At 35.0% G+C, this 72,089-nt stretch overlaps 2 protein-coding genes and 1 pseudogene across 2 annotated transcripts in view; 2 read left to right on the top strand and 1 right to left on the bottom strand.

Annotated features, from left to right (window-relative positions):
* The window catches only part of LOC138328254 (uncharacterized), a 15,507-nt gene extending 5,130 nt beyond the window's left edge, over positions 1-10,377 (top strand). Inside the window, exons 5-12 of the mRNA XM_069274967.1 lie at positions 953-2,210; positions 3,465-3,735; positions 3,953-4,151; positions 4,882-4,923; positions 5,183-5,230; positions 6,052-6,099; positions 6,921-6,968; positions 7,845-10,377. Coding sequence (XP_069131068.1) covers positions 953-2,210; positions 3,465-3,735; positions 3,953-4,151; positions 4,882-4,923; positions 5,183-5,230; positions 6,052-6,099; positions 6,921-6,968; positions 7,845-8,107 — 2,177 coding nt within the window. The 3' untranslated portion in view covers positions 8,108-10,377. The remainder of the gene's footprint in view (positions 1-952; positions 2,211-3,464; positions 3,736-3,952; positions 4,152-4,881; positions 4,924-5,182; positions 5,231-6,051; positions 6,100-6,920; positions 6,969-7,844) is intronic.
* Positions 10,378-15,176: 4,799 nt separating this feature from the next.
* LOC138328253 (uncharacterized) lies at positions 15,177-29,278 on the bottom strand. Its single transcript, XM_069274966.1, has 10 exons — positions 29,093-29,278; positions 27,346-27,540; positions 25,595-25,701; positions 23,266-23,380; positions 22,773-22,913; positions 22,080-22,256; positions 20,195-20,284; positions 18,830-18,904; positions 17,908-17,983; positions 15,177-16,219 (listed from the first exon to the last, which is right to left on the bottom strand). Exons 1-10 carry the CDS (start codon positions 29,211-29,213, stop codon positions 15,613-15,615), a joined length of 1,704 nt encoding a protein of 567 aa, XP_069131067.1. The 5' UTR covers positions 29,214-29,278; the 3' UTR covers positions 15,177-15,612.
* Positions 29,279-40,637: 11,359 nt separating this feature from the next.
* LOC138328251 (uncharacterized) lies at positions 40,638-50,192 on the top strand (annotated as a pseudogene).
* The last annotated feature ends 21,897 nt before the right edge of the window (positions 50,193-72,089 follow it).

Genomic DNA, 72,089 nt, shown 5'->3' with positions numbered 1-72,089 from the left:
ATCAAAAGGTTACGACTATCAAAACAGTTTCAGAGTATTTTGTTTTAGATTAGACAACGAGGGGAGAGATTTCCGGGTTTTATTTGTTTTTCAGCAATTTGATTTGGGAATTTTTCATTGTAATTGGGAAAAATTAGAGGTTTGGCATTGGGAATGGGGTCGTTTACCGACCCCAGTTGTATAAGGAGAAAAATCACTGCTTTGTCTATCCTCGTGTGCTGATCATAAACTTTTCACACTTGAAACTTCACAATTATATGCCTACCTGAAATGATCCTGAGAAGGTCCTGACCAAGAGTTTGTGTCTTTGTTGGTAAAAAATTCAAGATGGTCAGTCACCATGGCCAACAAACCACTGTACAATTAAGTATTATGTTAGAATAGAATTATATGGACTTCACAGTCGGAAAACCTGTAAGATCCATGGACCTCTTGTTCAAATTGGTCTATGTCTATTGTTCAAAAATAATCTAAAAATATTTCTCCAGCTCTGTTTTGGTTGCTCTGATCACTTGTGTGCATTCAATTTTGGAGAGAATTGGAACAGAAAATGTTGGCTTGTTTTGAATTTGACAATTATAGTCTGAATGTGTAACTTCTTTTGAGGATTTCATGTTGCATTTCACTTTGAAATTAAAAATAAGAGGAAAAAATCAATCCTAGACCCAATAAAGGCCATTCAGTAGGTTTATGATCAGAGTTCAGAATTTTGTATTATTAAATGTTAGGATTCTGAAAGCTCTTGGAGATCATAAATGGCCAAATATACTGAACGTGACCTCACCGGCCCTTCATGGGTCAGAGTATTTGACTAGGAGTTACGAAAATTGAGATAATAGAACAAAGGAGTGATTCAGGTCCATTGGGAGGGTTTTGGGTCTCTTGTCTGAGAGCGAGGAAATTGTAATATATACATAATGTATAATGGATGTTTGATATTTTTGTTATACAGATCATGTTCGTGCTGTTTCAAAAAAGGAAGATGGAGGCAGGAAATATGATAAGCGACAGGCATGTCTATTCTGTGGTGGACTTTTTGCCAAGATCTCGTCCCATCTGCAGAATATCCATCATGATGAAGCCACCGTTTGTAAAATTCTTGCAAAGCCAAAAAATTCTGAAGAAAGGAAAAAAGGCTGGCAGGAACTGAGAAACAAGGGTAATTTCCACCATAATATCGCGGTTCTGACTGGAACAAAAGAAGGAAACATAGTTGTAGACAGACGACCAGGAAAGGAAAAAGGGAAGGATTGTTTTCTCCCATGTCCATCATGCTTGGCTTTTATCTTAAAAGACGACTTATGGCGACATTCCAAGAAATGCCGATTCGCAGATAGCCAGAGCAATGAAAAAACTATCAAAAAGCAGGCTACACTTCTACTTCACGGCTCAACTTCGTCATCAGAAAATGAAGAAGGTAACAAATTTCGCCAGGTAGTATTAGAAGGGATGAAAAAAGACGAAGTTTTGGACATGATCACCCATGACAAGCTGTTGGTTCTCTTGGGCTCTAAATTGCTAATAAAAAATGGCCATGAAAGAGTGAGCAATGTAAGACAAAAAATTCGGGAAATGGGGCGTCTTCTCCAGGTACTGACAAAAACAGCAGAAGAAAGTTCCTGTACTATGAGCGACTTCTTAACCCCAGAAAAGTTTGATGTAGTGGTATGTGGCGTCAAAAAACTCTGTATTTTAGAAGGAGAAACTGTGCGGGGATGTGACAAGTATGAGAGGCCTGCACTGGCCCTCAAAGTTGGACATACTTTAAAGAAGTTGGCTCAGATTAAAATAGGACAGGCATTGCGCAATCATGATGAAAAGGAGAGGACAGATGCAGAGAATTATCTTACTTTGCATAATGATGAATGGTGCGAAAAAGTTAGTAGTCATGCCATCAGCACATTGTCCGAGAGAAAGTTCAACAATCCAGACATATTGCCGCTCACAGAAGACATAGTATGTCTAAGGAAATATCTTCTTGAAGAAATGAAAAAAGTACAAGTAGAATTGAACAAGCAGCCCAGCAGCGATACCAGTACTTGGAGATACCTGGCACAACTTGCCCTGTGCAGAGTTTGTGTCTTCAACAGACGTAGAGGGGGTGAAGTGGGTGAGATGTTGCTTACATCATACCAGGAAAGGAATATGGAGCAAGGATCCAAAGAATTGATATCATGTCTGGAACCAATTGAAAAGAAACTTATGGAAAGGTAAATTTTGTATTAGTAAGCTTAAGCCTGTTTTTCTGGTTTTGAGATACATGTAAGAGACATGACTTTCAAAAGATTTTATATATAATGTGCCTTACATAATTAAGGTTCCTTAATAGAGATAAAGATGCTGTTTTTGCAGCGGGGATAAGGGTACTTGTCAGTTGTCACAAGTTTTGTTATCTGGTTTTAGGTCATCTGACCCCAAGGGTCAGGATGACCTATAGTCATTATGCTCCATCTGCCGTCGTCTGCTGTGCATAAACTTTTCATTCAAAGGACTTCTTCTCAATAACCATAAGGCCCAATGTACTCATATTTGGCCTGTAGTATGCTGGGCTGAAGGACTACCAAAGTTGTGAAAATGAATGATCTTGAACTACTTTTAAGGTCACAGGGGTCAAATATACTTATCCGAACAGGTGCAATTTGGTTGAATCTTGCCTGAAATGATCATTACATACTAGTCCTAACAAAGTGTTGTTATTTTTCGGGTTGATCCGAAATCCAGCTGTTATCCTAGAAACACATTTGGAACTTATCCTCTAGATCTACTAGTGCAATTTGGCTGAAACTTGCCTGAAATGATCCAGACATGGTCCGACAAAGTGATATTATTTTTCAGGTTGATCAAAAATTCAAGATGCCCACCACGGCCACCATGTTGAAAACACATTTTGAACTTTTTCTCAAGTTCTATCGGAGCTACATGTATTCGCAACTTGCCTCAAATGATCCTGACATGGTCCCAAAGATTGTTAATCTGGGGATGATCTCAAATCTAAGATGGCTACCATGACACCATATCTAATTACCGTATTCGACCCAATAAGCGCCTGGGCCCTTACAAAAATGGATAAAAATGAAAAGGTGTTAATATGTCAAATTTATTGCAAATTAATACCGTTTATGTAGTTTTGGTCCTTATTTGTGCCTGGGCAATTGAAATTGAGGCCTCAAAAAGGGACATGGGCGCTTATTGGGTCAAATACGGTAGTTTCCTATACAACTGCATTTTACCAAGGTAGTCAGATGACCGTTAAGGTCCTTGGGCCTATTGTTATTGGCTTGTTTTCATTTGATATCAAATTTAGTCAAGGCGACCAGCTTATAAGAAATCATTATTGAAGTCCGATGTCAAAGGGAAAAATATCTCTTGTTTTCAAATGAATATTTTGTTATTATGAAGCAAAGTTGTATGGTTACAATTATTTATGTGTATTGGTTTATATATTAATGTGGTTATTTTTACAGGCTGCAACTTGTTGATATCATGGGGAAAAGGAAAAGGAAGGTTCCAGTTATTCTTACTGCAGACATGGTGGAAGCCCTTGATTGTTTGAATAGTCACAGATCTGCAGTTGTTTCACCAGCAAACAAGTATTTGTTTGCTGCACTATCAACATCTAATGGTCACTTGAAAGGATGGGATGCCCTAAATATGATCTCTCAGAAAGCTGGTCTGCAAAAACCGCAACTAATGAGAACAACAAACCTGAGAAAATATGTGGCAACTGTTTCCCAGGTAGGAGAACATATATATATAAAGTTCACCTGTTATACTACTTAAGAAAGGTTTGAAATGAAGTCCCGTCATGATATGTGGTCTTTATCAAATTGCTTTTGAAATGAAACAAACATAGACATTTTTAACGGAACTAGATATACTACTTTAATGTTGGTGTCTGTACTGTAAAAATCATTTCTGATTTGATTTGATAGATTAGTTCTGAATCTTGCAGATTGTTGACATGGGATCAAATCAAGAGTTAGAATGGCTAGCATCACACATGGGACACAGTCTGTCGGTACACAGGGAATACTACCGTCTACAGGAGAAGACCCTAGAGTTGGCAAAAGTCAGTAAACTACTTATGGTTGTAGACAAGGGACTTACATACAAGTATGCCGGACGCAGACTTGATCAGATAACTCTTGATGGTGAGAAGGAAATGACACTCTGTGCTCACTCTATGGATAGCATTTTTTTCGGCATTTTGCTAATGGAAGACACTAATTGCTAAAATAAAAATAATTGTTTTAGCATTTATTGCTAAGCTTTTTTTGGCTGAATTAGAAAATAAATTTGTAATTTCATTTCTTTTTTCATTCTAAATACCTGAGCTATCAAATCCATGATTCAAGATGAGTTCCTAAACATTTGTCATTCCAATTGTTACACTGGAAAAATAATGGCCTGGTTATGGCCTTGAGGAATAGGGAGGGATATGTGGAGGAGTATGAAAATATCATGTTATTTTTATTATTTTCTTAGTTTACTTTTAGTAATTAAAAGCATTGCAAATGTTGCCCTATGTGCTATTGTAGATATCATAATTTTTAAAAAGACAATTTTCTTTGTTGGGCACTAAGTATCACTAGTTTTGCTTAAGAACATTTCTTTTTTGCTAAAGAAAAAAGAAAGGTTTTAGCAACTTTTGCTAAGGCGTTTTTTTTATCTAGAGTTACCAGACACTAATTATGAAATATGATTCTTAAATTTTCCATTTTACAGGAGTAAAATAGTTTAGAAAGTTTTTTCTTTTAGGTCTTGTACATCCCAAAAAGTAATTTTCAGAGTTCAGCTATTGGCAATATGGTCCACCCAGAATGTAAAGAAGGGGTAGAGAATTTTGTCAGATAAATTTGTATTAAACTATTTCAATTACAGAAATTGAAGATGTTTCTGAGGAGCCTAATCAGCATGAGACAGGTTAGTAGTTATGGTCACACTTTAACATATAATGCATGCTATCACATCTCTGACATTATTCTCACCTGTTTGTATTAATCTCATCCTTATAATACTGTAAAAAATTAGTTTCCGTACTCCATGTTTGTCAATTTCTATGTGTTTATGCAGTATGTGCATTTTTGGCACTTGAATTGCAACAGCGAAGGCCCTTCAACCATTAGTTTTGTTTTGATAACAGCTGCAGCATTGAAAATTAATTGTTTCCCTATTCTTACAGAAAATGATGGCCCAGCTGATGAAGAGGAACATGCTGAAATGACTTATGGTAATGCAATGGGAGTCTGTTAATAGGGCATTACACTTGATATCTCGGTCCAAGTTTCAATTAAAAACTTGGAAAGTGCAAAAACATTGTTTATGTATTTTCCAATTTTTTTTAATTTAGTCCAACTTCACCAAAAAAGCACTGGAGGGGTATTATCTCTGTCCCTACTAATGTCCTGCCAATCTTTAGACAGATCAGAAAAACAAGATGGCTGACAGACAGCCATATTGGATTTTGGCATTTCAAGTTTCCTTTCATTATTTCTTAATTTTTCAAGCTTCAGGTTTGGATTTTCCTTCGTTTTTAGAAGTGCCCATTGAATATTGTGTATTAAAAATTGTACTTGAAGTAATAAATGGATATTTCACATTCTTCATTATAGTGTTTATTTTACTACCTGCAGCCTTCATTGAGTTTGGCCGTTGAAATTTGTTTTTAATGTTTTCAAAATAAAATATTCATTGAGTCTTCTTTCACATCTTAATCATTGATTAAGAGAAATAGTGGTAAGAAGGGAAAAGATCAGTCTGATAAAGATCCAATAAATGTCATTTAGTGGTTGGAGCCAAGATCTCTCTGGGATCTCTTGTTATCTAAGTTCTTTTAAGGTGGTCATTAAGACATTGTTTCCAATTTTATGAAAATCGTCGTATTGTCATGGTAACACAGTGTATGCTTCTGATTGGTTGAAATTTAGACTCGATTAAAATTCATTCAGTGTGTTAGGGCAAGAAGCGACCAATTCTTCTAATTTTAACATCTTTCAGTTGCAGCGTTAGATAAAAGTTTTGTAGGTATTAATTGTTTTCTTCTTCTGACAGAAAAAGATGACCAAGCTGAAGAAGAGGATCATGCTGAAATGACTTATGGTAATGCAATGGGAGTCTGTTAATAGGGCATTACACTTGATATCTCGGTCCAAGTTACAATTAAAAACTTGGAAAGTGCAAAAACATTGTTTATGTATTTTCCAATTTTTTTTAATTTAGTCCAACTTCACCAAAAAAGCACTGGAGGGGTATTATCTCTGTCCCTACTAATGTCCTGCCAATCTTTAGACAGATCAGAAAAACAAGATGTCTGACAGACAGCCATATTGGATTTTGGCATTTCAAGTTTCCTTTCATTATTTCTTAATTTTTCAAGCTTCAGGTTTGGATTTTCCTTCGTTTTTAGAAGTGCCCATTGAATATTGTGTATTAAAAATTGTACTTGAAGTAATAAATGGATATTTCACATTCTTCATTATAGTGTTTATTTTACTACCTGCAGCCTTCATTGAGTTTGGCCGTTGAAATTTATTTTTAATGTTTTCAAAATAAAATATTCATTGAGTCTTCTTTCACATCTTAATCATTGATTAAGAGAAATAGTGGTAAGAAGGGAAAAGATCAGTCTGATAAAGATCCAATAAATGTCATTTAGTGGTTGGAGCCAAGATCTCTCTGGGATCTCTTGTTATCTAAGTTCTTTTAAGGTGGTCATTAAGACATTGTTTCCAATTTTATGAAAATCGTCGTATTGTCATGGTAACACAGTGTATGCTTCTGATTGGTTGAAATTTAGACTCGATTAAAATTCATTCAGTGTGTTAGGGCAAGAAGCGACCAATTCTTCTAATTTTAACATCTTTCAGTTGCAGCGTTAGATAAAAGTTTTGTAGGTATTAATTGTTTTCTTCTTCTGACAGAAAAAGATGACCAAGCTGAAGAAGAGGATCATGCTGAAATAGATGAAGGTAATGCAATGAAAATGTTCTGATACATTGACAGATGAACTTAATTTTTTTATCATAATTTCTTAGTACTTGTTAGCTCAACTGGTCCAAAGGACCGGATGTGAGCTTATGGGATACCGCTGTGTCCGGTGTCCGTCAACAATCGACTTCTTCTCCATTCTCCGGAATTCAACAAAATTTGACTGGTAGCATCCTTATGGGTTGCTGACTGAAAATTGTACAAATGATGGGGCTGAGGGGTGGGGCCAAAAGGGGTCAATTTGGCTATTTCCATATAAACCAGTTCTTCTCTGCAAATGAGCATGGGAGAACGCTCATAATGCAATGGTAGCATCCCTGTAGGGTGGGGATTCAAAATTGTACGCATGATGGGGCTGACCACCCAGGGGCCTTAGACGCAGGGCCAAAAAGGTTAATTAGGCTACTATTTTCATATAAATTATTTCCTCTCTGAAACTATGTATTGGATAGCATATTCGTATGGTATCTATAACATCATTATATGTTTGGGTTTAAAAAATGGGATCAATTTGTCTTTGTGAATCACTAATTACTAAATTACAGAATAACTAAAAAAAAACACCAGGTGAGCGATACAGGCCCTCTGGGCCTCTTGTTTAACATTCATATCAGTCGTCGCTGACCCCCTGGGGCACCAGATGGGTGGGGCCAAACCGGGTCAAAATGACTTAAAATTAAAGAAAGAAAAAAATAGTTCAAAGGTTTGAAAGAAGCAAATAATCTTCATAGATTAAAAAGTCAAATTTATATAATCACTGACCGACTTCAAGGGATAGTATATTAGTGTTTATATGTCTTTGTTTCATTCTAAACAAACTCAGGTGACTGTCAAGGTCCATTGGCCTCTTGTTTCAGGATGTACTAGAAAAAAGAAGAAGACTGTTGCTAAGAAAATGCCATGGACGCAAGAAGAGAAGGATCTCTTGAAAAAGAAATTTCATCGCAGTATTTCGAGCAGAACACCACCATGTAAAAATGATATACTTGTAGAATGCAGGAAGGATGAACGAATAAAGAAAATATTTGACTGTCGAGGCTGGCTTCAAATGAAGTACATAATTTGGAGCCTTGCACAACAACATCACAAGAGGTGTCAAAAACTTCTTGATAAAAGATGATTCGTGAAATGATTGTCCAAAGACATAATTATGTTTCAAGATTTCACAGTTTGTGCCAGGTTGGGTGGAAAATTGATCTCTTTCTAAATGGATTATTTTACATTATGCAATTGATCCATTGTATTGTTTTAATATGCTGTATTATGGAGAGCTGATTTTAATGTTAGTTATGTTCCAAAAAGTGGTACTGTTTACCAAAACGTTGATGTTTTAGCTCAGGTGGCCTGAACTGCCGTGAGCTTATGTCGCAGTGTCAGCGTCCATCGTCCATCCGCCAACTTTTCACAAAAATCCCTATTAAATATATAGTTATGAATGACTTACGGATTTTGACCAAATTTGGTCTGAAGCTTGCTTGATAGATAGGGAATGTATTGATGATCTTGTGTCTCAAAAACATAATTTGTTGAAGACAACTGATCACAATTGTTTTTGTTTTGTGATAATAACTAAATAAACCAGGTGAGCGATTCAGGCCCTCTGGGCCTTTTGATTTTTTAATCTATATAAGGCATATATAAGGATTCCAAATACGTCAGTACTTATTTGATTAAAATATTATGACATTCATTTTTTGTATTAATCCTTTATTTGATAGGTTTTGCATATGGCTTCACTTTAAATGACTTTTTGTTTGGGGTCTGTCAATTGTGAAAAATTCTTGTTACAGCTATTTCTCAGATAGCACTTGATAGATTTTTATTAACTTCATATCATGGGTCCCATGGGTCAATCACTCGTCCTATCTGTCCGTCCGTTAATGATATCTGATACCGCTATTTCTCAGAAAGTACTGAAGGGATCTTTCTCAAATTTCATATGTAGGTTTCATGTTACATTTTGAGACCGATCAGACAACAAGATGGCTGACTTGCCGACATCTTGGATTTTGGTAGTTGAAGTTTGTTACCATTATTTCTCAGAAAGTACTAAAGGGATCTTTTTCAAATTTTATATGTGCAATAATGTAGTTTCCCCATATGGCCTTTGTATTGACCAATTTTGGGACCAATCGGTCAACAAGATGGCTCACAGGCCACCATCTTGGAATTTGATAGTAAAAGTTTGAAAAGCAGAGAAGTGATCCCTCTTTCATTTTTCTGACATAGATAATTCTTTGGTTTGGTTGGTGCCAAGATCCCTCTGGGATCTCTGGTTTAATGCTTTATGCTTTCGACTAAAAGTTACTGTTGTTGTTTTAAGTGTAATGGAACCTGTGATTTTTATTTGTAACTGCCCAAAAGTATTGGGTATTTTATTTTTTGGTTTTCTGAGCACCATGTGCCATCAATAAATATTTCACATTTTAAACTAATTAAGTTCAATCCATGGAATTAAGCTAGAGCTTAATTGCTTGAAATCATAATAACAGAGATAGTCCTGCTCAATTATTGTTATTTTTTATTTTTCAGGTGAACTAGAAATTTGTGTTCGCCATAATTTTGAAAAACACATTTAATATTAACTTTTTATCTGGTTCAACTAGTACCATAAAACTGAACATTGATGGAAGTATTATGGGAAAATCGCCCATTAAGTACTGTAATTTTTCATCTGCTGAAAAATAATGATATAGCTGCTATGATAGCCAGAGATAGTCCTGACCAAATGTTGTTAAGTTTTATTTGGATCTGAAATCGAAGATGACAACCGTCTTTGAAAAGACATGCCTGTATATATATGACTTCTTCTTAACCTCAACTTGTGCCATTGAATAGGAAATTGGTTTTAAGTTAGGAAAAAATTGACAGGCAGCTATGGCAGTCTTTTTCTATCATGATCGAACACTCATTTTTAACTCTAAAGAGTTAGTCTAAATGTGCTTTAATCAAAATAGTCCAATTTGTTATTCATAATTTCAATAATGGTCCTATAGCGAATTTTTCATTGTTCACTATATTACATGTACTTCATATGAGCGAGTTTGTTAAAAATTGTGATGCAGGTAGGCAGATGAACATTAATGCTCATGGGCCTTTTATTAATTATTTTCTTGTGAGTATAGAAACACTGAATGCCACTTAAGCAGTCCTTTTAGGCTTTAAGATTGTCTTTACTAAGTCTAATAGTTGTGTGTTATTCATAATTTGCCAAAAGTGCATGGTCCTCTTGTTTGTAACTTTTATTTTAAAAGTAAAGGAAATATTTTCCAAACATGATAACAATTTAGGTTTTTCTCGCAATGTGTTCAGTCAGATTTAATGAAAAACCAAAACCCATGCCTTGTGCAAGTACACACTCACCTATTGATTATGATCAATAAAATGTTAATGAAAAAAAAATCAGTTCTTTTATGTATTTGGTCATTTGATCAGAAAATATGAAGTGTTTGTGAGGAAGGTCAAGTCTCTCCGGTAACAGAGTTTGCGGGGAACATATCTCTCGTATACTGATGTTTGTGAGGAAGGACAAGTCTCTCCGTGAACAGAGTTTGCGGGGAACCTATCTCTCGTATACTGATGTTTGTGAGGAAGGTCAAGTCTCTCCATGAACAGAGTTTGTGGGGAACATATCTCTCGTATACTGATGTTTGTGAGGAAGGACAAGTCTCTCCATGAACAGAGTTTGCGGGGAACCTATCTCTCGTATACTGATGTTTGTGAGGAAGGTCAAGTCTCTCCATGAACAGAGTGTGCGGGGAATACATCTCTCGCTTACTGATGTTTGTGAGGAAGGTCAAGTCTCTCCATGAACAGAGTTTGTGGGGAACATATCTCTCGTATACTGATGTTTGTGAGGAAGGACAAGTCTCTCCGTGAACAGAGTTTGCGGGGAACCTATCTCTCGTATACTGATGTTTGTGAGGAAGGTCAAGTCTCTCCATGAACAGAGTTTGTGGGGAACATATCTCTCGTATACTGATGTTTGTGAGGAAGGACAAGTCTCTCCGTGAACAGAGTTTGTGGGGAACATATCTCTCGTATACTGATGTTTGTGAGGAAGGACAATTCTCTCCGGTAACAGAGTGTGCGGGGAATACATCTCTCGCTTACTGGTGTTTGTGAGGAAGGACAAGTCTCTCCATGAACAGAGTGTGCGGGGAATACATCTCTCGTATACTGGTGTTTGTGAGGAAGGACAAGTCTCTCCATGAACAGAGTTTGTGGGGAACATATCTCTCGTATACTGATGTTTGTGAGGAAGGTCAAGTCTCTCCGTGAACAGAGTTTGCGGGGAACCTATCTCTCGTATACTGGTGTTTGTGAGGAAGGACAAGTCTCTCCGTGAACAGAGTTTGCGGGGAACCTATCTCTCGTATACTGATGTTTGTGAGGAAGGTCAAGTCTCTCCATGAACAGAGTTTGTGGGGAACATATCTCTCGTATACTGGTGTTTGTGAGGAAGGACAATTCTCTCCGGTAACAGAGTGTGCGGGGAATACATCTCTCGCTTACTGGTGTTTGTGAGGAAGGACAAGTCTCTCCGTGAACAGAGTTTGCGGGGAACATATCTCTCGTATACTGATGTTTGTGAGGAAGGTCAAGTCTCTCCATGAACAGAGTTTGTGGGGAACATATCTCTCGTATACTGATGTTTGTGAGGAAGGACAAGTCTCTCCGTGAACAGAGTTTGTGGGGAACATATCTCTCGTATACTGATGTTTGTGAGGAAGGTCAAGTCTCTCCATGAACAGAGTTTGTGGGGAACATATCTCTCGTATACTGATGTTTGTGAGGAAGGACAAGTCTCTCCGTGAACAGAGTTTGTGGGGAACATATCTCTCGTATACTGATGTTTGTGAGGAAGGACAAGTCTCTCCGTGAACAGAGTTTGCGGGGAACATATCTCTCGTATACTGATGTTTGTGAGGAAGGTCAAGTCTCTCCATGAACAGAGTTTGTGGGGAACATATCTCTCGTATACTGATGTTTGTGAGGAAGGACAATTCTCTCCGGTAACAGAGTTTGCGGGGAATATATCTCTCGTATACTGGTGTTTGTGAGGATGGACAAGTCTCTACGGTAACAGAGTTTGCGGGGAATACATCTCTCGCTTACTGGTGTTTGTGAGGAAGGACAAGTCTCTCCGTGAACAGAGTTTGTGGGGAACATATCTCTCATATACTGGTGTTTGTGAGGAAGGATAATTCTCTCCGGTAACAGTTTGTGGGGAACATATCTCTCGCTTACTGGTGTTTGTGAGGAAGGAAAAATCTCTCCGGTAACAGTTTGTGGGGAACATACCTCTCGTATACTGATGTTTGTGAGGAAGGATAAGTCTCCACGGTAACAGAGTTTGTGGGGACATATCTCTCGTATACTGGTGTTTGTGAGGAAGGACAAGTCTCCGTGAAGAGAGTTTGCGGGGAACATATCTCTCGTATACTGGTGTTTGTGAGGAAAGTGAGGTCTCTCCGGTAACAGAGTTTGTGGGGAACATATCTCTCGTATACTGGTGTTTGTTAGGAAAGTGAAGTCTCTCCGGTAACAGAGTTTGTGGGGAACATATCTCTCGTATACTGGCGTTTGTGAGGAAGGTAAAGTCTCTCCGGTAACAGAGTTTGTGGGGAACATATCTCTCGCTTACTGGTGTTTGTGAGGAAAGTTAACTCTCTCCGTGAACAGGATTTGTTAGGAATCTATCTCGTATACTGGTGTTTGTGAGGAAGGTCAAGTCTCTCCGGTAACAGAGTTTGCGGGGAACATATCTCTCGCTTACTGGTGTTTGTGAGGAAGGACAAGTCTCTCCGGTAACAGAGTTTGTGGGGAACATATCTCTCGTATACTGGTGTTTGTGAGGAAAGTGAAGTCTCTCCGGTAACAGATATTGTGGGGAACATATCTCTCATATACTGATGTTTGTGAGGAAGGACAAGTCTATCCGTGAACAGAGTTTGCGGGGAATACATCTCTCGTATACTGATGTTTGTGAGGAAGGACAAGTCTCTCCGTGAACAGAGTTTGTGGGGAACATATCTCTCGTATACTGGTGTTTGTGAGGAAAGTGAAGTCTCTCCGGTAACAGAGTTTGTGGGGAACATATCTCTCGTATACTGGTGTTTGTGAGGAAAGTGAAGTCTCTCCGGTAACAGAGTTTGTGGGGAACATATCTCTCGTATACTGGTGTTTGTGAGGAAAGTGAAGTCTCTCCGGTAACAGAGTTTGCGGGGAACATATCTTTCATATACTGGTGTTTGTGAGGAAGGTCAAGTCTCTCCGGTAACAGAGTTTGTGGGGAACATATCTCGCTTACTGGTGTTTATGAGGAAAGTTAAATCTCCGTGAACAGGATTTGTTAGGAATCTATCTCGTATACTGGTGTTTGTGAGGAAGGACAAGTCTCTCCGGTAACAGAGTTTGCGGGGAACATATCTCTCGTATACTGGTGTTTGTGAGGAAGGTCAAGTCTCTCCGGTAACAGAGTTTGCGGGGAACATATCTGTCGCTTACTGGTATTTGTGAGGAAGGTCCTGTGAACAGGATTTATGGTAGCTGATGGAAGCATCTGCCACTCACAGGTGTTCGTGAGTAAGCTCTTTGTGGAAAGGGTTGGTGATTAATGCTTGTGTTTGATGGAAAACTTATAATCATAGAATTTAATAGGTTTATCGGTAATACATTTCTCACCGAGATGAATGTGACGAAAATGTAACGCATTATCACCTGCCATATTAATTAAAAGACCTTTACATAAAAGTGAACATTTGATTATAACGAACAGGGTAGGGAATCCACGATGAAAAATAGTGTATAGACATAATGTAAAACAGGTGACTGTCAAATGTATATCTTTGAAAAGAGTTTATGGGGAATGGTATTTCCATGTGGAAAATATGAATTATTGGTACATTTATCACAGAGGTGTTCCGAATTATCCCCATAAAAAAAGACATTGCCCCATATACTGCATGAAAGTGGGGAGCTGCTTAAGAAAAGAGATAACAAAATACCAAAGAGAGGCGGCAATCAGGAGGGTTTGTACATCGACTTGATGATGCAAATATTTAAGAATACTTGTGGGAAAGGTGATTCCTCACAACGTTGTGTAGTTCCCAATTCCTCATAAGCACCGATTGGCGAGTAAGAGAGAGAGAGCGACGCCTAACTTCAAAGCGACATAATCAACCACAGTGTACCGTTATACTTCTCTTTTGAAGTATATCCGATAGGACTAAATTACCTGTTCTATTCTGTTGTATCCAGTTTTACTATGAGATTACAGGGGTGTTAAGATCGTAAATGATCGGAACCCCTGGAGTATCGACGATGCTAATCATACACAAATGCATATAACCTAATCAGGGCAAAATTAAAATTCTCAGGTAACCTACAAAATACATTTTACATCCGCCATGTACATGACAAGGTAAACACTGACTGGTATGTGTATGCTTTTGTAAAGTCAAATCTGCACAAAGAATTAAAAAGACTACGGATTGTTATGGTAAACCACCGGTCAAGTATATAACTAAACGGTGGATAGTTCAACTCTCCTCCACGGTTTGTGTTTAGTTTCGTATCCATGGCCAATACTGTAAACCAGCTCTCTTTCATGGTTACTATAACTAATTTTCGCGATTTTTATGTCAAAACAAGGATAAACATTCGCGGAATCAAACATTGAATGGGAATTCCTATATCAATATAAAAGTAGTTTATAATAAGCTTTCGCGAATTTACTTGAGATGCGAAAATAATCGCAAGCAAAAGAAAGTGAATTTACAGTATTTAAATCTCCGTTCCACAGTGCAAAGTTTTCACATTTTGATTTCCTTGATGGATATGTGTGTACTGGAATGGAGGTTACATTTTCTGAACATGTTTCTCGTGTTCTAATCAATTATATTATCTCTTAATAACACACGATACGACTGCACCCAAAAAAATAGCATATAATTACTGCATGCCCTAAATGGACGATTCCCGTCTCCTCTCACCGAAAGCGTTTCGTGGCGCGTGCAGATACATATGTACATCGCATGACAAAATGTCTCTCCAGAGTCCCTTGCAATATCAGTTTTCACGGGAGAAAAATGTGGCAGGTAATAACTCTGAAATTAGGGTCCCAACTCTACTCTTTCACTGTCGAGAAGACAATAAGTTATAATGATGAACGAAAGGCAAAAGCATTTTTCATATGTCCATGGAGTTTATTTATGAATTACTTTTCATTTTTCCTCGAAAAGAACATTCGTGATCAAATAAATAAGGGGTTACGGGAGATTAATTGAATTCTACTCTTATCTTAATAATTTATATCTACGTTAAATACCACTTAATCATCCGCCTATCCGTCCAAACCACCCATCCTTCAATACACTTACTCATCCACCCGCCAAGTTATTCAAATTTTTCCATCCATCAATCCATCCATTCATCCGCCCAGTTATTCACTCTTCCATCCATCAATAAATCCATTCACCTTCACCCAACCATCCGCCTTGCGTTTGTTCACGTTTAAGTCCCTTTGATCATTCGCTCGCTCACTCACCACCTGCTCATCACTTTCCTCGTTCGTACGATTGTTTATACCTAGGATAAAGTTGGTCCTATGTAGATGATAAATCAGCAGGAAATGGTAGTAACATGGTCATAAGTGTCCGTCAGGGTAAAATCAATCACTGGTGCTCCCATTTCATCGTATTCATTTTCAACAGCCTTGGCTAAATCATACACTCCCTGACTGCTGTCCCTCCTAGCGTCCTCATGAACACACGGTTTAGGAGGACCATTACCCAGGTTTACATCATCCACTTTTGTCTTTATGTTTTTCACAGCGACGATTTTGGCATGATCATAAAAGTCTGATTCGATAGAGTTATCTGCCCTTGCAGTGATGAATGAATCATAATTGTTTACCTGATCTTTTATTATAGGTGAGTTACTTTTCTGTTCTGTGATATAATTTGTCGGCGAATCGGTGACTTTTGTATTACACTCCATGCTTTTCACAGCTGAACTCGGCCTATCGGGTGGTAACGGACATTTTAAGCCAAGGTTCCGACTACAAATATTACTATTCCCATCTGGTTCAATTTCTGCAAATTCATAAATGTCCTCTTGATCCTGTTCCCTTTGTTGCAAATCTTTGTTAGAGAATTTGTTTGTAGAAGTGTCTGCCACAGTCATTATGTACTGCTGGGATCGGAGATATTGCTTATATTGTTTTGTTCTGAAACGATACACAAACCTCATATAATAATTAGCAAGAAGCTGTTCATTACATCAGTTATTTATGTTCATATTATATCCAGATATATCTATATTATTATCTGAAAATATTCATATTACCATCCAGATATATTCAGATTACCATAAAGATATATTCATATTACCATAGAAATATATTCATATTACCATACAGATATATTTATATCACCATCAAGATATACCCATATTATCATACAGATATATTCATATTACCATCCAGATACACCAATATAAGCATACAGATATATTCATATAACCACACATATATTCATATAACCACACATATATATTCATATAACCACACATATGAATTAATATTACCATCAATATACACCCATATTACCATACAAATATATTTATATTACCATCTAGATACATCCTTATTACCTTTCAGATATAATCATATAACCATCCAGATACAACTATATTACCATACAGACATATCCATATCAACATACATATATATCCATATTACCATACAAATATATTCATATTAACATACATATATATCAATATTACCATACATATATATCTGTATTACCATACAAATATATTCATATTACCGTCAAGGTTTATTCATATTATATCATCCATACATATTCATATCACCATCTAAACATATCCATATTACCATCCTGTGTTAGTTTTATTTTAGTGCGTTCGAGCTGTTTTTGAAGCGCCCATTCATGAACAGCGCTAAAGGATATTTACGTTATTGAACCACCACGCTGAATGATATCCGCGCTAATAAATGATAATTTACATTTTTGTTATTATTATTTTTTTTTTTTTTGCATTTGCATTTGCATTTGCGCTAAAATTTAACTGTGTTAAAATTAAAACGCTTACTGCTCACTAACATCAAGAGAGAACACTTATCATTAGTTTCCATAAAATCGTTTATTAGTTATTTCAGTCTGTAAATTGTAACGGTTGGGGCGTTTGCATTTAAAATATGTATCTTTATATTCATCGCAAATCAATGCATATGCATAAACCAGGAATTAATAGTACACATATCCATACAAATCTCTAGTGCTGATACTTCTACTATGAGGTAAATAATAACCAAATGAAGTAGTTAAAACAGTTGTAGTCAAAATGTAAAACTTTCTTTTGTTAATCAAGGAGTCGAGATTTATCTGGGGATCCAACACGGGGAGTTAAATTAATAACAGTGAGCTCATATTATCATTGCTAGAAATGTACATTATGAAAATTACAGCAAAATGTTATTAACGTTACCTGGAATCATTGCGGTCGTTTAAGAATAAGACTAATAATGCAAATCAGATGGTGATAACCCAGCTCTGTATTGCAAATATTCATATACTTGTTAAAGGGACAATTCACTCAGGCTCTAATTTCCATTAGAACTGGGGGTTTTCCGATATATATACAAATTTTAATGTTCTCGTAGAATGAATTGTCCCTTTAAAAGCTCATCTTTCGCTGTATAATTCGTAATCGTGAAATTAAAATTGTGAATTCAAAATGGTTTATTTTCCATCTTAATTGGGTTTTTTTCACTCATTTTTTATAATTATTGTAATTTTCAACAATATTTTTTATCTTTACTTAATTTAAATGTTTGAATTTAGTTGCTTTTACTAAACCAAAGGCCGTGATTAAACATATACACAGACATACCTTCTTCGTAAAATCATTACGAAAACAAAGATCACAGCAAGTAGAAAGACTAGCACTGCTATCACAGCAAGCAAAACTAGATAAAAAAGATAAAGACAGGCGTTACAAGTACAATAAAATTCGTCAAAAATCGGTTACATGGATAATAATTTATGAACCTACAATGTATTTTTCAGAGCATAATCATCTCAATTACTGGGTCCTGTACATGGCGTTGAACAAATGACACAAAACTAACTACAAAATGCCTTGTCAAGATCCACTTGCAGTATTAATCATCAATTTCAAGCTATCATATCGTTGAAAATTTTTCAAGTTTTCAGCAAAAATAATAAAGTTTTCATACTATAAAAACAGAAAAAAATGCTTATCTAGGTCACTTTGACCTACTTCTTTTTTTTTTTTTAACTAAACTTCACAATCCTAATATTTACATGCAAAAACAGTAAAAAAAATATTATATCTTTTTCTAATATTTGAATTTTCACCCTTTGACCTCTGAAATTACCATGACCCCAGAAAAAAAAACTTAATATTCTGATTAGCATACAATATGCAGCTGACCCTCAGGTATCATCTTATAGTATATTTTGCAAATATTTTGATATAAATATATTTTTTGCAAAAAAAAAGGGGGGGGTGATGGTGTTGTAATCGAAATTTAAGTTCCAAGATGGAACTTGAAAGTGTTATACATACCTAATATATTTTATATGATGGTATACACACTGAATTGTGGGAAAGGGTGCCGCTACTAAGTTTTCATAACGTATGCCCACTTTTCATTTGATTGTTTTAAAACCTTATGATATGCACCTCTCACATGCTTACATACTGTTTGCTCAAAAATACCATTATCTGTATTAATTTCTGGTAATTTATATTGCGACTCAATTTAAAGTAATTAAGATATAATATTCACCATATTGATAAATGTCATTTCCCGCATGTGATCCAGTGTTGCCAGGTGACGGAAGGTAAACAAGACCATCGGCTCCTGGTAACAACATACAAAAAGATTGTCATATTTCATTATTCATTCCCAAATAGAATGTTAGCCCTGACTAGGTATTTTTTATTAGTAAAATGTCCCATTAGCAGCCAGGTTCATGTATGGACGTGCCAAGTTTGTTGGTGGAGAAAAGCCAGAATACCCGGAGAAAAACTACCGTCCAGCGGTCGGTAATGGCAACTGCCCAAAATGGGATTCGAACTTACGACCCAGAGGTGAGGGCATGTGATAATACGTCGAGACAACTTAACCACTCATCCCGACTTGGTGCTTTAATGTAGAATATATATACGATACAGGTGACCTCCTATATCATATGCTGCAAAGAGAGGTACCTCTTCCAGCCTTAAATCGGGATATCAGCATTGCATATATGTGATTCATACCGTATTTTTTTTCTTACTTATAACCATTCCAACTTACATATGTTTTTATGCATTATTTGACTCCTTTCCGTATTTTTTCCTTTGCTTGAAAAACATATATCTTTAGCAATTTAGAAGAGTAACATATTCGTGGATTTCTGCCAATCTCCATATAAAAATAGAAAATGTACACATCTAGGCTAAGATTAGGCTTAATCAAACACAAGCGCACTCATTTCATTACGCTGCGTTTCTAAAGTAGGCCATGCAATATCACGACAAATTTACCAGTCCCCGATTTTTTTTAAATTTTCACAATTTTTACCCTAGATTATGAGCCAACTGTTTACAAAAACAATTGGTAAACTCCAACTGGCAATTAATGGATCACATTTGTAAAAGATACACCGTTACCACCATTGAAAGGTTTGAGCTAATTTTACTTCAAATTAAAAATATCCAAAAAAAAGAATTGCACCCCGTAAACATTCTGTGGCACCTTGTCGTATATTGATGACGTACTGAATGCGCATGCATCAACGGAAATAAAAATGATTTTATATTATGTTTCGTGTTAATAAAAAGAAATAAGTTGATCAAGAGGCCTTTTACATAAACGGCGAAAAATAACAAAACTTTAAGCAAGTTTTAAGGTTTTAAAAAATATCAGCCAGTAATGTGAAAAAGTCGTATTTCCATACATATAATAGTAGTACCGGGTAACATATACCCATATATAATCTATTCACATCATTTATTTCACTGTTTTTTTATGATGTTTCTCTCTCAAAAGTAATGTCAACAAATTTATTTTCACGTACGATTCATTTGCGAGGATTTCGCGAAATTGAATTGTCGTAAAAATGTTCGTTTCATGGGTGTTCACATTTAGGACTGAACTACAAAATACCTGTACAGAAGAAGTGAAGTTGACGAGAACAGTTCACAGATAATTTTTTGTTCCTTGTGTGGTATGTACATTCTCTGTAGGGCAGCTGGTCTGAAAACACATCATACAAACGCGTTAGCAAACGTACAGTGACAAATATAGCTTACAAGGAATTATTGACATTTTGCAAACCTCAAAACAATTGATAAGTTTTTAATTTTTTTTTCGTTTATTAGAAACAGTGTATCGCCATAATGGACGGACTTTGTCACATATACATGTAGGGTAACCGTTGTTCTAACTAGGGAAGTCATTTTAACATATAATCCTGTAACCCTTGGCATTTTTACCTTGTCCATATTAATTATAAATAATAATAAACAGAGCTAGAGGTAGATTTTACCAATAAATGAGTTCACCAATTGTTATTTGCAAATCGAAAATTGAAAATAATATTTCATAAAATAAAGTATTGTTATGTCAATCCACAGGGAAGTCAAGTTTAGATACAATTTTATTAAAGTTCGACCTACCCAGGTCTGCTTATTATACCCATTGTTATCTGTTTTACTTCATTTACTTACTTTCATTCTACATTGTCGACTTCTCTGTGACGAAGGGATAGCTTTTGTTAAGTAAACCGTACATATGCAAAGTCACCACATGGTTACATAGCTTTAAAGCAATGCTAACTATTAAGGGTTTTTTGGAGGGGTGGAGGGTGCAATCCATCTGAGACCTCCATATTGAAAAATAGCCATAGCCATAATGTTTCGATATAATGTGCAATATTAAAATCTATATATGAAGTTTTCGCTCGCTTACAAACATGCGATTGCACAGTAATAGAAATTTTAATCTAATTATTTTGCCTTTCAGACGAGTATTGTATTAATTAAGCAGATGGACAAAGTATCCATAATAAGAAAATCAACATCATTTGTTCATTGTAACACAAACATAAATAAATTATATGATTCTTTTCATTTTATTTATTTACAATTATTAATTTTCACTCAGCTGATTGAGCTCTGAATGTTATTTAGATTATACCTAGAATGAAAAACCGACGCCATATTTGTATGTATTACGCAGTATATGAGATAAACTTTTGACAGTACTCTGGTAGCTTCATGTATAATTATATACATGTACATATCTATTCACCGACCGCTCTTCCTAAAACGTGAATGCTTTAGTCTGTTTATGAATAACTTCTAGCCTTTTCAACTTTTAAGGTTTAGTTGATATAAAACGGCAAAAGTTCCACATTTAACACTTGAAACACAGATTCAAATATTGGAAAATCATTTAATTTATATGTATTTTTTGTAAAAAGATTTTTTTTATATTCACATTTCACCACAGATTCCGATTACTCTAATGATAATCATAATCTGCATTAAGAGTGAATAAATGGCGCCTGAACTTGGTGTAGTAATACCTATAAACACTAAAGGAAGTCTTGATTACCGATACATTATATTGTACCATGTTAGTCCGCGCGGGAAAATTGACACTGTTTTTAAATGAACCAGTTTAGTTATGAAATTTAAAGCAAATTCAGCAAAAAAAAAGATCAATTCTGATTTTGGTTGTTATTTTTTTAAGATTTTGAAGGGACCTGACTCAGACAACTGGATGAAATATGTAACAGATCAAATTATACTAAATTGTTTTGCCGAAAACAAATATATATGTACAAACATACGTAAACATATATAATACAATTTGAACATTTTGAAAAAAACGGGTAAATATACACAGTAGAAAAAAATTCAAAAGCATAAAAATACTGTTACTGTTGTTAATACTAAAAGGTTGTTGAATAGTATATTGCTAGCTATCTTATAAGAAAAATGATTAAATAGAAGAAAATATGTATTGTTGTACAAGTTGCGTTAACCTTTTCCCAGTGGTCGAAACATTCCTATCCAGAACTCGCCCGTGTCGTTTTCGGAAAATTCGCCATTTTCATTTTCACAGTATTTTTCGAATGATTGTACATGTTGTTCCTTCTTCGATAAACAATGTTCTTGTCCCTTTTCCCATGTCAATTTCCTTTTCGAACGTTCGGCAAGGTCTAAAAATCAGATATTAAGATTAATTATTTCTGTTTAAAACACAAAACAATTTAGATGTTATTAACAGTCCATACAATATCTATCCTAACTTAAGAGAGGAATAAAGTGATGCAATCCATAATATAATAAAAGGTAACCTTCTTTAACACTGCGTCAATTTTTCCAAAGGAAGTCGGAGTTCCTGGCAAAAAACATCGCCCATGACAATACCAGACAAGACCTTATACAAGACCCATCGTCGGAGACCAGCGGTTGATCTCAATATGATACGCTTCACTTATGACATCGTCGGAGACTCATGCAGTATACATTGTATATAAGGTGTGGCGTAACGTAGTGCAATCTACCATGGGTTTGCGCCGATGGATTCAAATTTGCGATTATAATGTGAATAGTTGTTTAGATTTAACGGTTCCGACATCGAATGACATAGGGTAACCATTAGGAAAGGAAGCATGACTACGACATAAAACAATGATAAAATATAATTTAACATAGCTTTTGTTCTTACTTACCACATCGAACTCTGAACAGATCCGTATGAGTACAATGCTTAGGATAAAAGTACCCAGTTCTCTCGCATTTGACGGTACCACAGTTAAGGGAGGAATCAAACAGGTCACTTTCCGACGCTGATTTATTGTACAATTCGGAATCTGTGAATTAATTGGTCTATAATCATTAGGGATATCAATATTATAATTTAATTTGTTTGTATTGTAAACATCAACCCCAAAGTATTTTGAAATCAATAAAATTAACGTAATAGTTTTTTCTTTTATTTCAATAATCAATAAATTGATAGATGATAGCATTCAAATATCACTTTGCAAACTTTTCAAAACATTTGTACATCGTTTTCAAGAAGAAAATGTTGACGAAGTGACAATTTTGAGTAACCACAAACTAAATTTGGAAAGAACAATTATGCCTAATCGAAATTTTTCAAGATAAACAATTCTCATTAAAAATACTAGGTAAATAATGACTTATTTGATAAATACTTACTATCGTATTTTCTGTAAATGATGTACCTAGATTTCTTCGTCGGAATAACACAGTCATTCCAGTTTCTATGCATTTTATTGTGCGTTTTTGATAGATATACACACCACCGACTTTTCTATTGAAAGAAAAAAGCTTTATCATTTATTCGACTATTCGAAGGCAACTATACGTGTTAGGTACATGCATGCTTCCCCCAATTTGTCTCATCAATGCAATAAGTATTATACAATAATATCTGATAGGATAAATATCCACATCAGCGTTTTGTATTAAGAAAATATATCCATACCAGGTTTTTTTGTAATTTGGAAAACGATCAATGCCGACTTTTGTTATTAGACAAATAATCCTTACCCACATTTGTAATCATGGAAATCGATTCTAATTAGGAAAATCTAAAATTGGAATGTTAATACTAATTTTTGTTGAACATTCCGATGTAACAATTAATACTATAATATTTTAATTATCTCTAATGTAGTTTATGATGAGAGTATTTGGATTGTTGTGTCATAACTCAGTATTCCATTTAATTCTTATGATTCAATATAAATCAGTCAAATTAAAAATTGTTTGAAGGACTTTTTCGTCGTGTTCCTATAAACATTTACTATTTTTAACAATTTATATGTACATTCACTATCCGATTTTTTATATAAACTAACCAAGCCAAAGTGAAGTCTATGGGGGTATAACTGACACCCGAAACGTGACCATTATGACGTCACTAAAGTTGGCATTGTAACGTCAACTGATCGCTGTCAAAATGGGCAGTTCCATCTTGTGGAGAATATCGCCGTTTGTGAACGGTTATCCTGGTCTAACTTAGACAGTTGTAATGCAGAGACCCCCTCAATGAGTCATGAATAATGTAAATATATAAGCATTCAAGGTAGGTTTCGCCCAACCAAATAAATATTTTTGTGAAATCCTTTAAACGTAAGAGTAGATGAAAAAAAAAATATTAGAAATACCTCAATTTAATTTCTTTATGCTTATGAGACTGAACAAATATGTCTTGAATACAAAATTGATGGAAACCCTTGATTTATTACGAAATATCAGCCAGACAGGATAGTATGTAAATGAAGCTGCAATGGTTTGTGGTGTCGAAGATTAGCGCATTGTTATGCACTAAAAGTAAACAAAATGGCTGTATGAAAGCGTGTGGGAAAAAATGTATCTGAATCGGCAACAAAGAGGAGGAAATTAGAATGGAATCGGTAGCACCCTAGGATATCTCTAGGAAATGAAATTCAGAGACGGCATGTAGCAATAGAAGAAACAGAAGCCACATCTCAAGCGGAACTCGCCCGGAATCTGTTGGAACTCGTGTTGCACGTGGTGAACTAAATCAGATATTTGACTACTAAGCTAGCTAGCGTATGTAAGTAACGTGAAGTGTTTCAGATTATATAATATGTATAAATAGACCATCGCACTTCGATTTGTTGTTAATTTTTTACTAAACATGCCATGGCAAGACTGTCACTGCTACCTGACCTTTTATTGCACGCTTCAGTTGGTTGATACGGCCTCGTTTTGGAGGGAAAAAAAACGTCACGTTCTATGTAAAGCTTGACTTCGCTCTATTTTTAGAGGAGTATTTTCCTGGTCAAGCTAGGCAACTGATCACCCAAATTGTTCGCTGTATGCATTAAAAATGATCTGAAGATTATGTCTATGTACAGAATAAGTTTCAATTTCTTAGTCTTTATGTTTCATTTGGCGAAACCTCCCTTAAAGATGCTCCACCGCCGACAGAGCATAAATGATATTCATCATTTGAACAATAGTTAGTGTTTAATCATGTATACATAAGTCTAATAAACACAAAAAATAATATGAAATAATCAATTTTGCCTTTGGTGCATGCACAATCAGTACTTCATTCCATATAGGATATAGTCCACAGAATTTTTTTCGGGATGCAATTAATTATTTTTTTTTTTTTTTGAACTTAAAGTAAAATTAGAAGCTCAAACTTTTCAATGGTGGTAATGGTGTAAAGTAAGTAACTTTTGTAACTGAAGAAAAATACTAAATCGTCTGCTCCTGTTTTTTATAGTGAAAAATTACCATTTGTCAGCGGTGGAGCATCCCCAAACTATCTTCCTATGGAATCTACAGTTTATGTAGATACAAGAGCTTTACATAAAATCTGCATAACAATAACAAATAAACAAATCTCTATTTCAAAATTTCCGCCTACTTAGCTTATTAAACCTTCTTCTAAGAAACACTATGCAGATTGTATACTAAGTCTTTTCTCTTAACAATATTTAAGCAATAAAACAAATCGTTACAAGCATGACTTAATTGTACTTACATGGATCCCTATAAACTGTTTGTGACACATTTCACTGCACCGCTTTGTAGCATCGGAATCAAATTCTACTATATTCCATCTTTTTGATTTTCTTACTTTGTAACATCCTGAAACGAACAAAAAAACTCATTTGTTAAATGAATTATGTTTAAAACTGCAACACAAATAACCTATATGATCACCATACATGAACTGTCATGATTTATTTCAGGATTTTTATGTTCTGGAGATATGAATGTACTCTTAATAAACCGTTTATCATGTGGTATTCAGATCTTTGTGTGATATCTCCATAACATGAAAAAATATATAAATCGTAAATTAACCCCTTTAATTTAATTTACAACAAGTAATCTAAAAACATGTGTTAATATTTGAAAAGTGTTATAGTCACTTTGCCTGTCACTAAATCTATAAATAGATAATGTGACAACTATTTTGGTCAATATACAATGTGACCAATATTAGCAACTCAGTCACGTGACCGACGCCATTTCACTTGATTTTAAGCGAAACAGAAAATTTGTATTAAATAACATGTTACAAACTATGAACGGTCATATTTACGGTCATATTTCAGAAATGAATATATTTCATTTACCGCATCAGTTATTATGTACCACTTCATACATATGAAGTAATCCATAAAAAAACATCGTCAAATTCCCTTATTTTTTTACGAATTAAGACCTCATTTTAACACCTAAGGACGTGCCAGGTTAGTTTGTGGAGGTACGCCGGAGTACCAGGAGAAAACACTATCGACCAGCGGACAGCACCTCGCAACTGCTCCACATGGGATTCGAACACGAGACCCAGAGGTAGAGGGCTTGAGGTTTGCTTTTTAAAGTTATATTAATTGCTGCTTATTTCACTGTAAAGATATGTAAATTAAACATTTGATATTTAAACATTGACATGTACTTGATGATTTAGCTCCCCAAAAGCATATGTCGGCCTATAAGAGAGCCGAAATCTAGGAATCATATATTCCTGGTTTCGAATAAAGCGCCTTCAATCACCGCCATGTTCAGTGACTTCGGGTTTTGTCGGATTTCGAATCGTATCACGTGGCTGACGTTCGACACGACCTGCACGTGGTGAGCCAGGTAACTAGCGTAAGCGCACATATCTTTGTTTACGTTTTCCTTCTGACTAATATGAGCAAATCATGCTGGTATATGTCCAAAGATTGAGTATTTGAAACATCCAATTTACACGTTGCCGTAAAATATTGTGTGTATCAAATATTGTAATGTGCGAGCATTATTCTCTTTGTAGATAGAGTCTGCTAAGGTCGATCACATGTTTTGTTTATGAAAAATTGTTGACATTTTCTCTTGGTTTTACAACTCTCGTTTTACTTCGAGATTGTCGCGACGATGTTCGGAAGAGTTCGGAATGATTCGGCATCTTTCGAGCCTATTTTTCACTTGTACACGCTAAAAAGATTTTTTACTGTTATAATTAAAAATACTTCCAGAGCTGCAACTTTATAAAAAGTGGAAAAATTAGAAAGTTTGAAACTCAGACAGACGGAGAAAAATATGTATGACACTTAAACAGTTTTCAAAAAGTTTGACAAAAAGAGTGAAAGTTATAGACCATACATGTACAACTTTAATCGAAACTCATGTCATTTTCTCTGAAAGTAGTGACGGTACACTCGCAAACGCATTAGGTAAGAGTCAATACATGACTCTGCAATATACAAAATATATAATTTCTTTATTGTGAAGTAATTGGTTTACCTTGAATTGAGAGCCAGGGCGTCAGTTGGGAAGTATTTATCCAGACATCGTCTCGAATAGTGTGATTGGAATTTTGAATATCACTGTAGGTTGAGATAGTGCCGTTGTGTATTGTCTGGCAATATGACATAGCGTCGTCCCAACTATACCTTACACCCAGACCAGCCGCGTACCCTAAAGTACTCACAGCACCATCTACAATAGAGGAGATGTACATTTAGAGCAGGTAATTTTCGAATTGTAAGGTAAATAAAAATACTATATCACATATAATCTAGGAATCTTATTTTCCTGGTATATAACTTAATGAATAAGATGTAACAAAATAAATAATACATAAGAACAATAGAGTTAGATTATGATTGATGTATCGTTTTATTTATCACACTTTCTCGATTACAAATCAAACTTAAACACAGATTTGATTGGACATCTGGTGCAAAATGACTGTACAATGGCGACAAAATGATATTAAATGCACATCGCGTTTTATTTACTTCATGTTAAACATTCTACTAGTCACATTTTTAAGGCACTCGTTCGTATGCGTATGATAACTTCCCTGTAAAAAAAACGATCACACCATCAATGTGATGCAGTAAAACCACCAAGTGCTCACATCCTGCGTGAGCTGGCTCTAGTGACAATGATGATGCTCTTCCTTGAAATTGGAAACCAACATCGACATGTTCTATGTTTCCTTGTGTAGCGGTGACCGGGTGACTAAGATGTCCCGATGTATTACCACAAACCCTTCACTCTCACATACAGAACCAAAATGAACATTATTTATATATTATATAATAGGGACGTTCTATATGGGTGCTGGGATATTCTGTAAACTACCTCTCGCGAATTTCGCGATCCATGTAAATTCGCGAAAATTTGTCTGCCAGAAATAACATTGACATTATTGATTCTGATAGAAATTTCCGGACAATTTTAAATCCGTTAAGTAGCCGCGAGGGAAATTTGGTTTTCAGTATAACTAGTAATTGGAAACAAAATCGTGCATTTGAAATAGGAAGATATTATCTAGAGGTTATACCTCCCTATGCACTTAATGATCACAGGAAATTTGTCATAGAATTTGTTATAGGGAGTAATAGGGATTGGTTTAAAACCAGATTACCCAAAAGTAAATAACTTATTACTATTAAAATTTGGTTCTTGGTTTTATTAGTTTAACGTCCTATCAACAGTCATAGTCATTTAAGGACATGTCAGGTTTGATGGTGGAGGAAAGCTTAAATTCCGCGGAAAAACCACCGACCTGCGACTAGCACCTGGCAACTACCCAACATGGGATTCGAACTCGCAACAACTCAGGGGTGGAGAGATTGTGGTAGTATACATGTATGTCGGTTCACCACGGTCCCTAAACACTATTAAAGTAGCGCTATATAGTACGGTAAACATATAGTCACAACGTATACCATGTACATAACACGAGTTTCACTTCCACTTACCATGTGGTTTACAGAATGCAACATAATCTGATAATTAAATCGTGGTTCATGACAAGTGAATCCATTGATTGGTGCACAATATGAACATACCTACGAATAGTTAATGTTATACGGTATACGTTTCAGAACTAAGATCAAGTACAATGTACACAACATAAGTATACCAGATTGGCAAGGAGACAAAAACATCTAACGATTTAGAATAACAAATGTGACTATAATTTGGATAAGAAAACGTGAAAGGATGCAGGCAGTATTTAACGTAATGAACCACTTACCTACAAGGAGTATGCAGTATGATATCCACACGAATGTATTTTCCCTAACGGGTTGACTAACTGTATCGATGACATTATACATGCCTCTATTGATACCATAAACCTGTATACATGAACACATACATGAAAAATAGTTACTCAGCCTAAATACAGTTGTCCCCTTCACGAAATCTCGGAAATGACAAACCCTTTCATAAAACAGGAAGTATTTTGTTTTAACGCAAGTATTGTTTTAACGCAAGAAAATGTGTACACGTGCATCATAATAAGGACAGATAAATTTTAACGTTAGTTTCAGGACACGAATGATTAAATAAGTTAAAAAGAAATTACGATCCAGCATGATGTACGTTGGTAATGATGTCCACAAAACATATTGAAATGACTAAAAGCATAATTATAATTAGATATTGGATATGCTTTGATTTTGCACATCAAATCGATAAGTTATTTTAGAAACGCCGAATCAATATCATTATAAAAGATAAAAGACACACAAATAGACAATACAATGCCACGGCTTTATTTACAATGCACGCCAAAAGGCATTAATTGCAATGTCCAAATATATACAACAATTCATTCTCAAACAACTTCCGGAATATCACTTCCGGCATAATGTCACTTCCGGTTTCATCAATTTCCGGTTTCAGAAAAGTTCCTAGATTTTAATTTCAGGATAATCAGATATCATTTCTTATCCTCAATTATCTATGTTTTTTGTGTGCCCGAGGCTCTCCAACAGGCCATTTATCGCAAATAGTTCACTATTGATATGCCAATGGCTCTCCCCAACAGGCCCTTTATCAAAAATACTTCAAATAATGGTATGCCCGAGACTCACCACAACAGGCCCTTTATCACAAATAGTTCAATACTGATATGCCCGAGACTCTCCACAACAGGCCATAATCTGAATACCATGATTCTGGTTTGTCGAAGTTCCGCCAAATGGTTTCATTTTCTTGAACCAAGGAAAGGAAACCACAGCCAACGTCATAACACGAGAGGCGCCTAAACAACGACAAACAAAGCCGTGCCACAAAGGGGATGAGTGGTGGTTGTGGGTGGTGTGTGTGTGGGGGGGGGGGGGGGGGTGATGGAATGTTAATGTTTATTGATCTGTATACCCTACCTAATGCCAAATTCTATTTTGAAGGGGGAGGGGACTTTATTTTCTGAATCCATATATGACCATAGTGCAACTTTTAATGTGCCCAAAAACTTGTCATTTCCAATATCAGACAAGTGCACACCATCATCCTTGTTGAACATGTTGGGATTGTTTAATGTTAACTCTTGGTATCTGATGTAGTCATCATGACAATATTGTAACGTATATGATGCTGCCGATCTGTTCACACGGGAACGGATCCTATCACACCAAGGATGGTCCCAGGGAGAGCAAACTCTCCGATTGAACTTATGGAGAATTTGTGACCAAATCAGTAAAGTTCCTGGATAAGAATTGTTTAAGAACTCCAAATAACTGTTGATGGAATCCCCTAATTCGAAGGTATTAGATCCTTGACCTATGTCATTTCCTCCACAATGCAGCAATAACATATGAGGCCTACCTGCTTCTGTCACCAACTCGGACACTTGAAAAACCAAGTTGTCACTTGTTAAGCCCCCTTAAGCTCTACAATAAACTTTAACCCCAATATCATGATACAAAAGGAACTAAGCATGGCGTGGTTTTGGGCACGTTTCGCAATGGAGGAGCCAACAATGAAAATCTTGATATGATCTTAAACAATCTTAATTACTGTAAGTAACACTATAGTGTGTACAATGATTACCTGGTATTTCTGATTTTACATAGGTAAGCGAATATATCGTTTATAGACATCAGATTTCCACCTTTCCAATGTTTGAATGGTATCGCTACTTAAACCCTTAAGAGCCGCTAGTGTTTCCCCGCCTATTCTAAACGAGGGAGTTTTGTAGGATGAAACGTCATAACCAGCAAACTTTAGAGCCTTATGAAGAACTGTAGCAAACTGAAAACGAGTAATTATATATAACTGCCTTTCCATTGAAGTGACAGAATAACGGACCTTTTGCTGTACTAGGACGGAGAGCTAAATATTGTTTAATTGCCTGTACAGGACATACAGATGCACCCGTTGCAGCTATCGACAGTTTTGTTGAACGACCCAACTGGTTCGTTTTTGAAAAACGGATGTTGATTTCTACTGAATTAGAATTCAAAGAAATGTCCACAATTTGTAAGACTCTTCCACCTGCACATCTCTATTTCGCTGACCCGTTATAAACCAAAAAATGCTAATAAAAATGAAGTCAAAAACAACTTGGATTCAAAATGTGAACTACAGATTTGCTGCACAGCAAATGACATTTTCTTAAGCATATCCAATGTTATGGGGGGCCTAGTATCTTTTGATGACACAGTACGTCTCATACTTTCCAATATTTTCTTTAACAAAAAATTATGGGTGTGATCCTCACCTCCAAAACATTTGCTATAAAACCTGAGACCAGCCATATATGTCCTAACTGTCGAAGGGGCTATCTTTTTGTTTGACAGATACAAGACAAAATTGACCAAATGAGCTAGAGGTGGTGGCCATACATACACTATTAAACTCAAATTGAACACGAAAGTCCTCAAAAATTCGCTTTGCATTTTAATAAACAAATTTTGTATTTTCCGCTTAGGATGCCGAAACTAAAGTATCGAATTAAACTTGAAACTGTTCCAAAACTCCTAATGAACTGTACAAGTCTCTGGGCAGCACCAAGGTGCCAGTTGTAGGAATCAGCACCACTGAAATCGAGGCAAAGCATCAGCAGCAGAATTACAGACTCCCTGTATATGACGAGCCTTAAATTGGACATTTTTTTCTTAAGGCAAACATAACTAGTGGGCGAACAAGTTTCATAACCCTATCAGACTTTGAAGTTTTGTTGTTCAACACATTCACTAAGTTTAAATTGTCACAATGAAAAACCACTTTTTTTGTTCTGTAACACATCAGACCACACATACAAGGCCAGAACTATTAGCACCAATTCCAAAAATGTGATATCACGCATGATATCATAGCCTTTCCATTCCAAAGGCCATCCTAAAACAAGCCATTGTTTACCAAGAATAGCTCCACAACCCAGGTTCGCATTTCCTGCGCTATCAGTGTATAACTGTAAGTCAGAATTGGTCAACTAACTAGATTTTGATGTGTAGCAGACACCATTAAATTGACTAAAGAACTCTAACCATAGTTTAAGATCTTCTTTTATCCCATGAGTAATGCAAATGTAATAAAATAGTTATGTAACTCCAGTTATGGCTCCATACACCCTTCTGCAGAAGGCCCTAGCACCTGGCATTGCCTGGCACAAAAGGCAAGACTACCGACTAAAGACTGCAATACTTTTAATTTGACCTTTGATTTAGGGAGTACAGACCTTATTGCTTGGACAACCTCTTCCACTTTCACTCTCGGTACTCGAATAACCATTTCAATAGTGTCAATTTCTAGGCCAGGGAATATCAAATTATGCGTGAAACCTTCTGTCATGTTTTCAGCAACAGGAACACCAAAATTAGAACATAGTCTATCAAAATCATTCATCAAACATTGACATACAGAACCAGGGGTCTCAGACATATTCTCTGACTCTATCCCCGCAAAATAGAAAATCATCTAGGTAATGTTCCACAGTGTCATGCCAGATTCTTTGATGACTAACCAAGCTCGGATCTATAAAATCATTGACACTAAAATCTTTTGGATATGATAGATTGGTAATCATTCTCCAACCCCCAGATTTTTTGGAACCAAACCGACAGGGGAAACTCTAAAATTTGCAATGATATCCGACCCAAGTCAATTTCAGACTGAAGCTTATCCCTATGTTGTTCAGGGTTAGTGAATGCTGATTTAAGATTTTTACACTCAAAAGCTTCTCTAGGACCTTCATAATGCAAATGAAAACCTTCCTCAAAACCTCTGACTAATTCCTCTGCTACTTCTTGCAAAGGATACAATGGTATTTTTTGCTTCAAAACTTCAACTTTCACTGAAGTAAAACCTAGCATGGAAAGGCTGGAATTGTTACATTGATGGTCGATTTGGCCTAGCTCCCCTAAATTGCTACATCTGAATGAATTCTGATTGGAGGGGCGAAAACACATTTGGTTTTGAGGACGAGGGAAAACAATTTTGATTGGACTTGTAACAGTTTGAACTGGGATGCAAACCCCCGCAACGCATACAAATATGTGCTAAATTACAAAGCCTATGCTGGCAGATCCCTTGCTGGTATGGATATGACACCCTTGGGTTAATCTGAGGTGTATTTTGGAAACCTTTATTTTGAGGAACAGTAGAAAGGCCAGTGCCTACACAAGTAAGCCATAACTCTGCATCAATGCTTCCCCAAGATCGGGATGGGTCCCTCGCTTGACGCAATCTGAACTCAACTGAGTGTCATAAGTTAACCAACCCATACCCCCAAAGGTAGAGTGAGCTGACCTCACAGTGTTCACATACTTCAATAACTCCTGAGTCTTTTCATGTGATCTGACCAATAGAAGGCTAACAAAAATAATAATAGCATCAGTCCATTCGTCAATTGTCTCAATTTGTTTCTTGATTGAGTTTTTAACCAGGATGATACCATTCTTAATGATCAAAGACCGGTTATAAACTTTTCGGGATCTGTTACCAGCAAAGTTCCTAGCTCGATAAATTCGCCATTCCATATTTTATCCTTAACTGACAAAAGGAATATTAGCCTCAAGCTGGTTACAGACACTAAGTAGTGGTGAAGGGTTTATAACCTCCTCACAGGATAAAACATGATGACCCCCAGGTATTGGAGTACCGATATTAGTACATATATTAGCAATCTGCGGATTGCTCTCAAAGCTCTGTGCTGGAGGTGGAGGTAGGCTCTTCTCTGCTGGGCCAGAGAATGTATGTAACAGTTATGTTCCTCTGTTCAGGACCGGAGAGTGTAGGTAGACTCATCTCCTCAGGACCGCAGGGTTGAGGTAGACTCCTCTCTGTAGGGGCATATGGATGAGTTGTTCCACGGGCCGTTTTGTCTTGTAATCGTTTACTGGTTCTGGGCATGTTTTTTTCTAAGTAGTGAGAATTTCTTATTAGATCTTTCTTATTAGAGCCGTGACAAGAAAGGACGTTTAGGCATACCCGCTCAAAAAACTTCCAACTTCCGTGTCATTGTAAATTATGTCACGGCAACACCGATCCGGAATATACCGAGATATAAAATTCAACACCAAAAGTAGTGGTGAGGTTTCCATTGTTGGAGACGTCAAAAGAACAAACCGATACGGGACACAGTCCCAACGTATCTCTGATAAATTTCTACGTAATAACTGTTTCAGTAAGTAATCGATAATTATTTCTTTTTATATATATATTTTTAAAAAGGTATTTGTTCTTTTGACCATTTTATGGTGAAATGCACACTACCAAAATCCTTCTATTTTGTGATTTTATATTCTATTTATGCTTAAAGGCCCACCTCCTTTCGGACACGGCTTTTGCTTTTTTAAATGTTTTTTTTTTTTTTTTTTAAACATATTTTATTGCAAAATGTGCAATGGGATTGGGCACAAGTTATACAACTTATATAAAGCCCGTTCCCAAAAATAATAAAACATTCAAATTACAGACAAGATGGCATTTACAAGAGAATATATACATAATATATAAAGTTGTATTTGAGATAGAGAGAGAGGGAGAGAGTGAGGGAAGAAGAACGAGAAAGAGAGAGGTGGGGGAGGGAGAGAGCTATTGTATAACCAGTATGCTCCTCAAGTTTCAACTCGTAATATACTATTATTTTAAAATCTACCCCTCCGATAAAGACGACAGAAGTTCTAAACCACTTTTCTTAACTTTCGACTTCTCAATGTTCATATCATCCTGTCTTCGGTTTGTCTTTCTCCTGGTCACTCTAGGCTTTCTTTGAATATTCGTTTCTCTTTTGTCGTCAGTATCGGAGGGTTATACAAATATAATTTAAGTGTAAATACAAAACCAGTAAGATGTTGGGAGTAAGGCAGATATGGGAATATTTGATATTAATAGAAGGACGAAGTTAAAATCTATGAGTATCTTTGATATATTGCTGAGTGTGCATGAAGATTAATTCGTTTTCTTGTGTACTTAAGTTCATATTTCCAAAAAGTAATAAATTGACAGAGAGTGGAATAAATGAGTTTAGCTGTCGAAATAGAATGATTCTTTGGTCTTTGTGAATTACAATTAAAAAAGAAATGCTGTGGATCTTCAACTGGGAAACCGCAATGACATTTTTGATCTGTTACAATATTGGCTCTGAATAAATGGCTACGTAATGAACTTGAACGATTTCTTAAGTTTGTATGTATAATGTTTAATTTACGGTCTCCAAAATAAAAAAAAGTTGGGTATTACAGGTACGTCTTTGTTCTGGATAGCATGTTTAAAATTAGAGAATGACTCGCTATGTCTTGTGTTTATAGGTAACTGGTTCCATAAACGAACGGTAGACGGGAAAAAAGATATATTTGAAGATTCAAGTCTATTATTAGGAAGTGTGTAATTTTCTGCATTACGAAGAAGGTGTTGGGTGTTATCAGCAACTATAGAAGGAAGGAGTGTTTGTAGATAGGTTGGGGTTAGCCCATGATGTATTTTATAAAAGAGTTGGAGTTTTCTGCGAGACCGTCTGTTAGATAAGGGCCTCCCACCCAGTTTCACAGTATATAGAGTTTCTGCTTGAGAACGATGGTAATCCCGTAACAATGCGACCTGCCTCTAATTGTAATTTTTCTAAGATTTCAGCTTCAGCGACCGTACAACCGTCCCACAACTCACAACAATATTCCAATATAGGAAGAATAAAAGTTCTATAAATTTTGCTTAACGTTTGTCTAGAGAGAATGAATTTTAATTTCCGTAGAACACCTAATTGTTTCGTGACAGTTTTACTGGTATGGTCTATATGTCTGCTCCACTTACACTCAGAATCAATATACACTCCAAGATGTCGGTGGCTATCAACAAAGTCGATATTTACATTATTAAAAACAATATCAATTACATAATTAAGGTCAATATTCGAAATGAGGGATAGCCTGTGTTTTTACTGGATTAAATTTCACTAACCATTTATCGGCCCAAGATTGGATATTCGAAAGATCGTTATTTATTTTTTGCTCTATAACTTGTGGAGATTTTTCAGTGCATAGAAGAGAAGTATCATCAGCGAACAGCTTAGATAGGCTGTCTAAATTATCAGTAATATCATTAATATAAAGAATAAATAAAAGGGGACCTAAGACAGACCCTTGAGGCACCCCTGCCTTAGTAATTTTAACATTAGATTTAGCATTCCCCAAACATACTTGTTGCGACCTATTCTTAACATAATCAGTTAACCATATCAATAATTTCCCCGATATACCATAGCTAGTTATTTTTTTTTCCAATCCCCTGTGCCACACTCTGTCGAACGCCTTAGAGATATCACAGAACACTAAACAGGTTGGTTGTCTTTTTTCCAAATTATCACATATATTTTGAAAGATTTCTATGAGTTGATGAGTAGTAGAATGTCCAGGTTGAAAACCAGACTGATATTTATAAATAAGCGAATTATCTAACAAATAATTATGTAAGTACTTTGCGATTAGTCTCTCAAATACTTTACCAATTGTACATAATAATGAAATGGGTCTATAGTTTGAGGGATCTTGTTTGTCACCTTTTTTAAATATAGGAATAACTAATGCACGTTTCCATTGTGTAGGAAAGGATCCAGTCTCTAATGAGGTACGAAAGATAATGGAAAGAGGGTAGGCTACTGCACTTGCAGTGTTTTTTTAGCATAATGTGACTAATTGAATCGTGTCCTACTGCTTTCCCACTTTTTAATGATTTGAGGATGTCAATTATGGCATTTACGGTAACTGGTACGTCAGATATTATAGAGTCAGTTCTAGGTTCAGCAATAGGAACTTCCACCCCCCTGTCATCAATATTGGATATTGATATAAAGTAGTCGTTTAAAATATTTGCCTTTGTGTAGTCATCAATTTCAATAATTCCAGTCGCACTCCGCAAAGGAGGTATACAGTTAGATACATCAGAATTTTTAATAAGTCTGCGGACAAGTTTCCAAAAATTTCTGGGATTTGAATTACTAAAGTTATCGAGGAGACCATTAATGTCCGCATAAAACAATTCTTTTTTTCTTTTCTTTTGATTGTTAACTTTATTGCGCTGTTTTCTAAAGTTATTTAAATTTAACGGAGTGCGATTAGATTTATATTTTATGAAGTAGTCTATCTCGTTTCCTAATTTCTCGTCTTATGTCCGAGTCAAACCATGGTTTATCATTTGGCCTAATGGTTACAATTTTGGAAGGAATGCACGTGTCTGCTATGCCTAAATATTTATCTGAAAAAACTTGACACATGTCATCTACATTACCTGTTTGAGAAAAAAGTTCAGTCCAGTCAGTCGTCTCTAATTTATTGTTAAAAAGATCAAAATTTGCATCATTATAACACCAAATTTTACGCTTAAAGTTTTTAGTTTTCGTTGTGCCTACAGTCAATTCGACACAAGTCGCCTGATGATCAGAGGTAAATGGTAATGTAAAACAAGATTAATAATATTTTAGAATCATAAAAGTGATTAGCTTAACATTAATACTACACTTACCATCACCTTCTCAACAATTTAATAATGATAAATTAAATGTTAATATTTATAACGCGGGTCGTATCATGTTCCCCGCCGTCGTCCTAATTACCGCGCGTTTGTTAATCATCACCGCGCCAGACGACAAAACAGCGATATTTAATTTTCACTATTAACATATAATACATGGAATGTTGCACTTGTGTGATATTGTAACATGATCTAAGGCCATGGAATTTTTAGTATTTTCTATTGTTTGTCTATTTTTGTTACAAAAAGGTATTGAGCCTTTAGGCTTTCAATGGAATTTAAGGTAGAAAAAAAACAATTTACAAGAGTCTTTTAAAAGAAAATTTGAACTATGTTTATTCCTTGAAGAACATATTCTTGTTATATGTTTCCTATTTCTCATAAACATGTATGTGTGTGTGAATAAAATAATACATGTATATACTTGAGAGTTGAATAAAATTGGGAGTTATCAGTTGCTGTTCATAGAGTTGAGGACACCTTGAGAATGTTTTGCTTGATGTGTAATTGTAATTTATTGTTTTTATGTTTGTAATTTATTGAATTATTTGAAGATTAAATGTCTTCTGATAGTCTGTGTATTACAAAAACGAATGCACATGTACCGTAACATTATAATTATCTTGTAATTTTCGTATCAAAACAGACGCACATTTGTAATCTTTCATTAACTCTTACACAGAAAAATAAAATATTGCTGTCTTATTTTCATTAATATTTTCATGGTTAAAAAGCTTTATCTTTAACTCACTCCATCAGATGGGGGATAAGACAAAGGCATATTTCAATATTCAATATTCTCAAATAATTAATCCTTCTCTGTACCGAACATTTTTTTTGACATGCAGAATTCTTTCCATAACGAAGTCGTATTTAACGTCGACGTCGTAATTAACGTAGTCACTTATAGGGTGATCCAAATAATACAAAAGAGTGCCTCTAAGAAATTATTTGGAAATATTTGTTATATTTTCATAAGGATGAAATTTAATAAATAACATATATATGGTAGAGAGACAGAACTGTATGTAATTCAAAACAGAAAACATATAGAAGTTAATTTTTGAGATATCCATTGATATCCCCAGACTTGATGAGTTATTTGTTCAATTCCACGAAATTTTCGTTTTATACGATACTTCGCGGAACTTCCAATGAACAACTACATGTATTTATATATTGGTCTTATATATTGTGCCTGTATTGATAGTTACAATTCGCTATTGTATGCTTTTCAAATGATTTAAATAAGGATTGTTTTCATTTGACATTTTATTTTTATTTTTTCTCAAAACCACCTTTCTTATTATAAAACGTTTACATAGTGTTCGATAACCACAGACTAACATTACATTGTTTCATTATTTCACATGACAATGATAATATTGCTTTGTTTCTTTGGTTTTTGTTTTACTTTCTGTCGTTTAAAGACGACACCAAGTCAAGATATTATTTTTAAAATCACTAACAAATATTTTTTATTGTAGCATATGGGAAATAACTCCATTAAGAACCAGGGTGACATGTAATCATACTACAGGTAGATTCTCACAAAATAGGAATTACCACTTGCATGAAAAGAAATTAGTTAATATGTTTCGTTAAATGGATACATCATCTATGCATAAAGTTCTGTAATGATAAGGCGTATACGTATATGATGAAATATTATGATTATTCATATCAGAATTTATACTCATATTTTGGAAGAATATACTTTATGATTAACACATTTAATTCCTTGAATATTCTATCAAAGTTTAGATAACTGCAAAATAATTCTTTTTTTTTAAATAAAACTAAAAAGGTTTTTTTTTCATGTAAAGTTTGTAACTTCATTATATTCCCATGTAATATACATTGTATCAGAAAGGACTATGTATAGTTTTGGCCCATTTTTTATGTTAAATCCAACAATTAAAATAATAAAGAACAGTTTTGAAATTTGACGGATTTGGGACCAACAATCTATATATATAATTAAGGTCTCAAACCTTGCATAAAAATGGCATTAATGATATTAAAAAAATGCGACCATTCCTCAACATTATTTATCGATTGGAAAAATGTTTTAAAACAGAGTAAAATCGTCTCCAAAAAATACACTGCGTGAAAGCGCGAAAATTAAATGCCCAGAAAATAAGTTTTTGGGTAGTAATTACATCATTAGAAACAAAACGGTTATTGAATATTTATAATATTCTAGATAATTATAGAATTATAATGCAGTCTATAAGTCTGACGAGTTTGCTACATACATGTAGCTATATACATGTAGGTATCTATGGGATAGGGTTCAAATTTGCGCGTTATTCAATTTGTCTGCAATCATGGGAGAATTAAAGGACCATAAATCCCACGAGAAGGCATTTTATACATTGTACAACGAAAGCGCTTGCAAGTTTTGTTTTTTTTTGGGTTTTTTTCAATAGATTTTTTCAAAAGATTCAATACTTAGCTTATGATATTTTTGCAAACCAAAAGTTAAGAGTCCATGCGGTTACTTTTCTACAGATATGAACAATGATTTCTAAGAAAAGCGAGTCTCATCTACGTCCTTGGAAAAATACATCATGTTACATGTATATAAAAATATAGCAAGTAAACGCAATAGATAACATTTATTCGAAATCATATAAAAACAGGGACAAATTACAGTCTGTAAAATGCGTATGATAGATACAAACAAAAACATATATTAGATACTTGTATAAATTCCAATATCAACAGTCGACATACAGGTGCTACAAGAAACATACGTACACCTAGATCTACTCGAACGCACCTAATTATAATGTAAAGGGGAAGTCACTCTAACGCGCCAAGTATGAGTCTGTCGCTAAATGTAAGTAACGATACTGCAGGTAGGCCTAACATTAACTGATTAATATAGAATGATATTCGTCAACATTTGCACGATAGTGTTGTTTAAAGTACTTCAGTATAGATCATATAACATATTGGTCTTCAGGTTGAGCATAACAAGAAAGTGGAGCGCGGTGGAGCGCCCACTGTGAATCGGGATCGATCCACATGAAGTGATATGGGATGAAAGTAGATACTGTACTGCATTACGTAATCTAACGTCAACTGTACAGTAATTGTGATGGATCAGAATATGCATACTTAGAAAAGTTGTTATTTTGATTATAGGTCTAGTCCTGAAAATTATTGAATAACTTGAACAACCTTCATAGTTGATGGTTTGATGTATTGTACTGGTATGCATCCTTTGTGTATGTCAGAGTTATCTGCCCTTGCAGATAGGTGTCTACTCATATTGTTGTGAAGTATATTTTTTTAAAAGCCAAACATATTATTTTCTCTAAAACAATTTTTGTATTGGTTTAAAAAAATAATTGAAGTTACAATCACTGATATATCATGCATCACCTGTACGGGTTCACAAAGGGCAGATAACTCTAATAAATGTAAGCCAATGCAGAACATTTAGAACTCTTTATACAGCTTTCTTATTTTGAAATTTGTCTTTTTTTATTCGCAGTGTTGAAAAATGAACCAGCTAGCAATGTGGTGGTGGACAGCATGACCTAGTTTTATCCCTATGGAAACCTTGATGAAGAATATTTACACGTTTGCTGACATTATTCGTCACGCTGGAGGAAGCAATGTCACTCATTGGAATGAGAAGTCTGTTCATAATGCCTTTAATTGGGCAAATTACTGTCAAAGGGTACAAATACTTTCAAATCTCATATTGATAGGAATTTTGTGCAGACTTTAGAATATGCAATTTTAATGACAGTATGTGTACATGTATACAAATGTATGTTATTACAGCCCGAGATACTCTGGCCTTGACACCAGAAGACTTTGACATTTTATATATGACAGATAGATGTCTGGTATAGGGCCAAAGCGCACTGCTATATTAAAACGTGGAATAAGCCGACACCATTTGGTATCGGGCCAGGTCATCTCTGATTCAGACTGCTTACAAAATGTTACCACAGAGAATCCCCACTTACCTGGGTCTTTTCAACAAATGAATAATTTATCTACTCAAAGCCATACATTTTATCATGCATGCACATTCTTTGGTGTCAACACAGTATTTTCTTCTTTGGAATTTGAAATTTCCCATGTCGGCATTTTTTAATAGTATATGAAAATCGCCTTAATCTTGACGGATTGCTATATTAGGGTAAACAATTATTTCAAACAAGGTTAGTGGTGCTTCTCTGTGGTTAGTCTGAATCGGAGATGACCTGGCCCGATACCAAACGGTGTCAGCTTATTCCACGTTTTGATATAGCAGTACACTCTTGCCCTAAACCAAAGGCTTGTGTCAGGGCCAGAGTATCTCAGACTGTTGTTATTATAATTCAATTTTGCTTGAAACGAGCATTTCCATTGGTTGAAAAAATCATTTTATCAGCCCATAAAGGAAAAGATGGTGTCGCCGTTTGTAACGTTGCTTCCGATAAGCAGAGATTACAGGGTAATTATTAAATTGAATTAATATAAGGTTTAATCTTAATAGATTTTTTTATGTTATGGAGATATAACACAAAAATCTGAGTGTATACTCCCATCATAAACTGCTTTGCGGTTTATCTAGAGTACACGCAGATTTTTGTGTTATAGCTCCATAACATAAAAAATCTACTTAAGTTCATCCTTAATTATACAATATATTTACAAATTTACATGACCAATCAATATCACCCTCCTTTCAGCCTGCATACCGAAAACTAAAGGGCGGCGTGATATGAGAACTTGAGGTTTGAAATGATATGTGACATATAATAATGTACTTACAAATAATCATGTCATATAATTTTCATTATGTACACTTACATGTATAGACCTATACTTTGTTTTCCTGTCTTACATGTAAATATTTGTATGTTTTTTGAATAACAAGTAACACCTTTTAGTTCAAATTTCTCTACTTGCTTTGCTTGAAAACAGACAATTGAACCTCAAAGATTTGATAATATCGGTATTGTATGTATTGATACATGTTGTTGTATACTTTAAGGTACACTATGAAACCGCTGCGCGACCATACAGGGGAGAATTAGACCGACACATCAAGTCTTTGTCGCTGTATCTCTCTCCTCCATGTTGTCTAGAATTAAGTCTGGATGCCTTACAGCATGCAGAAAACCTTCTTTTACAGGTAAAAAGTATATAATATATATATATATGTACATATTAATAAATTGTTAAATACATATATTTCAGGTAAATAGATTATCAAATCCATAATGAGATAGTAAAGGTAAATAGGTTATCAAATACATATTGGGGTAATACAGGTAAATAAATAATCAGATCCATATTGGAATTGTACATGCAACTATATGATCAAATCCTTATTGGGATAGTACAGGTAAATACATCAAATCCTTATTTAGATGCAAATGTAATAGGGGTTAATAGATTATAATAGTGGAAGAAAGCTTATAACTGTCTGGTAAATTATAATGAGTATCTGGAGAATAAAATATTGGTCTATAGCAGTTTTAAGACACCTGTTTTATCAGGGATTTCAAATTGTCACTAGATGTTGAGATCAAGATGTCAAATTCAAGACTATGCCCAACTAAAATAACCACGGTGGTGGTATAAGGGTCTCATATGTGTTCGAGGGTGAAGACTTTGAAAAGGGAGGAGTATATAGTGTGATGGGACTGGGTTGATCATTGTAACCAGTTAGCTCAGCGGTAGAGCTAGACTGGCCACCAGACCCGAAGTTGCTGATAAGACTTTCTCAGCAGAGTTCTTTACTAGATTATCTAGAATCAGGCATGTAGTAGAGACAAAAATTATCAAGCCAAATTTTAATGATTCTTTTAAATATTCTAGAGGCTGGTGACCAGTCTAGGTTGAGCATTCAGCTACATTTTCTTCTCCCCTGTTACTAAAATAACAACATAAATTGCAGAAGTGTGGATTTTTGTGTTTCATTTCAGACCCTGGTTGGGAATCCATTACTACCCACAAGACTACTCGAGTGTATAGTTGATACCTGTATGAAGACTGAGACAAGTCGAGACACGTTTGTCAAGGTAGTATATATACATTAGGAAGAACAAGTGTATTGATCACTCACCTGGTATGTGTAATGTTGTCAACAAAACAATGAGTAATAGTAATTTAAAGGCATTGTTGACTGAGGACAGGTTCATATGTAAAAGAATTTAAATTATATGACTAAAGTGAATAATCGGGCAATGAAACCAGTCTAAATGCGTTCGTTGACCTTCCAAAAGTCTTATATATATCAAAAGACCGTCAGATTCTGCTTATATTGTCCAGTTTGACCATTGAAATTAAGCTTTAAAAAATTAATTAAGAAAAAGAGGCTGTGTGGGAATGTCAGCACAAATATAGCCAGCCGAGACAACGTTTTTTTGCTTTGTATGTAGAACGAATAATCATGCCCTGCCTCCATTCCGGTTCCGGACGACGACCATCTGTCAGAAATCTTCCGTCCGTCGTTCAGAGCTACGTCATCGCAGCTACTTTGTATGCAGAGCGATTTTGATAGGAATCTTTTTATTTCTTTTTCAAAACAAATTATATGGGATATAATTTGAAAAAAAAAGAGGAGTGTCAATTTGGGCCTTCTGGTGGCCATGACTGATAAGCATTATTTTTGTTTACAGATAAGAGGGGTTTAGATTACTTTGACCTATATTTTGTCACTAAATTATATTTTCCAAAATGTTTTATTTTCAACATATAAATGCATTATTACTAATTTAAAATCATTCAAAAATATCATTTGGTTCCAACAAAATTGGACAAAACCGAAAATTGACCCTCCTATTTAACCCCCATAACTCACAAGGGACTTCGACCTGATCTTAATCATATGTCATATTATGATAACCTAAACCACGGGTATCTGTCAACAAAAAATAATGTTTATCGTTCATGGCCACCAGAGGGCCCAAATTGACACTCCTCCTTTACCAACTTTAGCCATCCTTTGCTATTCACTATTCACTTCAGATTAGTTTGAGAGGTATCACTTATAAGGTGATGAACAAAGGGAGATAAATCTGATAGATCAGAGTGCTATATTTTAGGTCACCTGAGGTGAAGTCTCTTACATTTTCGACTTCTTTTCCAAAACTGCTGAAGAAATTTCAATGAAATTTTGCACAAACCTTCTAAGGCATAAGGCCAATTAAAATTGTAGCCTACATGTGTGTATCGCTATCTCGTCAACAGTGCCATCCCATTCAAACCCAATCAGGGAGTAAACCGATGACTTTTTCCAGGGAGCTTTGGGAGGGGCCAAAGAGGTAAAATTGGCCAAAAGATGTAGTAGAATCAAATACTCTTCGTAGATAGAAAGGTCATAAAGTCGTTTACAAAAGGTGTGAATTATATGACCCTGGGGTCTCGTTTCCCCCTGGGGAGGGGGACAAGCTTACTATAGTTTAAATAGGGTAAACACATTTTTGAGCATTATTTGCTCAATTTTCATAGGAAATGAGTCAAATATTGTCAGAATTATCAGTATGAGATGACCATTAAATCCTATTAACAAATTTTATATGACTGACCCCCAGGGGCCTTAGGGGCGCGGTCAAAAGGGATCAAATAGGCTAAAACTTCAAAAATATTCTTCTGAAATTCTGGAAATGGTAGAATCAAATACTTTTCATAGATAGAAAGGTCTTAAAGTCCATACAAAAAATGTCTCACGTTTGCCCCTGGGTAGGGGTATCAGCAAGCATACTAGGGTTTATATATGGAATACAAATTTATGAACATTTTTTGCTCAATTTGCATAGGAAATGAGTCAAACTTGGTTAGAATTGTTAGCCTGAGATAGCATTTTAACATCATATCCATATTGGTATTGACTGACCCCCTGGGGCAGAGGGGCGGGGCGAAAAAAAGGTCAAATAAGCTAAAACTTCAAAAATATTCTTCTAAAATTCTGGAAATGTTAGAATCAAATACACTTTATAGATGAAAAGGTCTTAAGGTGTTTTATAAATATTGTGAATTGTATGACCCTGGGGTCTCACATTTCCCCCTGGGGAGGGGGTCAAGTTTACTATAGTTTACATAGGAAAAACACATTTATGAGTAATGTATGCTCAATTTTCATAGGAAATGAGTCAAACTTGATTAGAATTATAAGCTTGAGATATAGCATTTCAACATCAATATTAGTCCTCGATGACCCCCTAGGGGACCAGAAGGGCGGGACCAAACAGTGTCAAAAAGACTAAAATTTTAAAAAATTCTTCTTATAAGTTCACAGTTTTGATGGAAGCAAATACTCTTCATAGTCTAAAAAGTCAAATTTATAAATCTCTGACCATCTTCAAGGCCCAGCATATAGTATTTATATGTCTTTTATTTGTTTCATTATTTGTTTCACTATATATTCAAATGTTAAGGCTAATGGGCCTCTTGTTAAGTTATGTGTTTCTTTCTTGCCATGTAGACGTGCAGTGAGACTTCTAAGAGCAATAGCATTATGGAAACTCTTGAGGAGATCTTTGACCAGCTTGGAGTTTCTACTGAGGATTTTAGAATAGAAAGCCAGGCGGAAACTTTACTAACGAAGCTCAAGTCATAGTACCAGTATTCTACCAACTCAGAAAGGTGAGTGTTATATCTGTACATCTCAGGATCAGGGTTCTAACAACACATACATGTAGGTGAGTGTTATATCTGTACATCTCAGGATCAGGGTTCTAACAACACATACATGTAGGTGAGTGTTATATCTGTACATCTCAGGATCAGGGTTCTAACAACACATACATGTAGGTGAGTGTTATATCTGTACATCTCAGGATCAGGGTTCTAACAACACATACATATAGGTGAGTGTTATATCTGTACATCTCAGGATCAGGGTTCTAACAACACATACATGTAGGTGAGTGTTATATCTGTACATCTCACGATCAGGGTTCTAACAACACATACATGTAGGTGAGTGTTATATCTGTACATCTCAGGATCAGGGTTCTAACAACACATACATGTAGGTGAGTGTTATATCTGTACATCTCAGGATCAGGGTTCTAACAACACATACATATAGGTGAGTGTTATATCTGTACATCTCAGGATCAGGGTTCTAACAACACATACATGTAGGTGAGTGTTATATCTGTACATCTCAGGATCAGGGTTCTAACAACACATACATATAGGTGAGTGTTATATCTGTACATCTCAGGATCAGGGTTCTAACAACACATACATATATGTGAGTGTTATATCTGTACATCTCAGGATCAGGGTTCTAACAACACATACATGTAGGTGAGTGTTATATCTGTACATCTCAGGATCAGGGTTCTAACAACACATACATGTAGGTGAGTGTTATATCTGTACATCTCAGGATCAGGGTTCTAACAACACATACATGTAGGTGAGTGTTATATCTGTACATCTCAGGATCAGGGTTCTAACAACACATACATATAGGTGAGTGGTATACATGTATCCCAGCTGTAGCACTAGGATCAGGGTTCTAACAACACATACATATATGTGAGTGTTATATCTGTACATCTCAGTATCAGGGTTCTAACAACACATACATGTAGGTGAGTGTTATATCTGTACATCTCAGTATCAGGGTTCTAACAACACATACATGTAGGTGAGTGTTATATCTGTACATCTCAGGATCAGGGTTCTAACAACACATACATGTAGGTGAGTGTTATATCTGTACATCTCAGGATCAGGGTTCTAACAACACATACATATAGGTGAGTGTTATATCTGTACATCTCAGGATCAGGGTTCTAACAACACATACATGTAGGTGAGTGTTATATCTGTACATCTCAGGATCAGGGTTCTAACAACACATACATATAGGTGAGTGGTATACATGTATTCCAGCTGTAGCACTATAATGATTGTACCTTATGCTTGCCAACCCTCCCTATTTCGGAGAGAGACTCCCGTTTTTGAACACTTATTTAAGGCCATTTAGCAAGTCCAAATTATTTAATATTCAAAATGTCAAAAATCTGACTATTCTATCAGAAAGAGCAGGTCAAAATATGCAAAAATCAATCTTTACTTTCTTCATAGGGGGTTACTAAGTAGACTTTCTTGAGGTTAAAAGTTTAATAAATACGTGAAAATTACCCACATAGGAATTTCAAAAAGTTGGCAAGTATTGTACCTTCATGTTGAAATGTAAGTTACGAGTTGTAATTTTCACATTATTCTGGTAATTGTATCACATATAGCATCATTTATAGTTGAAAAAGTTATTGGTTATCAAATTACTAAACCTAAGACCAACCCATCCCCACAATCCCCACTCACCATATACTACTGAAATGTATTTATAGAGGTAACTCGTAGTCCACATATAACATATGTAAATTCAATCTGATTAAAATACAGATCCTTATGACCACTCCGTTATATAAAGGATCTGACAATAACCCATAGGAGGTCACGTCCAGATGACCTTTATACCACGTGGTCTTCATATAGGATACATTTTCTACACCTGTCACATCCATTGAAAACGAAAGTTCGTCCCAGTATAGTATTAGTATACATAAACAATTAACTTTATTGTGCTCTTTGGGCGAGATGACTACGTAAACCAAAATAATTCTGACAGTTTTTTCAAACTATTTCGTCCCTGAAATTCACTGTCAAAATTTTGCAAGTAGCAATTTGATTGGCCATTTCCAAAGGTCACCTGGACATGACCCCTAATGGGATTTTCTCAGATCCTCTTATCAAACGTAGTGATAATAAGGATCTGTATTTTAATCAGATTGATGTAAATTATAAGTTTAGGTTTCAAAACAAATGCAGTGCATGACACTTTGATCCATAATAATTTCTTAGATGTAATATGGAACTTGAATATTTGTTACACTGGCTGAAATAATTAGTTGAACAATACAGACCCATTGGACCTCTTGTTAGGATACATTGTAGGTCATGCAATATGCACAGTTATTTAAGATGTCTATGATATTATATTTTAGATACCGGCAGTATGTATTTGGTATTTTGAAGCAGCTATCCAAAGACAAGAAAGGATTGGTAAGTGTGTATTTCTTCCATGATGAGGATTCGCTTAAAAATAAGTTGCTTAAAAAGCTTGTTTTTAATCCACTATTGTTTAGAGTGCTACCTTTAATCTGAATTGATTTCATACATAATGCTCTTTAATTGCTATTTAATTGGATATTTTGAGATATTTAATTAAGGTCAAGAGTTATGACACCTTTCTCAAAAAGAAATAATGATGCATTTCGTGTTTCATTTGATTTTTGCTGTAAAAATTGTAGTCATACCATAAATTATCCTTTATGCTCCGGAGGAGGTTACTACCACTGACATTAAATCTATCCCAATCATCGATACTCCAGGGGTTCGGATCACTTATGATCTCAACACCCCTGGACTATCTCATAGTAAAAATGAAGGCAGCTCAGGGGGAAAAAACTGAACCATGCAATCACAGGCCAGCAAAGAAGCGACGCCCATCTTCAAAGCCACACAGTCAACCACAGAGTACCATTATACAGCTATTTTGATGTACATCAAAGGACTAAATTACATGTTCCTTTCTTGGCCTCCAGTTTTACCATTAGATATTCCAGGGGTGTAGAGATTTTAAGTGATCAGAACCCCTGGAGTATTGAGGATGATCCATCCTTGGACTATCTCATAGTAAAACTGAAGACTGTTCAGGAAAATAAAACTTCCTTTGGAGACTACATGCAGAGAGAGCTACTCCTAACTTCAAAGCCACACAGTCAACCACAGTGTACCATTATTCCATTATTTTGATATAAATCAAATGATCAATTTACCTACATATTTTCTGCTGCATTCAGTTTCACTGTGAGATAGCTATAAAGTTAAGGGGTGGATATGATGACAGTCAGTAACCCCTGGAGTATTAGGGAAGACCATAAAAATGAAATTTAATGATTTAGCTTGAAATCTTTTTGTAATAACAGTATCTGGCTAACGCTTTCATGAGATGGGTTTCTGTTTGATACAGGACATCATGTCACATTTATCGTGTCTGGGGGATGGAAAAGCATCACAAAAGACGAACAGGAGTTTGGAAACAAAGGGGAAATACCACTCTCGTTCTCAAGAGGATGTTACAAACGTACACCCCTGCCTCGAGGATATTCAGGAAATGGTACTGAAGTGGATAGCTGAGGATGATCAATCAAAGAAATCATGATCTACAATTTATATACGTCACTTGGACAATTTCTTAAATAGCTTATATAGTTTAAGGGTAAGCAAAATTTATAATGGACTGTGATACCAAAACGGAGAATAGCATAAACTGTGTTAACACAATTTGTGTTGGTACCTTGTTGATAGAATAAAGTTATTTTTGTTGACATTTACACTTGTTTGAACTCACATCAATAATTTTGTTATTATGTCATAAAACCTACATTAACAAAGATGGATAACCTACACCTAACTCCTATATGTTTAGATATGAAAGTATATGTTTGAATCAGCACATACATAAAATGTAAGAATTAATTGTCTTGTATTGATCGCCTAATAACAACAAAGGTGAGGTCATGATATGTCCAGCGCATGCCTGTCCAGTCATCCGTCCGCAATCAAATTGTATAAATGGTCATGGTCAGGCCTGAGGGACAGAGCCAAAAGGGGGGCAGTCTGGCCATATAACGATCCTTTCTTTTAACCTGAACATTGGATAATTTTATGAGCATTATCCCTATGTAATAATGATATAAAGTTGTACAAATGCCTGTACATAATGAACCACCACTCCTTCTTTGAAATTGAGTATTGAATAGTTATATTGCATTAATATCTTCAAAATGGGATTTGGATTAAAAAATTGTCCACATTATTGGACTTGCCCTCAGAGTGCCAACGCAAAAAAGGGTCAATTTGGCTATTTTTAATAATACAACTTCCCTGAAACCACAGGTCCCTGTGTCTGAAATTAAGCATTGGATACAGGTAGCATTTATGGAACTCGGTAGTCTAATGGTTGAAATATTATCTGTGAACCAAAAACGATCAATTTGGATATAATTGGCTCCTCTGAAACTAACAATGGATAAAACTTATACTACATATATAGAAAGTATGCCTAAGAGGTGAGGACTGATCTATTACCTGATTCATATTAAAACTTTTACTATTGAATGAGGCCGTTCTATGTTTGTTGAATATATATAAAGTGCACTGCAAGATACTATAATGTGTGTATTATAGTACGTACTTGAAATTGTTATACATTTAACGTAAGTAACCAGGACATGGGAACATTAAACAAACTTAAAGGCTATTTTTTATTTAAGATTTTTGCCTTATTTCTAAAACTTAATTCTAAAAATAATTTTTGGCCTTAAACCTTAAAACTGTCTTATCTTAATTATTGAGGAAGCCTTAAATCAGGCTTAAATTTCAAAACTTAAACTTAAAACAAAACCGACTGGCATGATAAGAATTTTACATTTAGTATACTCTTTGCGAGGAGAGGAGAGTAGTTCGTCCAAAAGTATTTAGAGATGGCCTAAATCGTTTAGATATGAGGACATACATATGTATGAGTTGTTACAAAGGTATAGATCCCGAAGGCCTCCCTTGTTATGTATACATGTACATGTAATTGATTTGCATGGGTGACTCCTCAAATCCAACACCTGAACAGAAGATCTGAAACTCTATCTGCACTTATATTTATACAGGACGTTGCATCTGCAAGCCACAATTTCAGTCCCCGACAGAGCAGCGCCCCATGTATTCTGCCATATCCCATATGGTATACAGTACCGTAATAAAACTGAAAAACAAACGTCAATGCTACACTTACACCGATCGTAATCGTGCTACCAAAATAGAATGCAGTTTCTCCATCTTATTTTTTTGTTATTTACAATATCCACACAACTAGTAAAAATAAAAAGGTACAATGGTTTTCTCAAGAAATGCCCTTTTTAGCTCACCTGGCCCAAAGGGCCGGTGAGCTTATGTCATGGCACGGCGTCCGTCGTCTGTCCGTCCGTCCGTCTGTCCGTCAACATTTCCTTTAAATCGCTACTTGTCATAGAGTTCTGTATGGATTCTAACCAAATTTGGCCACAAACATCCTTGGGGGAAGGGGAACAGAACTTGTATAAATTTTGGCTCTGACCCCCAGGGGCAGGAGGGGCGGGCCCAATAGGGGAAATAAAGGTAAATACTATAAAACGCTACTTATTCTAGAGTTCTGCATGGATTGTGACCAAATTAGGCCACAAACATCCTTGGGGGAAGGGGAACAGAACTTGTATAAATTTTGGCTCTGACCCCCCGGGGGCAGGAGGGGCAGGGCCCAATAGGGGAAATAGAGGTAAATCCTATAAATCGCTACTTGTCCTAGCGTTCCGCATGGATTGCCACCAAATTTGGCCACAAACATCCTTGGGGGAAGTGGCTCTGACCCCCCGGGGGCAGGAGGGGCAGGCCCAATAGGGGAATTAAAAGTAAATCCTATAAATCACTACTTGTTTTAGAGTTCTACATGGATTGCCACCAAATTTGGCCACAAACATCCTTGGAGGAAGGGGAACAGAGTTTGTATGAATTTTTGCTCTGACCCCCTGGGGGCAGGAGGGGTGGGTCCAATAGGGGAAGTAGAGGTAAATATTCAAATTCCTTCAGAAAAGAAACAATGAACCTGTATCCAGAACATTACTTGGCATTACAAACCAGGTGAGCGATACAGGCCCTCTGGGCCTCTTGTTTAGTATTTTTAGGAAACATTAACATTTTTAAAAATTAGAAATAATAGTAATACCAATCTTATTGCACATATTAAAGAACGAATAAATGAATAATTAATAATATTTCCCAGTAATAACTTAAGACAGTTTTTTATCTCAAATAATATATATTATAAATTATGTGTTATGCATATGTATAAAGCGATACAGGTTCTCTAGACCTTTTGTATTGCTGTATATTAAAGCTATATATATATTTTTCATATAATGTACTATTTTACTGCTACTTTCCAAAACTGTTCTTAGTATATGCACGTATTGTGTTTCTGTGTGCTAGTCTTGTATGCCTATGTTATAGATTTAGACTACAAGAAACGAAACAGAAAAGTAATGTAAAATAATTGAATTTACTTTTGGTAGATGCTCAATTAATATTCCTATATAGGATATAGTGCATTATTTGTTTTGGGACGCAATTAATAACTTTTTATATTTTTTTTAATTTGAAGTAAATATGAAGCTCAAACTATTCAATGTTGGTAATGATGTACATTGTACATGTAAATTAATTAACTGTTGTAACTGTACTAAATTACGTATTCGTCTGCACGTGTTTTTGATAGAGACAAACTACCATTTTTCAGCGGTGTAGCATCCATCTTTAATGCCTCGTTATCGTTATATTTTGAATTATTTTGTGGTGGAAGGTGAATGCATTGATTTCAGTCAACATTATGTTTGATGCTGTGAAACAGCATTCTTAGATCAAAACTACAGACATTGAATTTGATGTGGATCCGGAAATTCTTGGTCCGTGGTACCGGTGCCGTTTTACATTTAGTACCGACATGAAATATAATGTGCTGTTTGATATTCAACCCAAAGTCCTAAATCATAAATTAGATCAATGAAATAACCCATATGACCATCCTACATCCGCCCTATCACCTTGCTATTTTACTAAGTACACAATATACGATTTATTGCTAAAGAACCAGAGAGAGCTTATTGGCGTAATATGATTTATGGTACATGTATGTCATATGAATACTGTTAGCAATTTGTTTTTATTTTTTTTTTTTTTTTTAAGTCCGAAAATGCACACATCTGTGTCGATTAGAACAGCTATGACACTCTGCCAAAATTATGCACTATTTAAAATTGTGCCCTATGTGTGGTCACAGAGAGATCCGGGAATGTTAGCAAATGAAATATTATGGATTCTGCTCTGTGAGTCCTTTTTATTTATTTTAAGATTAAAGACTCGCAAAAATAGTATTGACATATGCATTGTGTGTGTGTGGGTAGTTTGTGCAAATAAATTTCGATTGTGATTTTAATTAATATATCAGATCATTCCAATTTGAGTTCTTGTTCTTCGGATTATGGAATCCTAAAATTGGAGCGAGCGAGCGACTTTTTTTTAAATTTTGAAAGTATTTTGAATGTTTTCACATTATTTGTGTTAGACTTCTCGCTTCATTTTATAAAATTAAAATAAATAAGTAAGTTCTGATGTTGAAATAAGAACTTTGTTGTTTTCTAATTTTTTTTTTTCATATTTGTATCAAAGACGTAAAAAATTGAAAACATGATATGACACATAGTACTTTCAATACAAGGCATATTTTATTTATGATAATTCAATTTATGAGCATTTTATTATTGAATGTCAATGTGTAATATTTAAAAGAAATAAGCGAATAAAAGCTACATGTACATGTGTATCTTATCAAAATTGGCTTATATCAGGACTTGTGTAAACAAACCAACCAACTATTCAAATTAAAGATGCTCCATCGCCGACAGACCATAAATGATACTCATCATTTGAACAATAATTGGTGTTTAATCGTGTATATATATATGTCTAATTAACACAAACAATATAAAATCATTTATTTTGTTTTCGGTGCATGCGCAGTCCTAACTTCATTGTATATAGAACATAGTGCCACGGAATGCAATTGATTATTTCTAATATTTTTATCTTGAGGTAAAATTAGAAGCTCAAACTTTCCAATGGTGGTAATGGTGTAAATTATGTAACTTTTGTAACTGAAGAAAAATACCAAATCGTCTGATCATGTTTTTGATAGCGAAAAAATACAATTTGTCCGCGGTGGAGAATCGATAGTGTCATCCTACATGTAAATCATTCCTTACTTGGTACAAAATATTGTACGAAACTTGCCATTTTCATTCTTGTTCAGCATGTTGCTTGTTTAGCTGTTCTTACTTAAAAAGTGATATATAATTATACAAAATATAAACACAAAGATTTTACTCCAAATTATTATTGCACAGTCCGAACTAACAATTCCTTCATTGTCTTTCCGTAAAAAATATATGACTGAAAAGTTTCATTAAATAAGCATTCACATGAGAAAGTTATATGGCATTTTGTTACAAAAAAAAAAAAGATTGTTAACCTAACTTCAATACAATAACGAAGACAAATATATTGTGTATACATGTAGGCCTATTATCGTAGAATTCTGAAAATGAAACATGAGTAACACAAGATTGGATTCAAGCAAATGTTTGATTTACTATCGATATTTGACCGATTTACAGTGTAATAGCCGACGAATCATCACCTGTCGCTCGATAATGTACTCACAAATTAGATTAAAGCACGATAGCAGGTAAAGTTTTCACGGTTTTTTTTATTATAACCAAATGCGATACATCATATAAGCAGCAATATACATAAAAAATATAATAATAATTCACATATGATATACAAGATGGCGGAGGACAATCCCAAACACATAAATATATAAAGAATCCATTATGACGTATAGGTTCGTTACAAACTTCTTAATAAAGAAAGAACAATACAAAAAATGAATATATTTGTGACGTCACCACATATGTGACGTCATGAAATAATACTATCTATATTTCGTACACTATTGAACTAAAGCAAAATTGCAGTGAAATAGAACGTCATTAAGTACACTTCAAAAATAAATACACAATCGTTCATCAATGATTAAATAGCTAGGTGTAAAACAAATGTCCAGTTAAGTCAACTTTCATTACAACGTTATACAGAGAGGAGATTTTTCCTCATTTCAGATGCATAAAACCAATATTTACTCAATTTATTTTAACACTTTCCACTTTAGCTGAAGTGTTGACATGCATGCGCAGTGGTTTGCGTGTTTATCGGAGGACACCACCGTGTCCGACTAGTTGAAATCTGGCTGTTTTCCGATGTTTCTGAATACCTCCTGACATTTATGCGGCACGATATAAATTGCATCATATACCGAATTAAAGATAAATTATCTGGATGTCGATTGAGAGTATGTCCCCCTCCAACCTGGTCAAGTAGAGATTGATGTTAGTAAGGTCCTCTCTCTCGGATGTAGGCATTTTGTATCTATTTTTAATGTCACCCTCCCTACTTTGATACATAGGTCTAGTTTAGATACAGTTCTGGGTATAGGGGAATATATGGGGTATATTTAAGGAGTATTTACGGTTTGGTAGGAGTTTTTGAGGGTTAAGAATTTAGCGTTTGAGGAGAAGTTTCAGAGTTGGAAGGGAAGCTAGGGACTGTCTCCTGTACTGTTTAAGACGAGCTGGATGTTAGCTAAGGATACACCCATATGTATTGTGACTTATGTATATATGTAAATAGAACTTATGTGAATTGTATTAAAGGCCCACTACCTTTCCGATCGTTACAACATATATTGTAAAAAAATCAACGCTTCCTTGCGAAGGTATATACATGTGTATATATATAAATATATATAATAATACTCATACATGTATACACAATTCGGAAGAGCCGTCTAAGACACGTCGAAAGCGGTCAAGAATGTGTCGAGTTTTCTTTATTTTATATACAACTTTCCATCTGTACGGATCATTCTAAAGCTATTATTATACATCAATATATATATATATATATATACGTGAGTAGTTAAAACGATGTTAGATGTATACACATGCATATGCGTATATTATTTGCATCCATACGCTACACGCAAAACAAACCATATTGCTGTTCAATGTCATGAAAATAGGTTTAATTGCCCATTTTCATCAAATTTAGTGTAAAAGAAGTTGTAAGCATTATTAAATAAGCAGAGAAAAGGATGCATAATATTGAATGATCATTGTAGATTTAATCTGTAAAAAATTACAATATATATTTTTGGCATCAGGTATTAATCTGTTTTACATGTGGCAGTTCGTTAGTATAAGCAAAAGAGGGGATCACCGAATTCCTATACGAAGTGTTTATATATTAATGGAACAAATATCATAATCAAGTGTTTAGTTCTATTACACGTATTTCTAAGTGAAAACGTGCGGTCTGATATTTATACAGTGAGAAAGCGGTCAAGCATTATGGATTGTCTTAGAGATATTTGGGTATTTTACACTTTCACATCGGCAGGGTGGTATCAATTAGAACAATTAGTTATAGCACAATTAGATTCGTTCGTAGCAACCCCTAGCAAACGGGTGATAGTGTATTTTTGAGACAGATGCAAACGATATTAAAGAGGTAATTACACATGCATATGCGTTAATATTATTTGCATCCATACGCTACACACAAAACAAACCATATTGCTGTTCAATGTCATGAAAATAGTTTAATTGCCAATTTTTTATCAAATTAGTGTAAAAGATCGTTGATTATTAACATAAGCAGAGAAAAGGATGCATAATGTTGAAGATCATTGTAGATTTATCTGTATAACATTACATTATATATTTTTTGCATCAGTTATTTTTCTGTTTACATGTGCAGTTCGTTTCCACCTATATAAGCACAAGAGTGGAGAATTCCTATACAAGTGTTTTATATTAATGGAACAAATATCAAATCAAGTGTTAGTTCGTGCCGGGACAGGGTTGATATTATACAGTGAGAATCCTGCATTCTGATTGGTTTAGAGATATTTGGTATTTTACACTATCACACGGCAGGTAACATTTCAGCAATAGAAAAACTGACTGATCTAATTTCCATTAGAACTTGTTTTATCTGATATAGCCTATATACAAATTTTAATGTTCTCTTATACTGAATTGTCCCTTTAACCGCCCGAAAAAGATGCGCACTCGTTTCTTTTTTTCGACGCCATCTTTGTTTTTTGAAGCGACGCTTCAAAATTTATCTGGAGCTATTTAGTAATAGTTTTGCCAAATTAGTCTGTTTATCAATAAAAAAAATCATATTAAGGACGGAGCTTTCCTTTCATCTCTTTTCGCTTGCCGTCAAAGCGCTATATGTTGATTTTTATGAACCCGTCGGTGATTAGGTGAACGGAAGACATGCGATTTCAAGCGTCTTTGTGACGTTGCTAATGTTGTAAACAGACGACGGGATGAAACCAAAAGATTTAAACAAACGCAGTCCATGAGACAAGATGACAAGAATTTTCACTAAATGCTTATTGTGAGTATTCTTTTTTTATAATGCAGTGATAGTTGGCGCTAATGAGTAGAAGCTGATATGCTATTCTACTGCCGACGATGACTGCTCGACTTTTGCTAAAATCAGTTAAAATGTTTTAATGGCTTGTAAATACTTGAAAACTAGTTTTGTTTCTAGACTTTTGGTATAATGAAATAAATACTACCTGCATTAGAGGGTGACAGTGCCTAGTGTCACCCCTCGGAATATCACTGTCACCCGAGGCGAAGCCGAGGGTGACAGTGATATCCTCGGGGTGACACTAACTAGGCAGTGCCACCCTCTAATGCAGGTTGTACATTTGTAATTATATATAGTATAACATTTTCCTAAAAATGAAACAACACTTTTTGTGCATATATCACGAGGACACTAATTTTGGAGATGATAAAAGCTGTTTTATTTAAATGTCAATTATTCGAGTGAATTAATTCTAAAACTAACATCTTAAATTCATATTTCTGGTAGATGTTGAAAAGCTGAAATAAAGTAACTGAATATAATGGTCTATAGACATCAATAATCAAATCTGAACAAGGGTTCAATTCTTTAGTAGAAACCGAAATATATCTACTGAAATGATCACTTTTGCAATATTTTCTATAATATCATGAAAAATTAAGGCTTTCAATCGCAACCCCTCTTTTTATTATTCATTTTATTTAAGTTAAATGGGTGGTATACTGATGTACATTTAATAGTTATGTGTTTTCTCATGCTTATGACAGATTTGTGCACTGATTTTATAGGATATGTATTTTGTGATCACAACTTCAGGGATAATTTAAGAGTGGCCCTTAAGACTATGATCCTTAGATTTTGAAAACGATCTCTTTGTTTCAGGAAATTTCTTAATATTTCTTTGTTAATAGCCCCTCTAGAATTGTCAAACTGCCGACAGACAGATTTCATTAGTATTCTAAATGCCAAAATACAGATTTCAGTAGTATTTCTAAATGCCGACAGATTTCAGTAGTATTTCTAAATTTCTAAACACATGTTTCAGTTAGAATGATCCTTGCAGCATTCTCAATATATCAAGTACAATGTACTTTTATTTTGTGATATATAAAAATGAAGAAATTAGGACAACACATATATGCAGGGAAGCCTTTCTAAACCAAAAAATGCAATAAGAAAATGGGCTTTGTAGCCAAGTGGTCACAACAAAAGGTCGTTTAATGTAAAATTGACCATTTTGTTTGCGCCATAAAGAAATTGGTCTTATTAAGAAGGTTGTCGTTACAGAGATAGTCATTAAGGAATGCTTTACTCTAATTACAAATATCATTTGTTTGCAATATCGTGAGCATAATTGGTGCTTGTCATTGTTAGCATGTCATAGACAAAAGGTGATTATTGGAGGAAAGGGGGCAGCCAGAGCTAGGTGAAATTTGTGATAACAACATAATTTATGTATACCCTAATAGGGAAATTAATGGCAAAATGTGATCAGAGGGGACAGCTGTTAAATATAAACAGACTGGGACCCAAATACTGGCCTAAAGGGAATGAGGGGAAGGCAACTTGAAACTCTGATAATGAAGGTTAGAAATGGTATTTATGTTATTTAATTGTTTCCTTCGTGTCCCTTGTTTATTTGGCACCATACATGTATAATATATAGCCTTATTCCAGTTCAGGCAACGAGTACCAATACTGTTATTTAGCTTGGCCTCAATTAAGGAAATCATTGACACGGATTCCTGCATTTTCTTTCCTATCGGCTCTGGGACATATTATACATGTTTATGCCATAATTCAGTCACTGATGCGACCAAATTGATTCATGTACACCAATGGAATATAATGTGAACTTAAATTTGTTTTTCCATCTAATGACATTTGTTAGCTAGGTCTGGATAGGCTTGCATGCCTGGGGGTGAAGGGGGCGACAGCCCCCTGCTCAGGGTCCAGGGCGAAGCCCCGGTAGGGGGTATGGGGGGCGAAGCCCCTTTCCATCTAATGATACGGTAAGTAAAATGAGTATAAGTTATTTTAAATGATGAAAAACTTAAGGAGAATATTTTAAACAAAATTAAAATTAAGTTTACGTGTTGGTTTGTTTATGACAGCGAGTCAAAGACCACTGTCCAAATGGTGGAAATTGCGTAAGAAGGGACCAGTCCTCGACCACCTCAATAAAAAAAAATTGTATTAATGACCTATTTTTCTACTTATTCTGTTCTATTTCTAACAATTACAACAACAAATATTCTTTTCTAAATAAAAAATCTGTTCATATTCGACAAAAATAAAAGTCAACTATTTCGTGACACCGAAAAATCACGGATTAACACGCGTTTTAGTGAACCAAAATTGATCAATTCACTTTTTCGTTACTAAGGCCAAGAACATGTTGCAATTGCTTTAATTAAGTTGTTTTGATATTATTTTTAAGATGATTACATGTTTTTAGAATATTTCTAACTTTTCATGCGATGTTGTTTATTTTGGTATTCATAAATGTTTCCCGATTCAAAATCCACAATTGCTTGAGGGATTTTGGTGAAGAAGTCTTCTTCTTTAGTTTAAGTCTAATATTGTCTTCGACAAAATTCAAACATATTTAACAACTTGGTAACCGGAAATATATAGACTGTTCTAATAAATTTCCCAGAATGGCCAATCTCCAAGTCTTTCAAATGTGCACAAAGTTATGTCAGGCATACAGTTGGGCATATCATATGTATTTATACATAATTTATATTCTGCAGGGTTACATGTATTCAATGTTGTTTTTTTTCTGACTGTTCAAAAATGTAAGTCAGATTATTTTTTGCATGCTTGAGCATGCAAGCATGCACGGGCGCTACGCCACTGCTATTACTGCATATGCATTACTACCACCGCTATGGTCACTAAGCCTCGTTTTGGTTCAAAGATGAATATTCATGAGCTAATATTAAGAAAGGTCATTTGTCATGACTCGGTCAGCTGGAAAACGACTGGTCAAGGGATCTCCCTCCCTTTCCAATGTTAACTGTTGGCGTGTGTGTATATAGCGCGTTTTGTGTGTGTGTATACATGTATTGAGCGTTTGGTGTGTGTGTGCGGCAGATGGAGGCCAGGTTTTACCGCAATGCAGCATTCCTCGCGTTACCCACCTAAATTAATATTCACAATGAGTTCCTAAAGGATGCTAGTCTGTGACATGCAATGATATATTTACAGTTTCCATGACGAAAGGTAAGTCTCGCAACATTTAGTATTAGAAGATACTGTACGTCAATGGCGTCGTCTGTTATCGCGCGCACGTGTACACTTTTCACTTTTTGTCAACAGACACTGATAACATTTTGTCGCCCTGTTAGATTCAGTGGTGTTATTCTTTGACAGCTAACTACTGGTGATAAATTCTGTGTATTCTTTGTGCCGAGGGATTTTAATACTGTATAATTGGTAGCATAAGACCCTTGACCACACGTACGCAGACAGACATGGAGTGTGTATTTATGTTGTTAGTCACAGTGCAGAAAGGGCGACTTCACAATATAGCCGACGACAAAACTTTCGACATGCAAGCTTTAATCTTCTTACGGTGCATCATCGATACGATACGAGATGTGCTAGCGGACTAACATTGGTCATCATGTCGATAACTGCCGGTTGCGTATTTACATTTACACTTGTGGATTTTACAGCTGTTGACTCGAGGTCAAGACTGTGTGGTCATGTTCAGCCTGACACCCAAGGTCACATAATGTACACACACAAGTGGTTACTTTTATTTCTCAAGTTTTCAAGTTTTTTTATTTTCCAAATGCAATACAGCACATTGGTTTAACATATTCATAAACACATAATACAATAATCGTTGTTATGTTTCAAGATGGCGGAGGATAATTTTGATACACTTCATAATAAATTAAACAAATTGACTAATAAATGAGTATGATATGTAAATTACAGATTGATGAGAATTTTCCTTTTTTATTTTACCTGGATCAAATAAATCCCAGCAAATTTAAGTTTTTTACATTTTTAGATGAAAATAACATAATTAATTTATATACACTTGGGTGTTTGTGGTAATAAGCTTTTATAAACTTTTTACGTAACTCAGAATAAGCAGGACATAGTAATTTTTTGTCACAAACAGTACAAAGTCTATCGCCTCTGGGAACGGCGTTATAACGGCCAATTTTTGTCACAAACAGTACAAAGTCTATCGCCTCTGGGAACGGCGTTATAACGGCCAGCTTCAATATGCAGAGAGTGGGCTTGCATGCGATATTTACTCAATATTTGTTTAGTTTTAGAATTCAAAGGTTTCTTTAAATAAAATTGAAAGTTATCAACACGATGTTTGTAAATTTCACATTTACTATAATGTAACGGTCCATGGTCACACCAGTAATATATATACCAGCCCGCTAACACCAAACTAAGTACTGGCCAATAGGTTATAATTAGTGGCCACATACCAAGTCCGTTCGTAACTTGGTGTATTGACCTCTACAAATGTATACACTAGTATAGTTAGCTTGATAGCCACTTTTCAAATAAAAACATTTCCTTTTTGGAACTATTAGACCAACATGCTACATTATTGACAGGTGTCCTGGCATTTATTACAGCAAAGATTCGAGCTGAGAATAAGTCAATGTAAGTGAATTTTAAACATAAATACAAATACCACTTACATTTAGGCAGCAGTGTCACTATCGACGTGTAAGTGTTATTTCATGTTTCGATCCATACAAAGGTAATTTCTTCATCCTGACCTGACGCGAACATTGGATACAAATCTACAATTAAAATAAACAAACAACCTGTCGGATAGATAACATGTTCAAAACAAAATCTTTAAAGTTTTATCGACGATTTTCCAGAACACATAAAACTTCATTTCTACCTGAGAATACATTTCACTGAAGGCACATATTCAGTTCATTGTTAATACATGTAAGCGTGGACCATGTAGGGACATATTCAGCTAAGCGTTATTAAGAGCGGACCATGCTTCAATATTGTCAATAAATCCCACCCGACACGTTGATTTTTATTACATATAGAAAAAAAACTAACTATTCCGAAAACAACTTTTACACGGTTCTACCATAACTTTACATGATTCAATTTTTAGGTCATCTGACCGAAAGGTCAGAATGACCTATTGTCATCGTGTTTTGTCCGTCGTCGTCAGCCGTCCCGTCCGCCGTGCGTCGTGCGTAAGACTATTTATACAAAAGCCTACTCCTCCTTCATCCTTTGATGGATTTCATCCATATTTTCGTTTGAAACATCATTGGGGAAGGACTATTTTATATAAATGAGCCTGGTCCGACCCCTAGGGGCTGAGGGGTGGGGGTTCCAAAAGGGCAAATTTTCTTATTTTACGCTTTAAAATCCTACTCCTCCTTCATCCTTGGGATGATTTCATCCATATTTGGTGTGAAACATCATTCGGGAAGGGCAATTATATTTTATAAAAATGAGCATGGTCCGACCCCTAGGGTCAGAGGGGCGGGGCCCCGAAAGGGCAAATTTTCTTAATTTAAGCTTTAAAATCCTACTTCTCCTTCATCCTTGGATTGTTTTCATCCATATTTGGTGTGAAACATCATTCGGGAAGGACAATAATATTTTATATAAATGAGCCTGGTCCGACCCTTAGGGGCTGAGGGATGGGCCCCAAAAGGGCAAATTTTCTTAATTTTAGCTGGCCAATTTCCTGTTTTCAGGTTTCGGTCTCCGATCTCTATGAAAATTGGTCTTTAAGGGTTTTAATTGATGCGGAACAACATTCAATCATTTTCGTAAAGATTTTGGTATTCCAAGATGGCCGCTGGCCCACTTCCTGTTTTAAGGTTTCAGTCTCTGATCTCAATGAAAATTGGTCTATAGGGGTTATAATTGAATGCGAACAACATGCAAACATTTTGGTAAATATTTTGGTATTCCAAGATGGCCACTGGCCCACTTCCTGTGTTCGGGTTCAGTCTCCGATCTCAATGAAAATTGGTCTATATGGGTTTTAATTGATGCTGAATAAACATGCAAACATTTTCGTAAATATTTTGGTATTCCAAGATGGCCGCTGGCCCACTTCCTGTGTTCGGGTTCAATCTCTGATATCTCAATGAAAATTGGTCTATATGGGTTTTAATTGATTCAGAAGGGGGAACTTTAGGTGAGGACAATCATATTTTATAAAGGACCGAGCTAAGACCCATGGGGATAGTACGGCGGAGGTAAAAAAATGGGAGCTTTGCTGAAATTTGGCTTTAAAATGGGTTACAACCATATATGGATGAAGGACTACCTAGTTTGTTCAACAAATGACATTTACCTATTTCAGAAACTTACATATTCAACTAAGGAGTTCCTTGTATTGTTTATATTAATCGTTAACCAATACTTTATACTGTGACTTTGTTGTTTAGTGCCATGAGTCAGATGACCGTTAAGGCCCATGGGCCTCTTGTTAAAACAGTATCGATGGAAGCTTGATTCCCCTATTTATTCTTCCCTGTGCTTTGTTTACTTGTCAAAATGCTTTCTAAGTCTGTTGAGTTACGCACTGTCAAATACCAATAAAACGAACAATTAATTATACGATTCAATTTTTGCATACATTACACTTCAGTATTGTCAGAATCATTATATTCATGTAATTGTTAATCGGTTATATTTTAAATTGATATAAACGGAACAAGGAAATGTTTCGTTACAATAGTTTGAAAAATACTTGAGTAGAAAGACTGGAAAATAACATGTTGTTATACCAAATATACTATAGATATATCGGATATATCTCAATTGGAGTCAACAAGTTACATATATTTGAATATTTTGAACAGGCGTCCCTCAAAGGCCCTGCAGACATACTATTGCGTTTGACATCAACTCAAAATCCATATGCTACATACATTGATATGAAAAAATGTTCATCAGAGTTGTGAATATTTAAATTTCGACCACTAGTTAGTCTACAATCGGAAGCTCTTTTTTCGTACCTATGGCAAGGGAGGCTTTCGAAATAGTCACCAATGCCTTTTGTTTCCCTCTAAAAACCCGTTTATTTCCTTATTTTTATGACATGGACATCAATATTTTGCCAATTCAGAAACCATATTCTAGCATCCATGTTGAATATTCCAAGTTTCATTATGTTCTGTGCAAAACTTTTTGAGAAATATATGGGACAAAATTCTTGTTGATGAAGAAGAAACGGCGTCAAACAAATTGATAAGTCTTCCACTTCGTTTAGGGGACTCCCAACTGCTAAAATTAAGTCTACGGTGTCATTACAATAACATGATCAACAGCTTTATGACAATTGACAACACAAATATGTCCGGTTAATGTTTATGACAGGTCTTACCTCTAGATCGAAAGACATTTTCTACGGTAATAGTGCTTGGTTTTTGCTGACAGACAGGAAATCGAGAACATTTATTCGCAATAATGCCCGAAGGAAAGTTTCACCGTATGGAAAAAATTATATGTAGGATTTGAAATCACTCGCGCCTGAGGAAAATTAGGTGTACTAAAGTTCTGTGTTATTAATGTAGTGTACCGTCTCCTGGTGTTCGCTATGAACACATAGACGCTAGACTGTTATTATCAATTTTCTTCAACTGGCATTCCTAATGTTCTAGCCCTAGCAGTCTTTACATGAAACCCTTCACTGCCTCAGAACACGATTATAAACACGGAAGTATTATTTCCGGCATATTATCAGAATTAAACAACGCGCCAATGTTAAGCACCTGCATGCAGTTAGCTAACGCGACAGTGAATATGTTAATTGAAATATATCTTGCATTTACCTATGTCGGACATTGTTTTTGGTTCGCATTGTGTCATACACATTTACATTCCACTGAATAACAGGTTGACAAGGTATAGAATTACATTTTCTGAATATGATGTGAATCTAAATGTGCATGTATTATATATGCCACCACTGGATAATGTATAGTCAGTTTCCGGTACTGTACATATTCTTAACATATCGAAATAATGGTTAAGTACATGAATATAGGTTTATAAATAGTTATGGGAGGATAGGAGACGACTTTCGCTGAATTAACAAGTACCATTTTTTGTTCATTTTTTGATCAAGAGGTGCTATTGAGATAAAAAAACATACGGTGCCATTTATAAAACTGCGATTGCAAGTCTCAATAGCCATACCTATATTATTTTGTCTTGGAATAATCACTACCGATGGAGTAGAAACCAGCTGGATTTTGAATGTAAATTGTATTTTTGTAATGATAGCAAATGTAGTGTATGTGACCCAGAACATTCTGATTGGCCGATATAAATAAATCATCCACAATCTTAAGTATGTGTTTTTGTTTGTGACCTTAACATTGAAATGTGAAGCCATGCTACACAGGCACACACAGATCACGGATGGTATCACATTAATGCTGAGGATTCACCTAGCGTGGTGGTGGATGTGGTATATAGAACACAGTTCAAATTGAACTATTGATTTTACGGATAAAAAAACTTCATATAGAACGTGGGATCTAATAAACAGGTTTGTAACATATTTGTACAATTATTTTTATTAGTGTAAAAAACTAATTTCAGTTGAAATATTTTTAATCGAAATTATCAAAATAATGTTAAAAACCAACAATGATATTGTGATTCAGTTATCTCCTGATTAAATAAGATAGACTTTTGGAAATCCTTTGACTTCATGATCTATTTTCATAATTTCAGATAATAAAAAACACTCACACACACAAAAGATATATATATATATATAGGCATTAAAATTCTCTTCACTTTGAAGCAGTTTTGGCAAGTTTCAGATGATGTAAATATAATTTGTACATGAAAAACCTTTTCAACTGATATTTGATCAAAAGAGTGATTACGGTTTACTGCAAAAAATATGTAAAAATAATATAAAAAAAAACAATGGATGAAAATCCTTGTGATTACTTAAACACTGATACGTGTCCACTACCTATATGGGTTTGTACATCATGTGCATTGCATATATATTATGTGCGAAGGAATTAAGATTAAGATATCTTTTAGCTAAAACTACTCGCATCTTCCAGAAATAATAAAACAGATAGAGAAATAAAAATAAAGACAAAAAAACGATAAAAAGAATGAAAAGAAAAAAAAGAAATTAAAAGAATCAAAACAAAACAAAATTACAGAGGGCAGGCTTAAAAGGAAGCAAAGGAACCTTCATGTTCATATTTTCAATAACTAAATATATTTGACAAACAGGATACATCATGAAGTGTGATAATTGCATATGCAGTGACATGCGCAACGACGCTAGATTGTCACATCTGCGGCAATTTGTGTACACTTATCAGATGCATCTTCGATGTTTTCCATAATTTTCTATGCTGTGAATTACGTCTGAAAAAGTATTGTGGCTAATAGTAGCTTGGTATTATGGATGATTTTTCACGGCAGACGTTCGCATAAATTTCTGTGGATGAGGGAATGAAACACAAGAATGACATAAAATACGTACTTAAATGTCAACTGACTGTTAAAGATTGTGAAACGAAGTAAAGTGAAAAACAGTTGATGGTGTCTTAATTCTACCATTTTGCGGGGAGCTTAATAAGCTCAAACACCAGAGTAAGTTTCTACAACAAACCATGGCGTCTGATTCTAAGGTATTACGCGCGGTTAATACATATAAGGCTGGTTCATGTTCATGAGTCAGAATTTACAATCTACTTATACCTTATCATGAAGGCATCATGTCGCTTGGAATTTCAGATCTAGGTTTATCATCAGTCATATGTATGTACGACTGCTTTAATGTTTTATTAACTATATGAAGCAGTACTCTTGTTTCATATAAATTGTTATATATTAAAAAAAAAAAAAAAAAAATTCTGTATCAATCAGTCCATTGTTGTATCTTAGCATTTCTCTTGCATTTTATGTAAGTTTATTTTTTGGTAAAGTACTGGTAATGAAACATAATCCGCATTTTTGATCTGGTATTTTCTGCTTCACAAAACATTTTCTTTTCTGTAATAACCGGGTATCGGTACCGGATATATATAGTTTATGAATATATAGCTTTGTGTACGAGACATCATTTGCATAGTTGGCAGTGATATTTTATTGTACATGTCAGTATCTCTTTTCAATGTAATACAAAAATATGTACCCCATAAACCATATTTTTCTTATTAGAAAAACACTCTTCTTCGACACAGGCATGTGAAGAAAATACCAAGGAAAGAATAGTGATCATAAAGATGGATACTTATTTTTGTCAACAAATATTTTTCAAAACCTTGTATATTTTCATATTCAAAAATAAATTTGTAATTACTATTACCGGGGTATCAGTATGCTCATAATAATTCTGATAAAACATTTCCAACTACTCAGTGTAAAAAAATAATAGGTGCAAACCAGGATGTACTTGAATTAGAATTTCGCTATATATATTATCCATATAATTTACACATGTACAGGTATTGCATACTGATACTGACTGATAAAACACCTCTCACATATATCCATTTGGTAATATACATGTAATGATACATCCATTTACAACTCTAATTATAAGATATGTATATAGGAGAAACACCGAAAACTGTGGAATAGTCACGATAATGAATTGTTCGAGACCCGTAAGTTGGGAAATTAATAATATTAATACGTAATTACTAACACATATCTCAATAAGTACTTGTAAAAGATATTTATTTCGTTATTTACCATGTATATTTTGTTTTAAAGGAATGGTAATATAAACCACTATAGTATACATAAATGCAGATGTATGTGTACGTACACGTACAGTATGGCTGCCAATATCTCGAGAAATCATTCTATTTCATGCTGTAGAACTTATTTTTATTTATTTTTTCAGTCAGTTTTATTCCATGTGCCGCTATGTGAAGTCCCGAATTGAAGTGATATTATTTTTAAATAATTTGAACACATGTTAGATAAACTACATTTAGATTTATGAATATAGCTGCATAGGTCACATGCCTGATAATAAATCAAACAGATAGAGTTAAAATAAATCCAACTTCTGCCAATTCAAACTATATATACATAGTTGTTGAATTAGATTCTGTAATTGTCACAATTATTTGATTTTAGAAACTCTAATAATTTGATAACATCCTATTCTGAGCTTTTACAAACCGCGTCAGTTACGTGGTAACAAAATGTGTGATCCATTTAATGTACAATATATTGTACACTTAAAATATGCCTGCTCGAAAGTCTAGGACTGCCGTTGCCATGGTCACTTGGACTTCATACTATGTCATCAACCACACGGGTATGATAATTTAATTACCTAACATTGGTCAGCCTGGGACCTGGGGCCTTCAATATGTTCAGTCAGGTGTATCACAGCTAACAACACCTGTATACGTACCTTATCCAATCCCCAGGAGGTCAATTTATAGCATGCTGTACTTAGGTGGCAGCCTCTCTACCTACATGTATATACATTGTACTCATCACACAAATACGTAAAGTTAATGCTAGTCAATAGGGATATGTATTTTAACTGGTTGTTGCATTTTAATTAATTTGATAATGAAGCCTTATATCTTACTTATAAATCCTTGTTTGTATATTAAAATACAAGAATATAATCAAAATACCCGGTGTGTAATTAAGAAAAACAATTATTTCTAGATTATTGGAAAATCCAATTCCATCAAATTACTTTTTTTTTTGACAGCATGGTTGTGCCAATCATGCTTGATTTACGCATTGTGCAGCTCCCGTCAGCTCCACTTCACGGCTGCCTGTCATGACAATAATTTACATGTAGGTGTATTCAGCATCACTTACTCTGTTTTACCATCTAGTTTTCACCTCAACCCAATATATCCCCAGGATACGATGTACTTGTCTGTCCAGCTCTCCAACATGCATGTAAATGTACGTGTATCTAATAAAAAAAAAGTATTTATGTATTTCAAATTCATAACGAAAAAATATGTCTGTTTAGGGTTAATTTGGCAAAAAAAGTAGGGTCGGTCGGTCGGGAGGATTTTTTTCTTCTATTTGGTTTAGTGTCTTTCACTCTAAAATGATGGCCGGAACCGGAGTCTGAGATCGAAATCCCGACTTTGTATTTTTTGTAGAAAAGTGGAAAAAAATAAGGGTCGAGGGTGAAAAATTAGGGTCGGTCGGGTAAACCTTACCAGACATTTTTTTGGCCTTACGTATATGATTTTTAAACGGTAAAGTATATTTGTTTGTCTTAACAAACTTCCATTGAAACAATTAAAAAATCACATGTTCAAAGATACTGCCCCCATTCAGATAAAGCCGCACAAACACAGAAGGCAACGATTCTGCCCTCTGGCCATCTATCGATGGTCACCTTGAGGTCCCTGAATATACATGTAGCTGGATGCTGTGGCTTACCTATATGTTTGACAAATTGTGATTATTGGACCATGACGCAATATACGGTCAAGATAACTTGTGGGGTTGGGATCATAAATATATTGTCTTTACCAGTGATTAAGAATCAAAACAAATAGCCTACAATAAGTGGAAGACGTCAGTGGATTTAATTTTGCATGATCTTTTATAGACGTTTAGTTTTTAATGAAGGATACGTAATTAAGCTATTTTACGGACACTACCTTTAGAACTTAAACTAGCAAAGAAAAATAATATACAAGTGTATATATTTTAATGAAAGACGATCTACAAGCGCTAGATAACTGATTGATTTGCATCAAATCTTTTTATTTCAAAGGCTGATGTCTTACCCGGTATATGAATGTATTAGTGATAGCTTATTATGAAATAAAAAAGTGTTTCAAAAGCACAATAAGACTTGTTTTTGCTGCAATTCAAAGTTGTTTTGACTTGTGGAAATGCGTTTATTTCATGTAAATGATATATATATATTTAATGTAATCTACCCATAAGACATTGACTTTTGAAAACGAAATATTTTATATATGAAATAGAAACTACTGATATAAAATTAAATAGACGTTTATAAATTACTTAATGAATATGAATTAATCTTTGTTACTTTTGCAGTGAAAAGGTTTTATTTATGTAACAGAGATATATTTACTAAGAAAAATACCGTATAGTTATATGTACTGTACACTTACTTGTGGATGTTGTAATTAAAAAAAATTAAACATTAAAAGATTATAATTATGTATTATTTCAAATTGAAGAATGTATTCTTCCCCGATCCCTAGCTGTAGCACATCACCATATGTACCTGTCTAGGTCTGAATGTACCTGGACACCATATGTCCACTCGTCGTGGACACCGTGTTCACACGTAGTGCACTCCGTGTCTACCTGTAGTCTAAATCTTGTGCACTCCGTGTCTACCTGTAGTCTAAATCTTGTGCACTCCGTGTCTACCTGTAGTCTAAACCTCGTGCACTCCGTGTGCACAAGGGTGTAACATTTAGTCTACTACCAACTGTAGATCGTAGTATATCTACTATAAATACCGACCAGGAAACATTGCGCACGGCTTCGAGAATCCTAAAATACTCGAAGTTTTGTTTAAAAATATGATAAAAAGTAACTATAAAATGACTCATTGAATGTCATAAACTAAATTCCAATATTGCTGACGAAAAAGGTATCCAGAATACATAATATTTTGTGACGAAAAATGACGAAATTCGGGATCTCGGTTGTACTGCACGTAATGGCTGCCGTGCGCTTGGGGTAATCTTAATTGACTAAATGACTAAATTTTGATTTGGTCATAATCACACATCGAAAGGTGTTTTACCAAGTAAGATTTAGATAACAGTAACCGTTTATTAAATATTTTTATTTACACATTTTAAAATTAAAACAACGCAATAGTTCTCAGATTGTCGTACTATTTATTACAATAAAATGTAAACAAACATCGCAAGCGGCTGTGTTCCCACTATGTTTAAGTGTACATATACGTACCGAGAGTTGTACCTTTAAGCGCCCGGATGTACCTTTGTGTGACGTCATCGCCATCTTTTCTGAAATCTCCTATTCCACAGTTTGAGGTGTTTCTCATACTAAAATCATGGCACCGAATGTCACTGACTGGTACTCTTCACTATTACAATGGGTATTGTTTAACTATTTCACAGCTCCAGGTAAACCCTTACTAGCTATTTAAA

The sequence above is a fragment of the Argopecten irradians genome, chromosome 7 (assembly GCF_041381155.1).
Source record: "Argopecten irradians isolate NY chromosome 7, Ai_NY, whole genome shotgun sequence".
NCBI lineage: Eukaryota > Metazoa > Mollusca > Bivalvia > Pectinida > Pectinidae > Argopecten > Argopecten irradians.
Note: the sequence above shows the minus strand (reverse complement) of the source record. Positions and strands in the feature narration are given on the sequence as shown.

Excerpts from the sequence above, each read along its gene's own strand:
- LOC138328253 (XM_069274966.1), bottom strand. The coding sequence starts at position 29,213 with ATGTGTTCATGTATACAGGTTTATGGTATCAATAGAGGCATGTATAAT. Across the intron at positions 27,541-29,092 it reads ATACTGCATACTCCTTGTAG|ATGGTGCTGTGAGTACTTTA; the intron begins GTAAGTGGTTCA and ends CCTCTATTGTAG. Across the intron at positions 23,381-25,594 it reads AACAGTTTATAGGGATCCAT|AAAAGTCGGTGGTGTGTATA; the intron begins GTAAGTACAATT and ends TTCTTTCAATAG.